At 40.5% G+C, this 72089-nt stretch overlaps 1 protein-coding gene across 1 annotated transcript; it reads left to right on the forward strand.

Moving 5' to 3' along the window:
* Nucleotides 1-5509: 5509 nt before the first annotated feature.
* On the forward strand, nt 5510-53209 carry LOC135711483 (uncharacterized). The gene is made up of 2 exons (XM_065234337.1): nt 5510-5914; nt 50894-53209. Exons 1-2 carry the CDS (start codon nt 5510-5512, stop codon nt 53207-53209), a joined length of 2721 nt encoding a protein of 906 aa, XP_065090409.1.
* Nucleotides 53210-72089: the final 18880 nt, after the last annotated feature.

The following is a 72089-nucleotide window of genomic DNA, read 5'->3' on the forward strand; positions in this document are numbered from 1 at the left end:
AATCCGAGAAAAATAAAGTTTTGTTTTGATGACCGTCATTTTGATTGATGATGATGATTTTGTTTTTATTCCTATTTCCAAGTAAACACATATAATCTCATAGTGATAGCAATGTTTAACATATTTAGCAGGGTTTTAATCATACAAATGCAAATCGCTAGCTTTCATGCTAAAAAATACTGGTTTTTGAGTCAAAAGTTATTATACGTCGTTTGGTGGCCCCTATTGTTACTTAAGTCAAAGTGTATTTACCAGGATATTCGGGAGAATTATCAATTACGTCTCCTTACGTGCAGCCCATTCATCATTTTAGGACCACCGAAATCATCTTAGCAACAAACAGTTCGATTTATTCACTTTAATAATGAGAAAGCGAAACGACGAACGTACACTTTTCACGGGTTTCTCAGCGCTGTTACTTAAGTCAAACGGCATCTCCATAGAAATTGGGTGACTTAAGTAACATCGAAAACTATTTTGATCGGAAGGTGATTACGTCAAAAAGCAATTTGACTGGTAAATAAATTTAAAAATGGGATTTGATCCTATATTCGGACAGTATATAGTGTAATAGCAGGAGAATCGATTGACACTGATAGCTCGACATTGTTTACCTTTGTTACATTCGACGTAATGAAAATTTGCTCTTGATTTGTCAATTGCGTAAACTGAAATCAAATTATGATTTCAGTTTGATGTTGAAATCAAAACTTGATTTCAATTTGCTATCATTTTGATGCTGGACTTTGCTTGGGAAGCGTTACTGCTTTCTCACCCCAATGAGTCTGCCGAGGTCGGTGGGATTTTTCTGAGGCATAAAAATCTCTGGTCACGTCTTCCTTTGGAAGGGAAGAAAAGCCGTTGGTCACGGCCCATGTGTGTTGAATTGGTGCGATATCCCATGCAGGTGTGGAAGCTGCCTTCCTGCACATACGATTGCCGTCAATTGATGGCAATCAATGTCCATGGATCGGTTCCAGTCTGCTCCGTTTTATATTTTTTTATAAACATTATTCTCATAAGGCAAATTAATAAAATTCATACCGATTTATTGTGGCTAAAATTCATAAGTGATTATTGTGAAATTCATACGTTTGTTTTGCCTCAGTGTACTATTAATCTCGAGAAAAGAAAAACATCAAAGCAGGTCCTGAGCTCAGAATTGTCATTTTTCATCCACCATTTCCGGCAACAGTTGATGGCTTCCAGTTTTTTCAAGTCATTTCTATCCACCTACCAAGTGATGCCTCCCAAATTGGCCTGTGTTTGTCCGGCACCAGCGGCAACGCAAAGCAGAGGATGCAACCCCGGCAAAGTGAGTCGAAATCCGTACGTCAACTTCTTGCGGGACTTTCGGCGGCAAAACTGTGGCTTGTCACCGATTGAGGTTATACGGCAAGGAGCTGCTGCCTGGCAGAAGCTCACTGACGAACAACGGCTGCCGTACGTGCGGGAAGCATTTTATCATCCATTGAGGAGACGATCGTGTCCACCTGTGAGGCCGTCGAGGCAGGTCGGTTCGTTCAATCGTAGACGGAAGATGAGGACAACGACGCCAAGAGCGGGCACCAGAAGCCGAAGCCGATCAGCAAGAAGAGTTAGCAGAAATTGATTTTGACGATTCTAGGGCCATTGAACCATTTATTTTGGAATATATTTAAATATAAATCGTTTGGCAAATCTTCGGTTTCTAACTAATAAAGGTTTGAAAAAGAAAAATCATGTGTTATTTTTTTAACTAAGAACTTCAAATTTGATGACATGGCTAGTCGTTTTTTATACATATATGGGTCAATAACAGGGTTCTAAGGCTGTGTTCCATTTAATGAATTTTAACTTAAATTTGACAGATGGAAAATTTTCAAATAAACCTGCTATTGTACCAGACCAGAAGGAATCAGTTTTCACAAACACCTTCTCGAAAATCGGAAGATCAATAAAAAAAATAGCTAATGAGTAACAGCGGTTTTTTTCCCAAATATGAGTAAATTTCGTATGAAAAAAGGCTCTGAGTCGATTGAATTCAGCCTCTGAGTTGTTGCAGTTAGCCGTGTACGTAAGATCTTATTGGCGTCCTGCATTAAAACTATGATAGCTCATGCGAACTCTGTGTGTGGAAATAAGAACTAGTGAACAGAGGATGTTTCTTCGATTCCCGCATTAGTTTCCACGGTCCGCAAAACTAAACTTGAATTTACGGTAAATTAAAATCCTTTCCCGAATAAAATAATGGCATCCACAGGTAAGAATTCAATATTGTCACAAGTGAAATACATTGTTGAGGCGATTAACTCAGGATTTTCCTTCTTATAATTCCTTCAAAAATGTTTGCTAGTCGAAGTGGGGTTATGTGATGTTTGTTTTGAATTTCAGCTGATGGCCGGGAGGAAATCAAAACCAGCATTCTTCTAGTGGACATACTGGACTATGTAGCTGATTCCATCCGACCAATCCACGAGGGTAGGAGATCTACCCGTGTTAAGGGCTCCCATCCCTTCGTTGAGCATAACCAGACTCCCTCCTCAAATACGAGATAATTGAACGGACCCGCGCAAAGACCTTGGTAGCGTACCTGGAATAAAATCAGCCGTCACGAAATGCAAGCTGCAGACTTTAGCATTCAGCGGAAGTTTTTTGCCATATCGGAGGACTCTAATCCACTCCTTACATCGGACGTCTTGCTTGCTCGGGAAACTGTGTAGATGTATGTTGTTTCCAGTACGTTGAGAACAACCGTAAACAGAATAAATACTGTTGCTCCGGGGCTTCAATATGGAACGGTAATAAGTATGGTCCTTCAACTGCTCTGGCGTATCCTCCAGACTTCGGATCTGCCGACGTAGGCAGCGAACAAGTCGCTTGACACGAACGTTTGGAACGGCGTTGGTTTTTAAATATCGTGATGTTACTAGAACAAGAAAAAATACCTAGTTAATTACTAAGCTCTTGGTCAGTGTTCAGGATATTAACCGGTTAATAAATCGCCCTCGAGCAAGCATTTGGCACGTCAGTTGTCAAGCGCAGTGCTTTCTTCCATCGTTGGTGTTGCTTTTTCTGCTTGGCCGGAGGAAAAGCCGTCAGCATTTTCGGTTCCGGCAAGTGGAAATACAGCATACTCCATCGGCTTTTAAGTACGGATCTGCTTCAGGTAAATTCACCGATGGCACGGCATCGCCATTCTAAGAGTATCTTAAACACAAACATTACTTCAATTTGTATTCATACTCATAGATGAAAAAACCTGCTGATGATAAAATCCTTTTCTGTGAAGTACAACTTGCAAATCTTCTCTTCTCGATTCCCTCCGAGATTGATGAAATCGCACCACTTATTGAATAATGTGTGAGTCCTCCGGGAGCAGTAAACATTCTGGTCTCATCTTGTGTCCTGCAACCGGGAACAGCACACCGAATAGGCTTCCCTCCTTCCTAAAAATAACACCCAATTCACCAAATTCAAGTTACACCACAGTTGTCTAGTGTAATTTGTGCAACTCCAGCGCCTTCAGGATGTCAAAGAGAGTTTTTAAGTGGGGAAGTCGCCGTTAGTAGCGCTTAAGTCAAATAGGAATCTTTACACAAGTTTTTAGAGAAATTTTGTTCGAGCCTCAATGTCTGTTCTCTGTGGTTACACTGCATTCCTTTGACTAATTTACTTACCATCGCCTAGAAAAAAAATGTTTTTTAACCGTTTTTAAGTACCAAAAAGTGTTTTTCTTATGCTTGTCTACAAATTTGTTCGCGGTTTGACATAAATTTTGATTCGATCATCACAAGCACAGCAGGCGCGCCTAGATGTCGTTTGCTCGTGAAATCTTCCAATAGCGAATTCGTTTATTATTCAGTTCCAACCTGGATCGGATATCAAGGTTGGTGTTCAATCAGGGACTTAATCACTGGGTTCAAAGTCGTCGGATAACGCGCACAGAAAGCACTTAACACGCGAGTACTTTAACGGGGTAAAGTTGGACTGTATTTCACTGTTTGTTCTTAATTGTACAAATTGCAACACGCGACGTTGTACTTCAACCAAAAACTACTGTTCATGCGAAAGGTTTATTGCGGACTAAATTATATAAAATTCTAGGGATCTACACCACTGCGTGCGATGTTTTTTCTTATCGGTTTGCTACCTACGTTCGGCCCTACTATTGATCGTGAGGCGATCGATATGGTACGAGATAGATTGATAAGGGACATTGGGCAGAATAGGTCAACTAGGGGAATTTACGTATTCTCGTCAATCTAAGCAGCGTCCGCACTTCTATTAGCATTTTCACAGCGTCACGCACATATATGACGTGTCTGTTTGTTTCAATTCATCTGCTGCTTGCTTCTCTATCCATTCCAATCGACAGAATTCTTCAAAACTGTTTGGAAGCGTTTTTACAACGCTCTAAACTTCTTAGGTGAGTGTGACTATTGTCGGCAGCCTCTTTTTCTTCGGCAACCTTCCCATTAGAACTGCGTGTTAACCAGCTGTTCTATTATCGGCAACTCGAAATCAGCCCCATTTTGTATAACGTATGCTTCATTTGAAGAAAAATCTGGCATAACAGGATTGCTCGGTCCTACAAATATAATCAGATTGAAGCTGAAAGACTAAAGAATCATTTGGATACATTCAGGGAAGTGTGTTGATGGTAAAACATAGTGAAATTAACGTTTAAATTTTGATTGCCGAAAACAGTCAATGGGTGCCGAAGCCGACATTTACCCTATATCTCCTACTATTTACCTACTCGGGTCACTCATGATCGAGTGAGTGATCTTGCAGTGGTATGGTTTTTTCCTAGGTAGAAACCCGTGAAAGTGGTGACCGGTGCGAACAATTGGGTCTGCTTGTTTTCTGACAAACGTCAGTTGGCTCGTTTGTTTTTCAAACCTAGCTCATGTTGAGGTTCGCATTGACATAATGTTCAGGAAACAATCAAGAAGTTCGTCGTAGCTCACATTAATGTGTTGAATATAGGGGCAAGGATGACTGCATCAGACTACTCTTACTAGACAGCGATGCAAGTGTGAAAGAGTAGAATTTATTGTTCTGACATACCTCGGTCAGTTTTATCGCTGTCAGTTTGCCCAAAAGTGTCAGATTGCCCAAAAATGTCAAAATCATGTTAACTACGATGCATCTTAATGTGGTTGACAGGGATAGACTGCCTATAATCGCATATCAGTCCCATATGGATTTTAATTGATTTAAGATAACAACGTAATCCTCTATCAGTTGACATCTACTTTCGTATTACGTGATAAAACTACGGACTTTGATCTTGAAAAATGTGAAAACAACTCAAGTTTGAAACTCTTTGCTGTTGGACCCGGGATATTCTGCGCTGTCCCAGAAAGGGACGTGCCTAGACCCCTAGCTGCTAGTCTAAGCCTGTCGGCAGCCACTGGGTTGGCTCCAAAGGTCTCTTTTGTTCCCGGGTCATAGGATTTGTCGGCGAGAGAGAATTTTCGGTGTAAGCTGTCCTAAATATCGCAATGAATTAATTTACCTTACGATGTTTATTGGGCGGATCGATCTGGTATGGTGTGCGAGTAGACGTTGGCTGTCCCGACGGCGGAAAGGCTGGATGGTGGTTGCCGGATGGCGGTGGCCGGATGGTGGGGGCCGGATGGTGGTGGCCGGATGGTGGGGGCCGGATGGTGGTGGCCGGATGGCGGTGGCGGTGGCCGGATGGCGGTGGCCGGATTACGGTTGCCGGATTTCGGCGGCTGGATTGCAGCGGTCGGATTTCGGCGGTTGGATTGCAGCGGTTGGATTGCAGCGGCCGGATTGCGACGGCCGGATTGTGGTTGCCGGATGGCGGTGGCCGGATGGCAGCGGCCAGATTGCGACGGCCGGATTGCGGCGGCTGGATTGCGGCGGCTGGATTGCGGCGGCCGGATTGCGGCGGCCGGATTGGGTTGGCTGGATTACGACGGCCAGATGACGACGGCCAGATGATGATCGGTCAATCGGTGGATGCCGCGACACGAGGCCAACAATGGAGCACCGTGATCGACGCACTATCGACGCGATGGCCGAATGGCGATAACCGGCTCGCGATAGCCAGAGGGCGATGGCCGAATCTCGATGGCCGGATAGGGTTGGTTGGATGGTGTCGGCCAGATGATGACGGCCGGATGATGATCGGTCAAGCGATGGAGCACTGTGATCGACGCACTATCACCTCTTTCTCCCGGCACTTTGTTGCCAGTCTCCACACACTCCTCGTGTATCTCTCAACTATCTCACACCACAGTAAGCAAACCACTGCCCATCCTCTCTCTCTAGGCCGAAAGATCTCTCACCTCATCATCGACTATCAACTTCCCCGTAGCTAGTTTCCGTCTCCCACTACTCTATGCCAAGTCGGTGGTAGTTCAGTGGATAGTGGTCGCTTCGCCCACGCAGAAAAAACACCTCCATCATCGCTGTGCCCTACTCTATCGGTCACTTTAGAAGTGACGTTATGGAGCTATCTCTCTTAACAACACTGACCATACTCTTACACCAAATGAAACAAATGTTACCAACCGGTAACAAGTTAGTTTGTCCCATCAAGCAAAGTAATCGCATATCAGTTCCATCCTGAAATTTAATCGTCCATAGATCAAGTAACAGTTCTACTTTAAGATTTGTCATATTATTCACATGCTTCAATGTAACTGATTTTAACGTGAAAAAATATTAAATTGACTATGAATTTTCAAATATTTACATCCCAAATGCACTTCGTCACTTCAATTGCCATTTTCTCAATGCCTACTTTTTCATATGGGACTGATATGGGATTATACTTTGGCTTTACGCCGGCCCTCAACTTAGTGTGATAGTTCCAGAGTTGTTAATTGAAAGATTTCGATGCCTGCATCATTTTTGCATTAGTATAATTGTGTGGCAAGTACGATATTCTATGCCCAAGAAAGTCGAGAAATTATTCAGCTCGAAAAATTCCTAGACCGGAACGGGAGTCGAACCCAGCCACCTCCAACATGGTAGCTGAAGAAGGCCTTAGTTCAGTTCCTATATTGTACGAATTATTCGTATGGTTGGCATTATACCTGACGGCATGTTTCGCACAATTCTCGAAAAACAAAATGCTACGAAATTCCTTTTTACGAAATGAGTGAAAGAGAATTAACGATACTATTGTGTCAGGGTTTGAAAACAGTTACTGGTTATAGACAGTATATCAGTATATGCAGCTGATGGAACCGGCTTGAAGTTCTCGAAGCTTCCCTGAAAAGTCCGAAATTTCGCAGAAGTTTCCTTATCACGCCGCAGTCTGTTCATGAAATTTCTACGAAATCCTTGGTATTTCCTTTCATTCCTCAGAACTTCTTCAAAATTCCTACAATTGTTATTGACCGCCCTCTGACCGCTACTCTCTAGCAATGACTTCTGTTGAGCAGCAAGCTGCTGCTGCAGTTAACAAATAACATTTATTATATAAGACCACGTAGTCCTACGTCATCATAGGGATATCTCTGGTAGTTTTTTGTTCATCAAACACTTTCAACGCGATATGACCAACAATCAATTCGAAACTAACGATTCTAAATTGGCTCACTACTTGACTAGCCTATTGGTCCCAAGCAAACGATTAACGTATCCCATTCTAGTCGAAATTCTAGTCTACATTATATTATTTTTGATTTGCTATGAAAGTTTGACAGATAAAATCAGGGGTTCATGGAATTTTCCTATGTTTCGAGGGGTGCATCGATTAGCTTGGGACAAAAGATAGTACCAGAGCTGAGCCAAAAAGTTGAGCATGTATCTTCGGGACCTTCTGGTCTTAGAGTTACCTCTATGATATGACCATGCGGCACACAAAGCTTAAAAACGTGTTGTCAACACAACACCACCATTAACGGTGGCGGCTTCAGCGAGTACTTCTTTCTCGATTCTAAATCTTCCCGGAAAGCGAGAAAACTAATCACACACGTATAACCGTCCGGGAGGCAGAGTTCCAGCGCTAATCCGGCAAATGCAGCTGAAAACAATGAAAGCGAACGCACCTACAAAACAGAGAACAAACATAAAACACAACCATATCCAAAGGGGTTCGAAACTGCACTCTCAAAATTCAAACTTACCAGTGATCCAATAAAACCAGTGCATTCGTCTAAAACCAGGAAAAGCCCGTAAATTTAGATTACAAATTCATCCCCTCGACAGAAAAAAAAAATATTCTGGACCTTGAAAAACTTCCATGACTTAAATTGGACTAAATTTTCAGGATACGGCCACTTTGAAGGACTTTTAAAAAATCTAAGAAAACCCCAAAAGAATTTTGAAGAGATTTAAAGAAAATCTGAATAGAACACTAAAAGAGTAACTGAATTGGATGTTCCAAGGTCGAGAAAAGCTCCAGATGAATATTAAGGCAATGTTAGAGTTGAATTTATTGGCTGTACCTAGGAACATTCGATTGTATAGAGGGTTCGTGGTCTATTTCTAATGAAAATGGCAAAACGGTCTGAAGAATTTCTAGAGATATTTGACCTAATTTCAAACATTTCACCAAGCAAAACACATTTCGAAGTTTTTTTTGCCTAGTCTAACCTGCAAAACTATTTTTCCCGGTTATTGTCCGGGAGGCAGAACGGCCTTTTCGTCCCGGAGCACCGAAACATGCGAAAAGAAAAACTGACCCAAGCACAAACCGACTAGCGGGACATTGCAGCAACACAACTATTCAAATCAAATTCTAGCCATGTGTTTTCACAATAATTTATAATTTTAAAACACCGATAAATTATTCGTGATGAATCTTCATTTGTAAACATGATAATGACGTAAATATTCTTTTTTCGCCTTGGTACAGCTAAAAAACACGTATTTTGGGTCAGCGAAATTAAAACCATCCGTTCGCAGGCTAAGCCTACTACCCACTCTACCTTATAAGTTAGACAAATTAACCCAAAATTAAAGTTTAAAAAATTTCACATTTTTCCTGCTGCACCCTGTATATACGGTCCGCATTAAGCGGAGGGATAGCTGTAATCGCAAACTAATTAAGGAAGTCCACATTTTCTATTCATGTGATTTTTTTTCCATCGGTATCTATCTTTTCCGCCAGCTAATAGGGAAGTCCACATCAAAAGATAACATCAAAGGATGGAGGATATCCTGCATTGTTTGGATAAGTCATCTTAATCCGAATCAAATCAGAGTGGAAAAACAAAAACTCGTTTGTCCCTGGCTCACCTGCTTTTCTGAAGCCCCATCAAAATCACATTTTCCCACCAATCAACCGCAAAGCGATCATTGTTGTCCACCTCCGAAGACGACGACGGGCAAGGAAGAATGCGAGAAAAACACGCATATCGAAAGATCTAACCACACGACGTGCAGCAGTAGCAGCAGCAGCAGCTGAAGCAAATTTGAATATTGAAACCTCTAACCAAACAATGAGCTCCGAGAACTGCAGTAAATTTTTGGGGGGCCCCACCACTAGCTCAAGATCAAGCGAGTAGCCAAATTTGGTTGGATGAAAATTAGCGCCGCTGGGGGACGAAGGGTTGGCCACATTTGCTGGCTACTTACGAGTGAGATTTATAATAGACTAGATGGGCAATTTGGCGTCGGTGACAATCGCTTTGGGGCGGCAGGAGGAGGTTTTTAGCATAAGCCTGCACCGTGAAAATGATTTGAAGCGGTAAATCTCGGTTGTTGCCCGTGAGGTGGAGACAAAATAGGAGCGAGCTTGCTAAGTTTGACAAATTGAACACAATGGGCGGTGGCTGGCTGACGGTGGATGGCGGTCGTCGCGGTGCTGGTAGCAAAATAATAATAAAATAGTAGATGTTGTTGGTCGACAAGTGTGGAGGCTGAGCGCGTTGGCAAGGTTGGGAAAATTCGGCGACCATTCTTTTGCATTTTTATGCGAAATTTTTCTGATTCTTTCTATAGAAAAAAAAATATATCAGAAGTGGATGTTGTGCAACCGACTTAGAACAAAAGACACTGCCGCTTGGAGGTTGACGTTAAAATCGGTGGCCTCGTACGGTCAGGTTAATGTGTGACTTGTAGTTATTCATGCACTGGCACAGGCAGGCAAATGTTGTTGAATGGATCTAATTTTTCCGTTAAGCAAAACACTACACAGCCAAACCTTCGTGTTGCTACGACAAACAAAAACTGTCATCACGAAATACCTCAACCCATTAATTGACGAAACCCGCTTATCTAAAGGGCCATGCACTATCATAAAGTTCAAAATTTGAAATTTTAATGACATTACCGCTGAAGAAAACACCAAAAAGCAAAGCCGTTCAGCAATTCATAACTGCCTCAATTACCAAAGCTTTACGAGCTGCAAAGTGAATTGCATTAATTATTAAATCAACACACCACGTGGAATCTGCTTGCCCCAGAGTGGGATGCGCTGGGGTTAATCCGCGCGCGCTAATCGCAAAGCAATATCTGGCAAGTTGCGTGAGGCTGAATAAATGTAAAAGTCTCCGGATAAGTTAAACACTGCATCGCTCAAGGTCATCTGGCTCGGCACGGTGGCTGCCGGAAAGTTGCCCAAGAAATGTTTTTCAGTGATCAAAAGTGATGGCGAAATGGAGATTGCACTCGAGCTTCTTGAAAATTGAATTTTGAAGGTATGAGTGCTATTAAAAACTAACAGCTACTAGGTTTGTCTTTCTTTATTTAACCAATTTCTGCGTGACGGGGTACACGAGTAGACTAAAGTCCTTTAAGTAAAAGTATGGACGTCTGTCAAAAGTTGTTCCAATCGGTTCGTCAAAATGCATTGCTTTGCTCGATTGGAACAACTTTTTTCACTTTAACTATTTTCTTTATATTACTTCTGCCTTGTACCTTCCTCAAAGTTGTCCTTGCTCGCTTTCTACTCTATATAGGGAAATGAATGTAATGTCGGCCTAAGTGCCCCTAATTTGGGCAATCGACTAAATTTTCAATAGCATCCAAAAAGATCCATTAGTAGCGTCCCAATGACGCGTTTTTCTAGATACAATTGATAAATAGCAGATTTTTTAGCGATGGGCCCAATCTTAGATCCATAGGCCAACATTAGAGCCATTTCCCCTACATATACAAAAATCGTGTAGGTAGCAGTTTCCCCTATCCGATGATGGTGTTGGTTTGCGTGGGTGGCCTTCACTTTGTGAGTAAATGGCTTTGGAACGGTTTGTTTACGAATGCTGATTGGCTCTTTTCTATTGTTGATCCAGAATTGGGGTGTTTCAAACTTTAAGTTTTGCTCTATAGATTGCAATTCAGATGTTGGTAATTTTCCCAAAATTTGAGCTCGTATGATTGCGAACTCATACTGCACTGGCCCTTTTATGGGAAAGATTTTTTTTTTGTTCGCAACGTTCTAGCTCATCACCGTAATAATATACGGAAAAGTTTTCTATCGCGCTAATGTGAAATTATCTCAGCTACAACTTTGCTAAAAACTACACTTAAATTGAACGTCAGGATAATTCATTATTAACACTCCGAACACGGTGGCTTAAAAGCTTTACGGGGACTATGAAGCCTCTGAAAAACGAATAACGGCCAAGCGGTATTCAACTCAGCACATCTTAATCTGTGCCAAGAGATTTAGCAGTGTCGAAAGCTGTGCTAAGCGTTGTGCCGATTGTTCCAAGGAAGGTCAAACTCAATATCCAATGAGTTTGGCAACCATGAAGGTAGGTTTTTGTGATTGTGTTTACATTTTAAATTTCTCTAATTCATGGCCATAATTCATGGCAAATAGAACGAGAGGGGAGTGGGTGGTGTAAGAGGAGCTGGAAGCAATACAACCTATACGACCCACCAACAAGAAAAGTGTGCAGAAACGAAGAAGTAGCCTGATCGCTGATGGACGAAATTTCCACCAGCTGCCCGAAAAAATCAACCCCAGAACTCGGACGAGCGAAAGTTCAATCCCACCCTAGAAACAACATCCTAGAAACTGTTAATCTGATCGACTCAGAAGTAAAGGGCGAACACGAAATTATTGCGACACCGAAAATGTCATGCCAATTTTCTTATAATGTTTAGAATCAAACCAAAATTTTAGGGTAGTTTTATACATATATTTACTTCAAAAATCAAAAGAAAAGTTAATCTATGGAGCCTTGAGTGTAAAATTGAACGCATTTTCGCTTGATGCCCTCCATCAAAGTCTTTACAGTGTCATCCGGTACCAGTTTCTCAGTTTTTTTCCCATTTTCTCAACATGTCCTTCTCGTCTTTGACTGTCTTCTTGCTCTTCCGAAGTTCCCGCTTCATTATTTCCCAGTACTGCTCCACCGGCGCAGCTCCGGACAGTTTGGCGGATTCATGTCCTTTGGAACAAAATGGACAGAATTGGCCTCATACCACTCCAGGACACTTTTAGAATAGTGGCATGATGCCAAATCTGGCCAAAATAGCGGAGCTTCGTCGTGCTGCTGCAAGAACGGCAAAAGGCGCTTCTCGAGGCACTCAGATTTGTAGATCTCGCCATTTACTGTGCCCTTTGTCACGAAAGGCTCACTCCTCAGTCCGCAAGAGCAGATGGCCTGCCAAATGAGATATTTGGAGGCGAACTTCGACATTTTCTTCTTCTTAAATTTGTCGTCCACATCGAACTTGCTCTTGCCAGTGAAAAACTCCAACCCCGGAATTTGCTTAAAATCGGCTTTTATATACGTTTCGTCGTCCATCACACAGCAGCCGTATTTTGTCAGCATCTTCTCGTAGAGCTTCCGTGCCCGAGTTTTAGCCGTCGATTGTTGCCGCTCATCGCGGTTTGGGAAGTTCTGTACCTTGTATGTATGTAGTCCAGCTCTCTTCTTGGCATTCTGGACGTAGCTCTGCGACATGCCGATCTTTTTAGCCAAATCACGGCTTGAGACGTTGGGATTTGCTTTAATCATCCGCTTCACCTTTCCCTCTGTCTTTTTGTTCTCCGGTCCCGGTTTTCTTCCAGCTCCTTTGCCGTGGTCCAACGTCAACCGCTCCTGGAACCGCTTCAACACTCTGGAGACGGTTGAATGGTGAATGTTCAACATTTTTCCCAACTGCCGGTGCGACAGGTCAGGAAATTCCAGGTGTTTGGAAAGAATTTGTTCTCTCAACTCGCGTTGGTTCACCTCCATTTTCGTTGAATCGAAAAACACGACTTCGAGTTTGACAGCATGTACACAATACACATCAATGAGAAAGTGTGCAAAATTTGGTTGATTTTTACCCAATGGTAAAAAAGTTATGCCCTGTTGAATGTGTCACAATAATTTCGCGTTCGCCCTTTACGTGTCCTCGAAGACATCATCTAAACCTATCGTATCGCTGATTATGATGTCTCCATCACCAAACGTTCAAACTTCCACACGTTCAAACCTACCAAGTTCACTATCCTGTGCAGTTGTGGTTCCCTTCCATCCACAATATACCATCAATCTAAACCAATGGCCAATGTACCACCATACGTACATACATACATTTATTTGTACAACATCACATTTAAGATAAGACATAATCAACAATAGTACGCCACAATACTCGATTTGCGGCTGCCGCTCTCCATCCTCGGTCATGCCCAATGCTCGCTAGATCACGCTCTACCTGGTCCGCCCATCGTGCTCTCTGCGTTCCGCGCCTTCTTATGCCAACCGGATCAGTAGCGAACACCAACTTTGCAGGGTTGTTGTCCGGCATTCTTGCAACATGCCCTGCCCACCGCATCCTTCCGGTTTTGGCCACCTTCTGGATGCTGGGTTCGCCGTATACTGCAGCGAGCTCGTGGTTCATTCTTCGCCGCCACTCACCGTTCTCTTGCACACCGCCGAAGATCGTCCTTAGCACACGTCGCTCGAAAACTCCGAGTGCTTGCAGGTCCTCCTCGAGCATAGTCCATGTCTCGTGTCCATAGAGGACCACCGTTCTTATTAGCGTTCTGTACATGGTACATTTGGAGGTGAATCTTTTTTGACCGTAGTTTCTTCTGGAGACCGTAGTAGGCACGACTTCCACTAATGATGCGCCTTCGTATTTCACGACTCACATTGTTGTCAGCCGTCAGTAAGGATCAAAGGTAAACGAATTCCTCCACTATCCTTGCCGAAGCAAACCCCCCTTCCTTGTCAGCCTATGACCAAAGCTTCCACCGGGGTTGGTTACCCGATCTTCCCTAAGGTTGCTCACAGTTCCCGGCCGGTACCACTGGGAGGTAGGGATAGGAGTTGCTGGGAAGAGGCTAGTGATCTCAATGGGATCTATATTGCGCATTACCCAGTATGTACCACCAGTGAAAACCATTAAATGTTCCCCCACTCCATATCGCCCTACTTCGGAAATGGTGCATGATCCAGATTAGCTTCGCATCTGCAGTTCAACTGCAGGCAGTATCCTGTGATTGTTGTTGTTCATCTGCACGCCCATGGGATCTGGCTGAACAGCAAATTATTTAGTGTCATCATGCCGGACCTACTGACCCCACCGAAAACTCCTCTGCCGTGAATCAAACCTTCGAGATTGAGCAAGGGTCCTTTTGAGACGAACTAGTGCAACAGACGAGTGCATTTTTGCATTTCTGATTGAAGTTCGTAATTTTCAAAGAGCTCATTTTATTTATTTATTTTTATTTATTTATTTCATTTCGTCAAGCCAGTGTAGACTACATACAATAATTATAACAATGTTTACTTACATACTATGCATTAATTCTATTCTGTTTTAGCTTAGTTTGTATTTGCTGCTTGGACATAGTGATGTCAATAGTTCCGCAATGCAAATTATATAGGCGCATCATTCGATTGATTGGGCTATTTTTTGCATAGTTTGTTCTGTACGATGTTTCTGAAAATAAATTCCGTGTTCTAAGATATCGACAAGGTGTGTAAAAATTTAATTGTGCGAGAATTTCTGCCGAATCTATGCGCATTGAAATAATGTCGTTGATGAAGAAAAGCATTGCAAATTGGCGGCGCTCCTTAAGTGTTTGTATATTGATGAGCATGCAGCGCGCTTCATAAGATGGTAATGGAAATGCAGTCCAATTCAATTTACGTAAAGCATATAAAAGGAATTGTTTTTGGACAGATTCTATGCGTTCTTCGTGTATGGAAATGTATGGATTCCATACTAGGTGGCAGTATTCCAGAATTGGCCTTACATATGTGGTATATAAAAGCTTAATAGTGTATGGGTCTTCGAAATTATGACTGAACCTTTTGATGAAGCCTAGCATTCTGTTTGCTTTACTAATGATAGTATTATAATGTTCTATAAAAGTTAGTTTGGAGTCTAGGATTACACCTAGATCTCTTACAATTTTGCTTTTTTCTACTATTTGGTTGCCTAATGATATTTCAATATGCGGTGTTTCAATTTTTCTGCTAAATGCTATTGCAGTACATTTTTTTTACGTTCAGTTTAAGTAGACTTTTACTACACCAGGTGTGGAATATATTGATTTCATTCTGGAATTCTTCTGCATCGCTAGAATTACTTATTTCCATAAAGAGCTTCATGTCGTCTGCATATACAAGCAATTTTATTTTTTTAAGTATGTAGGAAATGTCGTTTATGTACAAAATAAAAAGAAGTGGGCCTAAATGAGAACCCTGGGGTACCCCAGAGGTGACTGAAATTGGTTCTGAAAGTTTATTTTGAAGGCGAACTATTTGTTTACGATGTGTTAGGTATGATTGAAGCCAATTCAAAAGTCCAGGCTCCATTCCTATTTTCTGCAATTTGAGGATTAATAATGGTATGTCGATGCGGTCAAATGCTTTACTGAAGTCGGTGTATAGCGCTTCAACGTGCTTGCCACTGTCCAACGCTTTAATAATGAAAGATACATATTCTAGAAGATTAGAGGTAGTTGAGCGACCTTTGAAAAAGCCGTGCTGTTTACTTGTAATTAGATTTTTCACCTGCTGAAAAATATTGCCGTTTACGATTGATTCAAAAAGTTTTGGAATGCAAGAAATAATAGCAATTCCACGATAATTTCGAATGTCTGATTTTGCACCTGATTTGAAAATAGGTACCAAATAAGATGATTTCCAAATTTCAGGGAATTTTCCATTTTTCAGAGACATGTTGAAAAGACGCTCTAGAGGAAATGCGAGTTCTTCAGAAAGGTTTTTCAAAAATATGGGTGCGATGCCGTCAGGTCCAGACCCTTTCGACGCGTTTAAGTTTTTTAGTGCATTGAGGACTTCATGTTGAGAAAGTTGGTTGACAGAGATGTTTTTAGAAATTTCAGGAATGAATGCAAAGAAATCGCGGTCACGATCTTCTTCGGAAAATGTGGTGTATACTTCTTGGAAGAAATTTGCAAAGAGACTGCAAATTTCAGAAGAATTCTCGCCTACATTTGCATCCAAATTCATTCGCGAAGGAAAATTGCTGCTTTTTAATTTCGTGTTTACATAATTAAAAAAGTTCTTAGGACATGATTTGACTTCATTTTCGACTTTGCGGTTATAGTCCTCATATGCAGAGTTGGTGGCTGTATTTAATTGATTGCATAAGTTGTGATTGTTTCGCAAATTGGTTTCAGTTTTTTCTTTTTTGTATAGTTTATGAGCTTTCTGTTTTTTATTCTTCAAATTTTTCAATTGTGGATTGAACCATGCGGGTAGTTTATTGTTTTGTGTTCGTCTTCTTTTTTTTTATGGTACAGTTTCTAAGATTAGGTTTTGTAGAATTAAGTGAAATTTTTCTACTTCAGTATCGACATTTCCTTCAATACTTATTAAATTTTGCCAATGTATTGTACATAGTCCATGTTTGGCTTCTTCGTAATTTGCTTTATGGTATTCCGGCACTTCCTCGTATTCCCAGTCGCTGGAGGAGGAAGAATTTTGTACGAAGATTGAGTATTCAATTGCTGTGTGAAACACTTCATTTTTCCATAAAGGTGCTAATGATGTATCCACACAGAAATCTTCAGTACAATTTGTAAATAAAAGGTCTAAATATGAGTTTTGTTGATTTTTTACATGGTTTATTTGATTAAGACCAAAATAAGATATTTTGTCGAATAATAATTGTAATGCTTCGTCTTCACCTACGACCGGGAGTAAAAATGATTCATTTTCAATGTCTGTAATAAAGTCTGCGTTTCGTTGATTGAAGTCCCCATAAATATGCAGTTTTACTTCTGGTTCCATATTTGACATTATAGTTTCAACAATTTGAAAAAATAGTTCAAAAGACTACTTGTGGGCATGTTTAGGTGGAAAATACACAGAAGAAAAAATGTGTATTTCACCGGCAATAAGTGCTTTGACCCAGACATTTTCGAATTCCTTGTGCTTATTTGTTATGATTTCTTCAGAAGTAAAGTCAGCATTGATGGCAATGAGCACTCCACTACCAGACTTTTTATTACAGTGTTGAAAATTCCTGTCGTGCCGGAATACATTAAAATTGTTTCCAAAAATTTCTTCGCTTCTGACGGTTTCGTCTCAGCTTGTTTCAGTTCCAAGAATTATTTGAAAAGAAGAAGATAGAATGTTCTGGTGGATTTCTTTCATTTTGGCTGGCCTTTTCATGCGATTGAAATTTTGGCAATACACCAAAATTTCAGTCGCATTCTGTTGAGGAAGTGAAGAGATTTTTGGAGGGTCAGTATTACTTACATTAGTAGGGTCTACCTCATGTAGAGTGTCGTCATTCGATAATAATAATTCCCTTGCATGGGAATAGTCGTCGTTACTTCCTTTAGTAGAGTGCGTCAGTGCCGTTGAAAATTTGGAGGACTGTAAAATTTGCGAGCGGCCTCCCTAGTTTGCTGCAGTCGTTGTGTGCGTTCACTAAGTAGGAACGCGCGGTGTGAATTCAGGTCTGCCAAAGCGTCGGTGCGTGGAATTCCGAGTTCTTCGTGAACGTCCAGGAAAATTTCGCGTAAAAGGGCTGTTTCCGTTGGTAGTCCTTCTGCTGCCAGCATTAAAGTTGCACTAGTTTTAGTGATTCCGCGAATACATACTGAAGGTGGCTGGTCGTGCAAGTATGAAAGATAAGTCCGCACAATGTCCATAATTTTGGGGTCCCGCAATGTATGTACATAGAGCAATTCCGGAACGTAACCAGATGAATTCCGGTTAACGTTTTATCTTTGATGCCATAGGAGCTATTAATGAGTACGTCTTGATGAACGGTTATCACCAATAATATTCCTGGTGCTATCATTCTAGTTTCTGATGTATGATTTTATCATATAGTTCGACAGTGAGCATTCATAAGGGCGAATACGCGATGATCGATTCTCTTCATCGATTTTCTCTTTGCATTGCTACAGCTAAGCGAAACAATTTTCTAGAATTTGTTCAATCCAGAGTAGTAACAGGTTGTATTGGCTATCAAAAGCAACAGCAAACGCACCGAGAAACGTTAAATCTAGCGAGTTATTAACAAAAGGGGTTTTATTTTTATAGTGTAATGTACGCTATTATTGTATTGCATACAAGCGATGTTCAAGATTTCTTCCACAATCAGCCCTTCATGATTTTGGCAAAATGAACTGCCTAGAAAAGTCGAAATACTGCAGAATGTTGCTTCCGGACAGTATGCTTTTGCATTGTTCGAAAGCATCAACAAACTCTTTCGAGTGAGAAATGCTTTCTCCTTTTCTTAATGCGTTTGTCAGAAGCTTGGCAATTCTTGCGAAGACTCTAATGAATTTACGATAGTATCCTAGAATATCCTCGTTCCGTGGAAGGTTGAAGTTTTGTATAACTTCAATTTCATCCGGGTTTGGCTTTACTCCATCAGATGGTACAATATGGCCTAAGAGGCCGACTTCCCTTTTAAGGAATTCGCTCTTGTCCAATTGCACTTTAAGGTTATGCTCTTGTAAAGTCTTGAATATTTTTGCTAGGTTGTCGATATGTTCAGTTGAACTAGTAGAAAATACGATAATCATCAATGTAAACTAGACAGATGACATCAATATGCTCTCGAAAAACGTTATCCATCACACGTTGGAACGTTGACGGTGCGTTCTTCAGCCCGAAGCGCATTCTCAAAAACTCGTAGTGCCCGTTTTCGACACTCAAAGCGATTTTTACAATGTCCTTTTGTCTACCACGACCCGGTGAAATCCAGATGCGGGATCTAATGTGGTAAAATACATACAGCGTCCTAGTTTGTCTAGGATGTTTGTGTTATTTGGAATGGGATCATTTTCTCATTCAACATGCGGTAGTCAATCACTAGCCGCCATTTCCTCTTCCCGGACGCGGCCAACTTTTTTGGAACAATCCATACGAGAGAGGTCCATAGACTATTCGAATGACGAATAATCCCTTGATCTAAGAGCTCTGTAATTTGTCGTTTCACTTCCTCTCTATGGCAGACAGGATTGCGGTACGACTTATACCCCGTTCACATTACAGCGTATATCACGTGATATACGCTGTCTTGCAATGAGCACTCATACATCTAGTTTTCACTGGAAATCATATGTATGAGTGCTCATTGCAAGACAGACTATATTACGTGATATAGGCTGTAATGTGAACGGGGTATTAGTGTGTATAGGCATTTCGTCCTTCGTTTTAATAGTTTGTTTTATTGCACTAGTAAAATAAAGTGACATGGCTTTCATGACGAATAAGGGAAATGGCTCTTATGTTGGCCTATGGATCTAATGTTGGGCTCATCGATAAAAATCTGCTATTTATCAATTGTATCTAGATGAACGCATCACTGGGACGGTACTAATGGATATTTTTGGTCACTATGGAAAATTTAGTCGATTGCTGAATGTATGTATGGGCCCAAATTAGGGACATTTAAGCCGACATTACATCCATTTCCCCTATGTCATTATATTGTGAAATAACTTTTGAGAGTTTTGTTTCTTCTTCAGCGTTCGGATGATTAATTCTGAGTTGATCGAATAAAGTTTACTATAGTTTTAGCTCGTCAGCGAGGCAGTAATCTGGTGTTCCAGATTCAAAATTATTGATTTCAGGTTGTAAAATGTCGGCAGTTAAATCCACTTTACACGATTTTGAAGAATAATGTGTGATACATAGCAGAGAAATTCAAAGACGCATTATGGCAGGGAATCGTGCCTACTTTGGACTCCGGAGGACGCTCCGGTCGAATAAAATTCGCCGCCGCACGAAGTTGACTGTCTACAAGACGCTGATTAGACCGGTGGTCCTCTACGGCCACGAGACCTGGACTTTGCTCGTGGAGGACCTACGCGCCCTTGGAGGACCAACGCGCGTTTTCGAACGGAAGGTGTTGCGTGCCATCTACGGTGGAGTGCAGATGGATGACGGAACGTGGAGGTGGCGAATGAACCACGAATTGTACCAGCTGCTGGGAGAACCATCCATCGTCCACATTGCAAAAATTGGGCGACTACGGTGGGCTGGGCACATCGTAAGAATGCCGCACAACGACCCAGTGAAAATGGTTCTAGAAAGCGACCCAACAGGAACAAGACGAAGAGGCGCCCAGCGGGCAAGGTGGATCGACCAAGTAGAAGGCGACCTGTGGATCCTTCGTAGACTACGAGGCTGGCGAACTGTGGCCATGGATCGAGTAGAGTGGAGACGACTTCTTCGGACAGCAGAGGACAACAAGGCCTTAGCCTGATTGGTAAGGTAAGTACCTGGGAATATCCACCTTTTGCTGTGTATAATCCAGTGTGCAGTGGCTTTGTCTCATGTACATTTAAATACACTGATGTAATGTCAGGATATTTTCGCTTCATTGCGACTGCGCTTGTAGGAAACTTAAGCTCGTTGCTAGACGTTATTATATCTGCGTGCAGATTTTTCAGAGATTCGTAGCCTATGAGGCCATCGAAAAACGGGTGGAAGTCAAATATTAGAAAATTTTGCTTTGTGGTATTCGGTATTTGTGGAAAAGGGTTCCACAAATCTGTCAATTATATGAAATCCGCTAACATTTCTTACAGCTGTGAGTCTAGTTTGTCTTCAATTTTCAAAATTCACATGTTTCTTTGATAAGTAATTTCGATTACTGCCAGAGTCACACAGAAATTTTATTTCGCCTTTATTGGATAAAAACGTAACGTAGGGGATAACATTATTTAGGTCGTTTGCCGTGACTCTCCGACCGCTTGAAAATTTAAATCGTCAAATGTCAGTTGGCCAATCTGTTTTGCAATTGTATCTACACATTTTTTTTCGCCGAGATGGGCACCACCGAGCAGCTCGGCATTTTATTTTGCTGGATCTCAGTAAAAAACTTGTCGAGATTCAGCCAACAAACAGGAATTTTGCCGAGATCGCAGATAACAAACATATTTTTTCTGAATTTCCAGCAAAATAAAATGCCGATCTGTTCGGTGGTGCCCATCTCGGCAAAAAATCTAAGTGTGTACGGTTTCATTTTCTATTACCGGCTCTTCTGCCGTTGTGTATGATTGTGAATCATGTGCCGTGTTATGTTGTTCGTAACCATCGGGATAATCATATTGATAGTAATAACAAGTATCATCATACTCTGGGTATAGATAGCTATAGCTGTTCTCGTTAGTATCTTCCTCGAATTCGAAGTTTGGCTTATTCATGTAGTTTACTTTGTGGGTTTTTATGGATGGAGAAGACATAGGATGAGAGTTATGTGGAGGAGTATTTCTATGGATAAATGAATTCGATCAAAGCTTATAAAATTGGGGTCTGAATTGGTTATGAGCTGGGAAGGGTTGTGATCTAGACGAATTCGGATTTGAACTTGTTCTCTGATTGGAGAAATATGTTGGTCGATTTTGTTGTGGATGCAGATTATGTGTCGCAAGTCGTCGCTATCGAAACTACAACCACTTCCTCTATAATCGGCACGTGAGACGCACGGAAGCGAACCTTCGGTCGAACCCGAAAGGTTTTTGGTCGTTTGTAAATTCAAAACGGAAAGAATCCGGGCTGCCTTGTTCCATGTTCCTCGGAGTTGATACGGCCTGCAGCGAAAGTGAAAAATGCAGCTTGTTTGCTCGTCAATTCAAACAAGTCTTCCACGATTTTTCCGCTTCACTGACACAGGTGTTGGTAGCAACCTCCGGGATGCCACGTGATGTTTTTAGTTTTGACATACCTCACATCACTGAAGACATGGTGATAGCCGAAACACGCAAAATGAAGAACTCATTCGCCGCTGGTCCTGACGGAATTCCCTCGTCAGTTTTAAAACGTGCAGTCAACCTCTGCTTTCCACTTGCGCGACTTTTTAATTTCTCGGCACAGCAAAGTGAATTCCCCTCCCGCTGGAAGCTTTCCTATCTGTTTCCAATTCACAAAAAAGGAGACAAACGGAATGTCGCTAATTATCGTGGGATTTCCTCCATGTGCGCCTGCTCTAAACTTTTCGAGATTATTGTAAATGATGCTCTGTTTATGTGCTGTAAAAATTATATCGATACGGACCAACATGGTTTTTACCCAGAGCGATCGGTTTCCACGAACCTGGTGCAGTTTACCACTGACTGTCTGCGAAGCTTGGATGCTGGATGACAGGGTGGATCATGAAATCCTGCTTGCTAAGTTGGAGATACTAGGTGTCTCGTCTACGGCTGTGAAATGGTTCAGATCGTACTTAGTGAATAGCTCTGTACGAGTCAAGATTGGCGCGACGGATTCAAATGTTTTCTCAAACAACTCGGGAGTCCCGCAAGGCAGCAACCTGGGACCTCTGCTGTTTTCGATCTTTTTAAACGACATCGCTCTGTTGTTACCATCTGGATGTCGTCTTTTCTACGCAGATGACGCCAAAATCTACAAAATTATCAAAAGCCTCTCGGACTGTTGGGATCTCCAGCGTATGCTATGTATTTTCACTGACTGGTGCTCGAGAAATTTGATGGGCCTGAGCATCGAAAAATGCAACGTCATCTCCTATCACCGTAAAAAAGAACCAATTATGTTTGACTATGTGCTCTTTGGACGTTGCATTGCCCGTGTAGAACAAATAAAGGATCTCGGTGTTACTCTGGACTGCGGGCTCACCTTCAAAATCCATCATAACGACATCATTTCCCGAGCCAATCGCCAACTGGGTTTTATTTTCAAAATTGCCGATGAGTTCCGGGACCCGTTATGCCTCAGATCACTTTACTGCTCACTTGTGCGGTCTATATTAGAATCAAGTGCAGTTGTATGGTGCCCACTTGTCGCTAAAATCGAATCTGTTCAACGAAAGTTTGTGAGATATGCTCTTCGTTTCTTGAACTGCCGTGACTCATCGAACCTGCCACCGTACGAGGAGCGTTGCCGTCTTCTGGGCATCGAACCGCTAGTGGTGCGACGGACGGTCGCTCAAGCTATGTTTGCTGGAAAGCTTCTCACGGGTGACATTGAATGTCCAACGTTGCTGGCCCAGCTAAATATGTATGCTCCTGAGAGACCTCTTCGTCAACGCGAATTTCTGTTTTTGGAGCCACGAGGCAGAAATTCTACGCAGAATGAGCCAATTCGTGCAATCAGCCGACAATTTAACTACTTTTATTGTGAATTTGACTTTAACGTATCAGCAAATATGTTTCGTCACCGGTTACTTGACCGTTTTCGTTTCGTTGACCATAATGATTTAGATTAAGTTTTATTCATTAAGACATTAATTGTCAGTTGAATTATTAAATAAATAAACAAACAAATAATGTGGGAAATGGTCTAGGTGGTTGGTGTAACGGGAACGGGGTGGAGTTGGTTTAGGAGGAATGCACACTGGGCCAGGAACCGAAATTAGCAAGACAAAACCTCTAGCGCATTGGGTTTGCATTATATTGAATTGGTGTCTTTGGCAAAGTTTCTCGGTTTAACATGCGCCTTCGTCTGGCCATAAAAATTAGTTCAAATTCTCTCCGCATACATGGTGCTGCGATACTAACTTTCTTATATCGGAAGATAGAGGTAAACTGTCATTAGCAAAGTTGTAGAACATAAAATCTATCTATATATATAAAAATGAATTCCTGTCTGTCTGTCTGTCTTTCTGACCCTTATAGACTCGGAAACTACTGAACCGATTGGCGTGAAAATTTGTATACAGGGGTTTTTGGGGCCGTGGAAGGTTCTTATGATGGTTCGAGACCCCTCCCCCTTCTGTAAGGGAGGGCTCCCATACAAATGAAACAGAAATTTCTGCATAACTCGAGAACTAATCAATCAAATGAAACCAAATTAGGCATGTGGGGGCGAGTGTGGTGGTATAAGTAGATAATCATAGGGGGTAGGGGGGGGGGGGGCTACGTACAATATAGCATGCTTTTTTTTAAATCGGCGCATAAACTCAAGCTAATATTGAATCCCGAGCAAGACCGGCACGCCGTGTCCTAAGTGGCGGATTAATCAACTTTCATGTACCTCGGGTTTTTCTTCACCAAAAGTTAGTTTGGGTGCTTACATTTAAAAATCGGTTGGTTTTAAAATATTCTATCGGGGGAAAATTGAATAAACTTGATTTGAATTTTTTGATTTTTTTTTACCGTTTCTATGCATTTCATGGAGACGCAATACAGTTTGTGATTTAGGCATATGTTAAAAAGTTAAAGTTTGTACATTCATATGTATCTTAGAACATTTTTTTTTGTTTTTATCCAGTTCGTTTATTTGGAAGACTCAATCGTGTTAGCTTTACGGAGCCAATAATTCATTATTCATTGTTTTAAACAAAATTCACTCATATCTGTGTCTAGTAGGAGTTTGGCCGAATACTTGCGGCTTACTCGAGGTTAGAGGGGTACATTGTTGAAGGATAGGATCAGGGGAGGAGTTTGGGGTAGGGTTTCATTGTCTCATCAGAGTGTTGTCGCCAGTATGAAAGGTAGTGTGGTTCTAGCTTCGTCTGGAGTTCAACCTGTTATGGCGACCAGCGGGCGACGATGCTTAGAGCAGTTATTTTTCATTTGCTTTTATTATTTTTGTTTTTATTTACGTCACACCCGAAACTTGACGTCTACTCTCAACTTTGTGGTTTTAGTACTTGCACAGTTGTACCATTTTTGCATTCGTAGAGCTAGACAAATATAGTGATACTCTATGACAAGGGAAGTTTTCTAACTAAATAGCAGCGCTTTTAATGAAGATAATCATAAAAAAATACATGTATTTAATTTTTGATTGTTTATTATATTGAATATTTGATTTCATTTTGTAAATTGATGGAAATTATTTATACTGGTGCTGCGAACAAAGTTTAATTCAGTTCATAATTGTTAGGAAAGCTTCATTCCTAGATTGGTCTCAAATATGGCTACTGTTGTATGCGATGACTGCCTTAAGCAGATTTCGTTGATAGTTGTTGTGGCTTTCAGGAACTTTATAATTCATCCATGTTTTGGCAAAATCGTGGTAAATTGCTTCGATTGTCTGTTCTGAATATCGTCCAAGTCCTTTGTTTGCATTACAGCAAAATCCAGTTACGTGGAATTTAATGATGTGAAACTTCGGAGTTGTTGGAAGTCTCAAAGCTTCCCAACTTTCACAAAATTCGTCAATAGATTGACGATACCCATCAATAAGTTCCATGCCAAAACATTTTTCAATAACCGAGCCAAGATTTTGCATCATAAAGGCATATTCTTTTAGACCAGCATCGAGTAAAACTTCTTTTTTGGTCAGTAAAGCACGACAATGTCTTCCAGCAAAACCAAATTGCGCATGTCGAGTTGCATTTGCAGCCTTAGCCCAAGATTCTGCAATGCTTGGATAGTTTTAGCTATGTTGTCGTAGGCACTGTTCATTAGACCCAAAAACAAGTGCAATGATGGCGGTGGACATACATCCAATACTTTCGTGCAGTCATTACCGGAAAATAAAGGTTTTTTTTACACAATTGAAGAAGTTTCTAGCTTCCTTCTCCTTTCCACCTGATGCCATCCAACGTTCTGCAAATTGCTTTATCGACCCAAGCGTTCGTGGTTCACCTGTGGCAGTACCTAAATCTTTCTTATGCACCGTGCAATATGCACATGGATGAGTCGCACTATTGCCCATTACACCAGCTAGTATGTTGATTACTTTTAGATCACCTGCAATAAATCATTATTTAACAGTATTATATAACAAATTTGGCAATGATGCTACATTTAACCTTATAAACACTCACCTGCGACAAAACATTCAAGCGAAGTCAAATTTAGATGTCCCCAAAATTTAGATAGGTTTCCATAATTTTCTTGTATACCAGGAGCAAGAGCAAGGATCAGAGCTTGACGAACCCCTGAGTCCTTGAATCCTTGTTTGCATTGCTGCCTCTGCGTATCTTCAATACACAATACTATCTTAATTGACCTTTGTCCTCCATCAATTCCTATCTTCAGAAAACAATCATCCACATTTCTTCTAGCCTTAATGTATTGGATAAGACCTTCAACGCTGATACACATAACAACGGGACGTTTTTCGGCAAGGTAAGATTTCCCTTTGGTGGATGATACATCTATAGTCGTTACCTTGAAGAAATCTTCAAGCTCACTCATTCGGTTTCGAAGTGCAGATTTCAACCCAGGTTGAATTGCCTTACGGTTTTTTGACACGAATGTTACGTGCCAGCTTCAGCGTCTACAGAACAAAGTGTTCAAGGAAACAACATAGGTTAACAAGTATCTAGTATTAATTTCCGTACATCATACCTTGCGCGTGCTAAGATCCAGGTCAGCTTTCCAATTAAACACATCCTCATGAGAAATTGGCACCGTGTTTTCCTTCTCTTTTGTATTGATAACCTTAATACGACTAGGTTTTCCCCTTTGATTTGAAATGCTTGCAACTGGTTGATCTTTTGATAATTTCTTCCGTATATCCGTTGAAACCAAATGATCTTGGCTTCCTTCCGCCATAACCGAAAGATTTTGAAGCTTAGTGTACTTGTTGCATTTATGTGGTTTTCCAGGATGAACTTGTGTCAAGCAAACATTACAAATTTTGATGACGTTCGATGCTTTTTTCCTTTCGATATAGAAACGTTTTTCTGCAGCGTTTGTTGTGCCACACGACAAATATCGCAATCCTGGTGTTTTGTTGAACCTCTCGTTATTATTCTCTTATGGTATTTATGCACTGGGATTTTTCGAAACTTTTCACCACTCTTACATCTATATACCGCAATGTAGCAGCTTCCGCACAGCACTTTTGGATACATTTAATTTTGTTCGTCAAAATCGGGTAAAAACACTCTTTAATTGTTTTTTCCAACGGTTTATGAATGTGTTAGGCCAGTTTCGCTTTATTGAAACATAGGAGACATATTTTCAACCGGTTTTGTTCGTGAGTTTTCTTCATGGTCACACGCAGCTGAACGTTATAATTAATACAAGCGGTTTAGTTCCAGAACACAGTAACAATGTTTTTGTATTTACTTCTACGCGGAACATGACATATGGTAACACGCTTAAATGAAGTTAACCATGTTGAGTATAAACAAAGGAAAAAGGAAATAGAGCTAAATTTAGCTACATATTGAAATCATTTTTTTTTTTATTTTTCCTCGACAGATTCTTTTCAATCCAACCGATTTTGAAATGTCATCGAAACTAACATCTGGAGATGAAAATCCGAGGTATATGAAAGTAGGTTAATAATAGCGGCACCAGTGGTGTAGTGGTAAGCGTGATTACCTCTCACCCCAGCAGGCCTAGAAAAAACACAGTCGGCGCCGCCGGGATGTTCTGAGGCATAACATCTCCTTCGGAAGGGAAGTAAAGCCGTTGGTCCCCGGTTCATGAGTTGATGGGTCGATAAGGAAGGGTCCAGGTGTGGGAGCTGCCTCCCAGGCGGCGTCGGTAGCATTGGTGTTCAGCACAGAAAACAAGATCGACGTAAAACAAATCCAAGGAAAAAAAAGGAGATTAATCCATCTCTCCACAAAGTACATTGCGTCTCCATGCAAAACCTACTAAAAAAAAAAACGGTAAAAAAATCCAAAATTTAAAATCAAGATTTTTCAATTTTCCCCCGATAGAATATTTTAAAACCAATCGATTATTAAATGTAAGCACCCAAACTAACTTTTGGTGAAAAAAAAATCCGATGTACATGAAAGTTGATTAATACGCCACTTCGAACACGGCGTGCGGGCACACTCAGCTAGTAATATATAAAAATGCCCGAGGACTCAAAGTTCTAGGTCTTCAAATAACAATGATATTGTGAATATTGTAAAAATTAACTGAAATTTACGTTTTTTATACTATTTTCCATACAAACGAGAAATCCTTCATTTTTAACACCGTGTTTCTTTTAAGTCAAATAATTTGCAAGTTTTGAATGTTTTGTATGTTTTGTATTGAAGTTTCCAATATTTTGGGTCGACACAAGCGAAATATTAGCCAAAATAGTGAAAATTACCATGATTTTCATAATCCGGTTTCTCGAAAAGTAGCAAGTATTAGCAAAAAGTCGTTTACTTTCTGAAATTTACCGGACATATAATTTTATATATTTGAGATATCTGAATTCATAGACTACAATGTTTATTCAATTAGCGTTCGCCAATGCACGGCTTGCTGGCTGCGTGCGATGGAAACGATGGAATATGTATCTTATGCTTCGCTAGCTGCACGTTGGCGAACGCTGTACTGATGTATGCACAAAACTTTTTCATGTATATTCTCGAACATGTGTGCGTGTGACAAATGTTGATGAGATATCTAGATTCATTATATTTTTTTCTTAAATTCTTTGAACTACCTGTTATCTTGCTATGTCGATTATTGCAACAGCATTTATTTGTTTTGTTTAAATAGTGTTCAAAAGTTAAGTGCCATTAATACCTTTAAAAAGCGTTGTTTAAAATTGTCCATTGGTAATCTCATATTTTAACACACTTTTATGTTGATAGACATGGATTAAACGTGATCCTTATTCATATATTCGATTGACATTATGATCATTTCCAAATGTACTCCTCATAGTTACATTGCATTTACTTATTTTGAGATTTATGGCCAAATGTATTTTTTTTTTGGCCCAAAGTCACCCCTCATAAGGAATTTCAATGGTCCAGTTTTTATGGATTTTTAGTAAAATGAAATTTTGATTTAAATCAACCATCTCTTCAACAGTCGTAAATTTATTATTTGTGAATAATTATTCGCATGCTTAAAACTAATTTCCTCGCTAAAATGTGAATTTGATAAGGAACGGAACTTAAAATTGTGTGTTTACGGTACTATCTTCTTTTTTGCACGTTCATCAAGTGCACCAGTGCGACTGTTGGAAGTTTAATAATTTGCGGGTCACGACTGCGTGTATTATTTGTTATTTACGTCATGTTAAATAGCTCAAAATATTAACTATCAAAACAAAACTGAAATCTGACTCCATTGACACCCTGTTGTGTGCAATATATAATTTCAAATACTTTTTGATGAATTTCTACTGATGTTTATTCCTTAAATTCATAAATGCACTAATAAGCTAAAGCTATACAAATATGCTAATAAAGATCATGTGTCAAATAAGCTGTGCATGCATAACATAATTATAATCCGTTGCGTTTGGCTTTTCAATACTAGCAATCTTTAGTAAAAAAAAATTAAATTAACGTTAAAGCACGGTAAAGTTTTCATTTGATTCACATGATCAAAATATTAGGATAGTACTGTACGATTCTTGTTGTCAATTATGCCAGTACCAGCAATGCCAGATTGAAAGGAAAATTTTAAATCCTAGTACACAACTAACCTTGGATTAAGCCACTATGTACTGATGAGCATACAAATGTTACATGTAAAAGTAACATGACAACATTTATTTAATTATTTCATTGAATTAATCGATCAATAAATCAAAGGCGTTGAGCAAAGGAATGCAAAAAATATTATCACACACGTAATGAATTGAAAAGTCTGGGGAAACTGGCAACAAGGCGCCACATATGAGATTTCTTAAGTTAAGGAGCTCTCGTCAACGGAAATTTCTTCGTCGAGTGTGGGGTCCCACTAACTGCTACCAGGAGGACTGAAAGAACAAAAGGGATGGCAAATTACTATATGCTACATTACAGATAAGCTCGTATTCGCTTTCCCTCTCATAAATTGTAAACAATAGGGTCATCCGTCGTGAATGGAACGATTTTTTTCTACGCCGAAATGCATTATCGTTTCGCTTTTTCTGGACGACAGTTTTTACGCATAAAAAGTGAAAGAAGGAAGAGGTTTTGCTTTTCAACACAAACGCACACGGCCATGAGAAATGCCATTGGAGTAAAGAGAGTTTCCCTGCCATTTCTTCGACATATCCTCTGACAACCCAAGATATTTTCACATCCTACAGGTAGAGCCAGCCCAGTGGCAGGCGCGTAGGCAACATGTTATACCGTGACAGCGGGCCCAGCACAGCAAAATAAACGATTTGAGCCCGGGACATGCTACCTACTGTCAAACGCTGCTGTTGGTATAGGCCTTGTCAGTGGCGTGGGTAGAGCGATCTGCATGTGTATTGAATATAGTTTTGAGAATTCAGGATGAATGAAACATGGGATATTTTTTAATTAGGAGGAATGTCGGCTTCGGCACTTCTTTCCCTTTTATCGCCAGGGGAGTAAATGAAGTCTTAGAGTGTTAATTTTTTGCAGAACAATGCATTGGAACATGATGCAAATAAATACCCGCAGATGAAAGTAGGTAAAGAAGTGCTGAATCCCACATTTCCCCTATTTTCTATCGTTAAACTTTGAATAAAGGGTGATACGGTCAAAATTTGGTCAAGGGAAAACGCGTGTAAATCGGTGAAATCGTTTATTTAAAAAATCAAATTGAATTTCTTTTTGAAGTTCAATTAGTATAAAATTCAGGAAAAATATTCAGTTAGGCTTCCGCTTTTCCAAATCCGAATTGCCGGGCCTTACGATTGACCCCTGCCATCAGATTTTGTACAGCCACCTTGTCCACCTTCTTCGCCGCAGAAAGCCAGTTTGCCTTGAACTGCTGCTCGCCCTTAGCAGTTTTTTGGTCTTCTTTAGGTTCCGCTTGACAATAGCCCAGTATTTCTCAATTGGGCGGAGCTCTGGCGTGTTGGGAGGGTTCTTGTCCTTGGGAACCACCTGCACGTTGTTGGCGGCGTACCACTCCATGGCCTTTTTACCGTAATGGCAAGATGCCAAATCCGGCCAAAACAGTACGGAACAACCGTGTTTCTTCAGGAAAGGCAGCAGACGTTTATTCAAACACTCTTTCACGTAAATTTCTTGGTTGACAGTCCCGGAAGCTATGAAAATGCTGCTTTTCAAGCCACAGGTACAGATGGCTTGCCAAACCAGATTTTTCTTTGCGAACTTTGACAGTTTCATGTGCTTGAAAACATCTGCTACCTTTCCTCTTCCTTTTGCCGTATAAAACTCCTGTCCCGGAAGCTGCTTGTAGTCGGCTTTGACGTAGGTTTCGTCGTCCATTACCACGCAGTCAAACTTCGTCAGCATCGTCGTGTACAGCCTCCGGGATCGCGCTTTGGCCGTCGTATTTTGTTTATCATCGCGATTTGGAGTCACTACCTTCTTGTAAATCCATAGTCCGGCTCGTTTTTTGGCTCGATGCACGGTTGTAGACGATACACCCAGCTTATTTGCGGCATCTCGGAGAGAGAGGTTAGGGTTTCGCTTGAAACTACCGGCAACTCTCTTTGTCGTCTCAGCGTCCTGGCTGTCGACAAACGTTCCCCAAACACTTTAATTACATTTGTAACGGTTGATTTGGCAACTTTTAGCGATTTTGCCAACTTTGCGTGCGAGTAGCTCGGATTTTCGCGATGCGCGAGCAAAATTTTGATACGCTGCTCTTCTTGCTTGGACGGCATTTTGACAACTGAAGAGTGAATTCCAAAATCAAAATAGGAGCAACATTCTACACACACACACACCTTCAAAATGAGGGGTGTTCAGGTTTTTTAAATGCAAAATTGAAAGAAATACGTCAAGTTGATATTGACCAAATTTTGACCGTATCACCCTTTATGTTCTATTCCAAATGTGTTTTTGAATATCAAAGTGTACGGAATTATTATAATCATACTAGAATTAGCAGAAAAATCATAAATACAGTTTTTCTTTGTTGTGATCGCCTCACTCCACAATTAGCATTTTACTAATCCCCTCCTTTTAAGGAAGCATTGATGTTATCTATGGATAGGAAGTGATCTGAGCATACAAAAATATTTTGGGTGGCTTGGCTTTTTTTTTTTCCTTTGGTTTGTTTTTTTCCGTCGATCTTGTTTTCCGTGCTGAGCACCAATGCTACCGACGCCAGGGAGGCAGCTCCCACACCTGGACCCTATATATCGACCCATCAACTCATGAACCGGGGACCAACGGCTTTACTTCCCATCCGAAGGAAGGCGTGATCAGAGATGTTATGCCTCAGAACATCCCGGCGGCGTCGACTGGGATTGAACTTCTTTAAAACTTCATCCGTAACATCAATTCCTCTTTGTTTATGAGATTTAAAGCTTTAATTCGAAAAACGTTTTGTTTTGACATCCACAATGAGGCCATGCTTTTCAAAAATATGATTAAACTGGCGGAAATGTTATAAGAAGTTTTCGAAGTGCAGACGAAAGATTATGGTTAGTTGCAAAAACAAAAAATCATTCTGGATTTTGAGGAAAAAAAATGAAAGGATAATTGAAGAGGCCCCTGGTATCTAAAGTATCTCTTATAATTGATAATGCATCCGTCTACTAAAAGAGAGTAGTGGGAGGAAGCGAGTCATGTGTGGGAAAATAGACCCAAGTTCCATACAAACTTTGTTCGACCTTGCAGCACCGCTGCATCGTAGCCAACTCAGATGATTTCAGACGACAGGGAAGCATATGATCTACTTTTCTAATGATATATTGAGAAGACACAAATATCCCAACGTCTTATAGTGGTCACCTTTATGAAAAGATTTGCAACGAAACTCGAACAACAAAGCAAGTATTATTCAACTGTTGTGACGTGTTAATAACACAGCTAAAATGCGCAATTTAGCCGGCAACTCGACCACGCATGATTTGTCACCTCTCATCAAAACAATCCTTTCCTCACAGGTGATTCGCTCTCAAAACGCCACCCATCGTACCACAACGATCATCCTCATCAATCTCAGCAGCAACAGATACAGCTACCTTCCACGACTCTTGCTCTCGTTCGCCCGCTCGACAGTTTTTCGCACTGCACCACATACAACCAATGTGTCGCTTTTGTTTTCCACCCGAACCTACCCCTAAACTCAAAAGGGGTTTCAATTTTTTTAAATCTTAGCAAAACAAGCAGCAGAGTGGTGGCTACCAAATGCTATATAGCGGACCACCGCCCACGCCTGGAAACTCATTTCATCTTACGACCCCGAGACGCAAAGTTCTCGCCGCTATCGCTGTGTCTGTCGCTGTCTCTCTAACGCTCTCGAATCGAAACGGACGACGCGTGTGAATTACTACGAGACTTTTTTTTTAGTGTGTTGGCTTTTCGATGATTAGGCTAGTCGCTGTCTAGAAAACCTTAAGCCAAGTGAACAAGAAGATCAAAAACGATGGGATCTGTGTCTCATCATAAGGTGAGCAGAGTTTGGGTGTGATTTGGTTTCGTTTAGTAGCCTGCGTTATTTTTCCAGTGATGAAGCATAGATATGATGAACAAGTTGGAAGCCCTAATTGGGGGTGTGCAATATGCGCGCGCAAAGTGCTTTTGTGCGGTTTATCAAGATCATGGGAGCTAGCAGGTGGAAAATCTGAAGAAAACATTCAAGTTGGAGGAAGACACGATTCGGAAAGTTTGAAGAAGATGATGGGCAAAGAATTGCAAAAGCACGTGGCTCGTGTCAAGTAGGATTTCTTGAGCAGGCATTTGAATTCAATGAACGATCGTTAGTAAGACACGCATAAACACAGGGAAAACATGGACGGTGGGTGAAGAAGATCACCTGGTGGACTGGTGGAAGAAGAAGACTGCGGGTGTGATAAGTGAAGAAATGAACTCCGTTTCTAAATTGTTGCTTTAATTAATTGCTTCTGCCCTCGGAAAAAAGGTGCATTCTCTCCCTCGCACCACCCATGTGAACTGAACTAGTTTTCGTCTGAAGCTGGGTGATGTTTTTGTGAGTGGGTGGTTTTATGATATGGCGCGGAAATTTATCGGTTGGACGCCCGTCTGCAATAATAAACACCCACCTTTGGACGCGGAGAAGACCTTCGACCGAGAGGAACAGTTTGTGTGTGTGTGTGAGAGAGCGAGAGAAAAAAAAAACATTTTCATCATATTTGTTTTAGTAATAACTCGAGTAGATTGAAACAAGGGCGGTAATTTATGTGCTAATTGGTGAAGCTATCGATGCTTGAGCTACTACTATATGGTGTGGTGAGATCAGTCTGATGGAGTGATAAGAAACTGGATAATTAATCGCTGACATTCTGATGGACTCGTGGCAAAGTGAATGTTTCGCATTTTCTTTCGGCGGATGGGTTGTGATTTCCAAATGGACTGTTGGAATTGGTAACGGCCGTAATCACATACGGTGTGAGATGTGGAGCGGAAAAATGATTTCATACAGTGACATCGTTTAGAGCTCAAGGATAAGCTTGCAGGGGTGGTTTTGGATTCGATTAACTGATTGCAACGAACAACGAAAAAGAGAATGTGTGACCACTAACTGTGAACTGTGAAAAACTATCCGATAATACCCAAGTAACGTTGCATTCAACAAGCCTAAATCGTGGTCTACAGAATCCACATAAACCCAACTTGTTACTTGGGTAAACTCTATCTTTTCTGCTTAGGGGGTGCTTATGAACTTCGTAAACATACCTAGGTATACAAATACTACGAGAAAAGTGATATATAGGTCGATAAAACGACAAAACTGACCCATATTTTGCATGAGGCCGTTCATAAACCAAGTAAACTTTCAAGGGGGAGGGAGGGGTTGCAAAAGGTCTAAGCTAATCTACAAGGGAGGGTGGGGGAAATTTGTCAAAGTCTAGATGCGTCACACATATCAAAACGGCCAGGCCTACTGTGCAGCATTTAAGGGGCAAGATGATTCAGAAAACATCGGGCCTGTTTAAATCGAATAATTAATTTCATCTTTGGTTTGCAAAGGAATGTTTGGATCGAAGTTATATTCCATATATGTTCAATATTGCTCCCAATCAGCCCTATGATAATTAAAAGTAGAGCGGTTGGGATTAGAAATTATTTCTTGGGATATTTCAAAAGTTACTGGAAGGTGATCAGAACCGAAGTCAGCATGGGTAACCAATTGGCTACAAAGTTGACATGAATCAGTTAAGACCAAATCAATAGTTGAGGGATTTCTTGCAGAAGAAAAGCATGTTGGGCTGTTTGGATATTGAATTGTGTAATAACCTGCAGAACAATCATCAAACAGAATATTACCATTGGAATTGCTTTGAGCATTATTCCATGAGCGGTGTTTTGCATTAAAATCACCAATAATGAAGCATTTAGACCTATGACGGGTAAGTTTCTGAAGGTCACCCTTGAGAAAATTCTTTTGCTGGCCTACGCATTGGAATGGCAAATAGGCAGCTAGAAACGTAAGTTGTCCAAATTTTGTTTCAACAGAAACTCCCAAAGTTTGGTTTCAAATGAAGAAATAATTTTATGTTTTATTCGTCTATGAACAATGATGGCAACGCCACCACAGGGTCCATCAAGACGATCATTTCTTTAAATCAAATAATTTACGTCCTTCTTAACCTTATGGTCAGGTTTAAGGAACGTTTCAGTTATAACGGCAATATACACGTTATGAACTCTCAAAAAGTTAAATAGCTCGTCTTCATTATCTTTAAGAGATCGAGCATTCCAATTTAAAATGTTTAATGCTTTAAAATCCATTACTGAATTTTAAAGTCATGACAATATTATTTGCAAATTTTACCCCAGTTTGAATAGCATCAAACATGGAGTTAGATTTAAGCATATCAGAAATCATGTCAATTAATGAATTCTGTAAAAATTCCATTTTAGGAGCAGTAATGCTTCCTAAGTCAAAATTGTCAAAATTTCCGTTAGAACGTTGGTTAGTATTTTGATTTCTACCCGCTGCAATAGTAGCATAGGTAGTTCCATTAACTCGCTGAACATTGTTAGCAGCGAGGGGAGTAGGTACAGATGAAACATTTGAAGCAGGGGTGATATTTGTACCTACGGGTACGAATGTAGAATTTGTTCCTCGCTGACCGTTGTTAACAGCAGAGGAATTTGTACCTGTTCGGAAACGTGGAGCGTTTCCTACCTGTCGGTTAGAACGAGATTGTAGGATAGCTTTGCGAGTCTTACATTCCCAAAAATTGGATTTGTGGTTTTCACCACAATTTGAACATTTAAATTTCTTAGGATCATCCTTCACAGGACAGTCGTCCTTTGCGTAAGAGAAATCACCACAATTCATGCATGTAGCAATATTTAGTTCCGTGACCCCATCCCTGGCACTTACGGCACTGAGTGAGGTTTTGGAAATTTCCTCCAGTCTTCCTGAAGTGTTCCCACTTCACTCGGACATGGAGCATAAGGCTAGCTTTTTCTAAGGCCTTAAGGTTGTTTAGTTCACTAGACTTGAAGTGAACTAAATAAAAATCATTAGAAATCCCGTTGCGCGAATCGCCAGGACGGGATTTCATTTTCATTTTGATTACTTGGAGTGGCACAAATCCAAGTAATTTTGCCAGTTCATCTTTGATCTGATCCAGGGATTCACCACTGGGCAGTCTTTTCATGACAACCTCGAACACACGTTCAGTTTTGGTGTCGCAAGTAAAAAATGTGTGCTTCTTCTCAGTAAGATACTTGAGAAGACATTTAAATCCGTCCAAGGTTTCAGCCAATACACGGCATTCACCCCGACGTCCAATTTGTAGTGAAAACTTAACTTTCACGAAATTCAAAAGTTCCATGCGAAGAGCATGGAAATCGGAAGTGGTTATCTTTTCCTTCTTGGCATTAAGCCGGGAAAGTTTACTAGAATTTTTCTTGGATGATGGATCATTCTCATCATCCGTGAGCAAATCAAATTGATTACTCAAATTAATTTCATCAGAAGGTGGGTCAAGAGTTTGCCCCTTTCTTTTGCGTTTAGGCGCCATGGCGGCAGTAAATTTTTATCCAAATCGACTTCCAAGAAGATTACTATAAGAATCTGAAGGATCGAAGAGGAATATTCCAAATCGATATCGAAGAAGGATTACCTCGGGTAGGGTCCAAACAAGGATCGAAGAGGAATAAGAGGAGTTGAACAAGGTAGAAAATTTTTACACGTTGAGCACTGAAAAGTGCTGTTTAAATTTGTTGTAGCTTTAGGTAGTAGTAACACTTCCTTAAGCAAAAAGCAAATAGATCCGCACGGCAAGAGAGCACGATGCGGACTCATTAAAACAAAAAAAAAATCTCTATAACACACGTGTATCATCTTCGACTTTAATTCGTGAACCAGCTTGCCAACAATTTGCTCATTTCCTTCTTCCGCCCGAGTGAACTGTTTCGCACGAGTTGCTTGTCATGGAAAAAAGAAGAAGATTATATCATTATTGCTTTTCACTTCTGACATAGCGTTCTCATTCGGTTCGTTGATCGCTTGTCATTTTGTCATTTGGAGATATTTTTAATTCCTTGACCAAAAATAAAGATAAAACGCTTGTGACGACTACCGCGATAAAATTGCTCTGTGATATAGCATGATCATAACGGAAAATGTAAAAGGATAAAATTGCTTGCAATCTTTGTTCCAACCATTGCGGTTGTCGACATAGCTTGATCGGAATTTAAGGTATGTGGTATGATTTTTTATGGTCGATACGAAACGAAACAAACACAATTCAATCAAATATATCAAATGTAGCGTGAAAATATTCGATGCTCTTTCTTTTTTCTCGGCGATGGCTTCGACTTGAATTCAACAAGCTCATGTAGGTTTCAAGCTCTTGCCGAACCTTGTTGAAAATTTATACCGATCGGATATCTGATTCTCTTAAATTTGACAAATGCTTAATGGAGTTTTCTCCACGCATCCTATTTTGTGTGTCTTTGAAATCATCATTGAATGCCAAATTGATTGGCTGCATTGGTGGAACATTACTGTAAATCATATATGTTAAAACATTATATTAACACTGGGTTGGGAGGCAGCCTAAGGGAATCAAAGGATTTGTTGACTGGACGAGGGTTCGTGGATTTGATTCATTTATTTATTTGTTGTCAATCAGTGTAGACCGTTTTACAATTGTTGTCTTAAGAGCTTTGTTTACAATTTTGTCTTTGTTTGTATTTTTTTTTATAATATGTCTTGAGAACAAGTTAAAACATTACTTCTAGCTGACGTTGTGCGAGGAATTAAAATATTGTTTTAATTTGGTTTTTGTCATTGTAAAGTCAATGTGCTTATTATATGTATCCATCATTTGGTTCAAGGGTACAAATTTGGCATAATTCGTACGATGACGATTTGTAGCAAATATATTTCTATTTCGTAAATGCCTAGATGGTGTATATAAATATAAGGATGACAATAGTTCTATTGAATCAATTCGATGTGATACGATATCGTTTACGAAAGAAATCATAGCAAATTCACGACGCTTTTTTAATGTTTGGATATTTATGAGCATAGACCGAGCTGTGTAAGATGGCAGAGGAAATACAGTCCAACCTAACTTGCGGAGTGCATACAATAGAAACTGCTTTTGAACGGACTCTTTTTTTTTTTTTTTTTTTTTTTTTTTTAACTCTTTATTTGTTCCAAATTCAAAATAAATTACATTTCATTTTAACCTAGGTGCTCCAGTTACTGCAGTAACGTACCAGCCTTAATTGTTATGATATATATCTAAGTGTTTTTACATTGTTCATGTCTTGGCAATTCAGTATTTTAAACAGGTTTTTTAACCAGCATGTCAGTATAACAATTGATATCTTAAAACTAAAAACTAAAACTAAATCTTATCTAAGTATAAAGGGAATTAATCGTTGCAATTGAGGATTGCAACGATTTTTGCTTGAAATTATTAATTATTTTGTTGGACATTTGTGCTAAAGTCTCAACATTCGAAATTCTATGTACTTCGGTTGTACTGTACCAGGGAGGCAACTTCAAAATCATTTTCAGAATTTTGTTCTGAATCCTTTGAAGTGCTTTTTTCCTGGTAGTGCAACAACAAGACCATATTGGCACAGCGTAAAGCATGGCCGGTCTAAAAACTTGTTTAAATATTAGAAGTTTATTCGTCAGGCAAAGTTTGGATTTCCTGTTTATAAGAGGATACAAACATTTAATATATTTGTTACATTTAGCTTGAATGCCCTCAATGTGATCTTTAAAAGTTAATTTTTGGTCAAGTATTAATCCAAGATATTTCACTTGGTTTGACCAGGAAATTGGAACTCCGTTCATAGTGACTATGTGACTACTACTAGGTTTCAAAAACGAAGCTCTAGGCTTATGTGGAAATATTATAAGTTGAGTTTTGGAAGCGTTGGGAGAAATCTTCCATTTTTGTAAATAAGAAGAGAAAATATCTAAACTTTTCTGCAGTCTGCTGCAAATAACACGAAGACTTCTTCCTTTAGCGGAAATGCCTGTGTCATCAGCGAACAAAGATTTGTGGCAACCCTGAGGCAAATCAGGGAGGTCCGAAGTGAAAATGTTATACAATATAGGCCCAAGAATGCTACCCTGAGGAACTCCTGCTCTAACAGGTAGTCGATTAGATTTGGAATTTTGATAATTTACCTGCAGAGTTCTGTCAGTTAAATAATTTTGAACTAATTTAATAATATAAAGTGGAAAATTAAACTTTTTCAATTTAGCAATCAAACCTTCATGCCAAACACTGTCGAATGCTTTTTCTATGTCTAGAAAAGCAACTCCAGTTGAGTGGCCTTCAGATTTGTTTGAACGAATTAAATTGGTAACTCTCAAGAGTTGATGAGTAGTTGAATGCCCATGGCGAAATCCAAACTGCTCATCTGCAAAAATTGAGTTCGTATTGATGTGAAGCATCATTCTATTCAAAATTATTTTTTCAAAAAGTTTACTTATTGAAGAAAGCAAACTTATTGGACGGTAGCTAGAAGCTTCAGCTGGATTTTTATCCGGCTTCAAAATTGGAACAACTTTTGCATTTTTCCATTTATCAGGAAAGTATGCCAAATGGAAACATCTGTTAAATAATTTTACCAAGAAAGACAAGGTACTCTCTGGGAGTTTTTTGATAAGGATATAGAAAATTCCATCATCACCTGGAGCTTTCATATTTTGAAAATTTTTAGTTATAGACCTTACATCGTCCAAATCAGTCCCCCAGGAATCATCAAAAATATTTTCCCGAGAGAAAATATTCAGAAAATCCCGAGCAACCTGATTCTCAATAGGACTAGTAAGACCCAAACTGAAATTATGGGAACTCTCGAATTGCTTAGCAAGTTTCTGAGCTTTTTCCAAATTTGTGATCAAAATTTTACCACCTTCTTTAAGCGCTGGAATAGGCTTTTGAGGTTTTTTCAAAATTTTTGTGAGTTTCCAAAAGGGTTTGGAACTCGGGTCTAATTTAGAAATATTATTTTCAAAAGTTTTGTTCCTCAGGGCAGAGAATCGCTTTTTAATTTGTTTTTGCAAATCCCGCCAGATAACTTTCATGGCAGGATCGCGTGTTCTTTGATATTGTCTCCTACGGACATTTTTAAGATTGAACGGACTCTATTCTTTCTTCGCGTGTGATTGAAAAAGGAGACCAAACTATGCTGCAATATTCTAATATCGATCTTACATAAGCAATGTACAATGTTTTTATCGTATTCGGATCGTGAAAGTTAAAGCAGAAACGTTTTATGAAACCAAGCATGTTGTTAGCTCGGTTAATAATTGTGTTATAATGATCGGTGAAAGTAAGTTTTGAGTCCAAAATAACACCTAGATCCCTGACTCTAAAGGGGGATACGGTCAAAATTTGGTCAAGGGAAAACGCGTGTAAATCGGTGAAATCGTTTATTAAAAAAAAAATCAAATTGAATTTCTTTTTGAAGTTCAATTAGTATAAAATTCAGGAAAAATATTCAGTTAGGCTTCCGCTTTTCCAAATCCGAATTGCCGGGCCTTACGATTGACCCCTGCCATCAGATTTTGTACAGCCACCTTGTCCACCTTCTTCGCCGCAGAAAGCCAGTTTGCCTTGAACTGCTGCTCGCCCTTAGCAGTTTTTTTGGTCTTCTTTAGGTTCCGCTTGACAATAGCCCAGTATTTCTCAATTGGGCGGAGCTCTGGCGTGTTGGGAGGGTTCTTGTCCTTGGAAACCACCTGCACGTTGTTGGCGGCGTACCACTCCATGGCCTTTTTACCGTAATGGCAAGATGCCAAATCCGGCCAAAACAGTACGGAACAACCGTGTTTCTTCAGGAAAGGCAGCAGACGTTTATTCAAACACTCTTTCGCGTAAATTTCTTGGTTGACAGTCCCGGAAGCTATGAAAATGCTGCTTTTCAAGCCACAGGTACAGATGGCTTGCCAAACCAGATATTTCTTTGCGAACTTTGACAGTTTCATGTGCTTGAAAACATCTGCTACCTTTCCCCTTCCTTTTGCCGTATAAAACTCCTGTCCCGGAAGCTGCTTGTAGTCGGCTTTGACGTAGGTTTCGTCGTCCATTACCACGCAGTGTAGACAATACACCCAGCTTATTTGCGGCATCTCGGAGAGAGAGGTTAGGGTTTCGCTTGAAACTACCGGCAACTCTCTTTGTCGTCTCAGCGGCTTCCGGTTTTCGATTTCCCCCCGATCCAGACTTCCTGGCTGTCGACAAACGTTCCCCAAACACTTTAATTACATCTGTAACGGTTGATTTGGCAACTTTTAGCGATTTTGCCAACTTTGCGTGCGAGTAGCTCGGATTTTCGCGATGCGCTAGCAAAATTTTGATACGCTGCTCTTCTTGCTTGGACGGCATTTTGACAACTGAAGAGTGAATTCCAAAATCAAAATAGGAGCAACATTCTACACACACACACCTTCAAAATGAGGGGTGTTCAGGTTTTTTAAATGCAAAATTGAAAGAAATACGTCAAGTAGATATTGACCAAATTTTGACCGTATCACCCTTTATCACACTTTTCTACGATATGGTTTCCTAAAGTGATTGATATATCGGGTAGGGTACGTTTTCTACTAATGGTAATTGAGTTACATTTTTTTATATTTAATTGTAGCAGGATTTTTTGGCACAAAGTATGGAATATCCGTATTTCCTCTTTGAATGTGATGATGTCTTTGGCATCTTTTATTTCCAAAAAAAGTTTAATGTCGTCAGCATAGATTAAAATTTTCAATTTCTTAATTGACGAAGAGGATAAATAAAAGCGGTCCTAAATGGGAGCCTTGAGGAACTCCAGAAGTGACATCAACGGGATTTGATGTCTTTCCTTTTGTATTTTACTATTTGATGACGGTCAGTTAAATATGATTCAAGCCACTTGAGGAGTGCGTAATGAATTCCCATTTTTTGAAGTTTAAAAAGAAGCATGGGTATGTCAATTCGATCAAACGCTTTGCTGAAATCTGTATACAACACTTCTACATGGTTTCCGTTATCCATTGCATTCAAGGAATAGTTAATTAATTCGAGCAAATTCGTAGTTGTTGAACGGCCTTTAAAGAAGCCATGTTGCATAGTAGTTATTCTGTTTTTAATTTGAAGAAACAGTTTTTCACTCACAATCGCCTCGAAAAGTTTCGGAATGCAAGAGATTATAGCTATACCACGATAATTACGTATGTCGGATTTTTTGCCCGATTAAAAGATAGGCACTAAAAACGAGTTTTTCCATATTTTAGGGAAGTTTCCGGATTCCAGTGACATATTGAAAATCCAAAATAATGGAGCAGTAAGTTCAGTTGCTAAAGCTTTCATAAAAACTGGCGGAACACCGTTAGGGCCAGGACCTTTAGATGCATCTAAATTGTTTAAACCCTTTAAGATATCATGAACCTTGATTTGACTTACGCTGATGTCACTTGAAAATTCTGGATAAGATTCAAAATATTCACGGTCACGGTCCTCTTCTGAAAACGTAGTATAGATTTCTTGGAATTTATTGTGATTACAGATGGCCATCTGGTCGTTTTGTCTTCCAAAGGTCTTCAATGAAGCTGATTCACCCTGCTGCAACACACCATCAGGCAGAACTTTACAATCAGTAAAGTATCTGCAGACATTGGTAATCCTTGCACTGATGATGGGTTCCATTCACATCACATCACATTTATACCGATCGGATATCTGGTTCCGGAGATATGACTGAATTTTATATTTCTTTGTCAAGTAAACCAGTGCTATTGAGCCACTTTTATCAACGATGGATAAATCGTTTTGAGTGGAGCAGATTCCATTTTGTTTGTATTTATTTCTTTGAGATCCTTTTGAACTTCATCCGATTGAACGTTTGCTTTCAGAGACATAATCACAAAAGAGAAATTTTGCACTAAAACTACAATAGTCGCTCACTTTTCATGGAGAGGACCTTACCAATTAAAGCGCCAATAATTTTTTTTGTATCTATGTTACATATAACCGGGTCACTTGCTATAGAAATTGTTTTTCGGAATTGTGAAATTATTTGATGATATAACGATATTTTGTACTTGTAGGTAAGAAGAAGAAGGTGTAAAGTATGTGTTTGACTAATAAAACCTGTAAATTTTGCTTGTAGAGCGTCACAATCAGCGATCGTATGATTCGTGAGCGTTCACTCAGAGTGAGCGCTCACGAATCGTAAAATCGCTGATTGCGATGCACTGAAAACAAAACTGACAGGTTTTATTAGTCAAACACATACTTAACGACCTCTTCTTGTAACTTACAAGTACTGATTTTCGTTATAACATCTAATGATTTCATAATTCTAAAAAAGATTTTTTTAAAGCAAGTGAGTGGAAGAAGCCCTGCATAGAACCCTATTGATAGTGATGAAAAAAGTAGCATTAGTCACTCACATTTCTCTGAGAAGACTGAACCGATTGGACCACAAATGGTCATTTTTTTTTCATCCCTTAGAACCCTATAGAATTCCATCCCGATCGGACGATTGGTTCAGGAGATATGATCAAAAAAGTGAAGTTTTGCAATAAAATGGCAATAATCAGTCACTTTTCTTCGAGAAAACTGAACAGATTTTAGTGCAACCTGTAGCCTTTTGTATGCATCTATTTTCCATAAAACCATATTGAAATTCTCCCACTAGGTGGCGCAATGCACGTATTATGTACTGCTGGATTTCAAGATCCTGATTATTTAGACGGATGGTGATTTCACCAAAGCTGATCAGGAGGCAATACCGTATACGTGATAATGTTTGCACCATTGAACAATGCCAAATTAAAAAAAATATCTCAAAAATTTCGTTTTCGAGTTTTTTTAATTTATTTAAAGGGGGGATGTTTCCCAGAGTCTTAAACTATGTTAATCATCGATCGAGTTTCCACTTGCTGCAATAACGGCCTCCACACGCTTCCGGAATGCACGGCAGGTTCTAATAATGTAGCCTGGATCCATTTCTCTCCAGGTACGGATCAATGTTTGTCTGAGGCTTGCTGTACTCGGGTGGCGTTTAGAACAGGCCTTGGTCTTCAAGAGTAATTCAGCGGATTAAGATCGGGGCTGGATGGCGGCCACATATCTTTCGCCCAGAACGGAAGATGTTCCTGCAACCACTTCTGAGTGCGGTTCGAGGTGAGGCACGGAGCCTCATCTTGTAGAAATACAAAATTTGGCTTCGGACCGTACTGTTCTTTGATCCACGGAAGAACATACTTACTTAAAATCCCGATGTAGCCCTTCGTGTTGACTTTGTCGCCTTCTGGAATGAACACCGGGTCCATTTTTTTTTGCCATCGGAAGCCACCAATCCAAACACCATAACGCTAGCAGGATGCTTGTTCAGATACACGTTCTTGTGCTGGTCGGCCACGTCTTTTACCGGAAGAGAACTAATATACCGGTCGATTCTGGAATTTGATACGGGATCGACGGTAAACATGCGCTCGTATGTGAACAGAATTACCGGATTTTTTCGCCCGGAAGTTTCGGAAGCTCAAGATTTTCTTGCATCGTGCGACTCGTAGCTCCCGGATGCGGTGTTTCTTTGCCATTTTCCTTATTGAACGCACTGGATTCACCCGAATCTTCCTTTTGATAAATAGCAGCGATAACCCTCGGAACGCGAGCTGACCTCGGACGACCTGTGGCCACCTTCGCGGATAGTTGTAGTGTTGTTTTCACATCGTAGCATGCCTCTACCTGTTGGAGACTGAATTTAGGTACCTGTTTAGGTAAATTTTGACATGGCAGTGGATACCTGCTGATTTTTAGTACCTATTGAGTAGTATATAACTCGTAGATTAAAGATGGATTCTTCAGTGGTGTTGAGTACTTGGCACTGATGAAGTCTGCAAGTAGTAGACGGAATACGCGTATCTGTCAAAAGATAAGCAATTATAACGGAATTAAAAGGAAATTATAGTCACTTTAACACTCTTGGGTCATTCGTGACTTGTCCGGGGGTGAGATTTGAACTCGTGACTTTGGCGTGAGAGGTAAGGATGTTAACCACTACGCCGGGGTCGCCCCCCATTACTTGCTCGTTTTTGCGTAAAATAATCAATTAATGTTTTTTTTTTTTTTTTTTTTTTCGATCTGAAAATTTTCCCAGTTTGGTTAGAAGTTTCGAAGCTAACGCATGTTCACAGGCCTAATAGAAAGATAGGCAGAAAAAGTGTATCATGAAGAATGGTTTGCATGCAGGATTGCTTCCACTCACTTGATGTAGATGAGTGATTTTCGGAGTTTTGAATTCGTTTGATGTTGTAGTGGGGATTTGTGTTGTTGGGTGCGGGAGGAGATTGGAGGGCATAGAGCCTGTCAGTTTCGCTTTCAGAGTGTCGCAGTCAGCGGTTTTATGATTCGTGAGCGCTCGCGATTCGTAGAATCGTTGATTGTGACTGCAAGTGGATTTGGCGGGTTTTGTGCGCTTGATTTTTAGCCTCTTCTTGTGTCTAACATGTGCAGAGTATCATTATAGCGTCTGTCTGAGATTCCTGGTTGCGTGAAATATATTTGTGAGAATATCTTTTTGAGATTTTAGTAGTCACGTTTTGTTTGTAGTTTATATTTTATTTCTTTCATGTAATTATCATAAATACTAGCTATTCAATAATAAAGAGTTCATCCATATATTTGTACTTTGACGCGAAGCGCTGTGGATTATGAGATGCTCAATGACCCTGGATGGATCGTTTTTGCTTACTGAGCAGAAAATCATGGGTTTAATCCCAAGCTCTGCGTCATGACTCTTAAAATTCATGATCACTAAACAAAATGAATATGTTCTTTCGATAGCCTTTCGATAGGCTATCGAGAGATTAAATAAACAATATATACTTTGCATCGCCAACTTGAGGTGAATCCTAACCGAATACCCTACCCAACCCTTCAACTCCGTAGCGCTTATGAAGGTGTTGCTAAGTCGGTGGCCTCTCGTTAAGTAAGTACTACATCAACATTTCCTTCCCTATCCCTAGTTATGGTAAAGATCCCACGAAACATTGCAAGGTTTATCACGGTTTTAAAGCATGCTACAAGTCTAATTCATAGTCTACAAAACCCCCATAAAACCCTAATTGTTACTTGGGATGGGCGTGGCCGGGAATAGCGACAGTCATGCTTCTATTACTCTTGTTTAGATTGGAACCAATGTTTACTCCCCAGCATTATTTCTGAAAGTAGTCTAACTGAGAATTTCAGAAGAGACGTGAGTGTCGCTAGTATCCAATCTACGAAGTTTATCATGACAACGCTTACGCCTGTGTTTAGTGTGTACGCTGTGTTTGCGTGTATGTGTTTTTTTGTTTCTGTAGTAATTGCACAATTACAGAGCTGATATAACTTTGAATAGGATTAAGTACATGTTTAATCATAAATCATACTTCAAATTACTTCAAATTATTCTTTTGAATTCTTTTAACTTTAGATTTAGGGCACTAATAATGTATAACGGAAATGATAATTTGGCCCTGTTAAATTTATTCGATTGAGCCTGTACAAATAAAGTAATTAACAAATAAAAAAAACCTCTTAACCCTCCGTTACTCGCGCTGTTGTACTTTGTACAACACGCATGAGTTTTCCATTGCCATTTTGTTGCTGAGTTACCAATCGATCTGAAACCAACCAGTATTCCTCAAAAAACTTGTTTTGATCTAAACAAGCTAAACTTTGATTGCAGTATACACCTAAAAAACGCGGATAATAGGGAAAATGTAAATGGAAACCGCGTAAACTTTGACCACTACATGGGATTTGACTTAATTGATTGCAACATGGATTATATCGAGATCCTGGCCAGATAGATAGTTACTGTCTTGGACAAAGTTGTTCAGGAGGTCAAAGTCTATTGTTTGGTGCTCAATAGTTCAGAATTTTCTCACTACACGACGCTAGTATACACGTGAAATTCTCATGTAAAGTATCTCGAGTTCCCAACCAGATAGAAAGGTACTGTCTTTGACATAGTTTTTCAGGAGATCAAGGCCTTTTCGCAGGTGAACAGTAGTTCAGAGTTTTCTCACTTCGCGCCGCTACTATACATGTGAAATTCTCACCTATAAAATATCTCTAGTATTATGCCTTTTTACAAGTAGGCTCGCGGCATAATCAAGGAATGGATGCGGTGTCCTCATCTGTTTATCCCAGTGGGCAGAAGAGGATCGCAGAACCTCGAAGAATTTCTTTTCCTTTTAGCGGTGTCCAAACCTGTGTATCCCAAGTTGGGCAGGAGAGGATCGCAATCCAAAGTGATTCTTTGATCGAAAGTATCTGGCTTTTTTAATCAACTGCTTGGGTTTATAAACGGAGTTATTGTCATAATAAATTTTACAATTTGTTGCATTGGCATGGTGTGATTTATATTTAATTACTGTAGGCAAAGTGAGATGCCTATAACGGTGTGACAATTCTATGTTTGTTTCATTGATGTCAATGTGCTTGCTAGGCTATTAGCGTATTGAAAGATGTAACATGATCCGCGCATTCGGGTTCGCTGTTCTGGGTGTAGGAAAGGTAAATTAATAATTCTGTTTGGCAAGGCTATGGTAGAAGTGGACGCTACTGACGTGAGTGCAATTGTATGATATGCATTTTTCTGTCTTATCGGCAAATTTAGCAAATTTACAAATTTCAATTCTCACAGTGGCGTAAATGATTTTAGCTACATATGACACTAGATCCAGATAGAAAGTAAATGTATTCGGCATAGTTTTTCAGGAAGTCAAGATCTTTTTGTTGGGTGACAATAGTTCAGAGTTTTCTCACTATGCGGCGCTAGTATATACGTGCATTTCTTGTATATTCAGCTCGAGATCTTGATCAGCTAGAAAGTTGCTGTCTTCGGCAAAGTTGTTTAGGAGGTCAAGACTTTTTGGCTGGCAGACAGTAGTTAAGAATTTTCTCACCACGTGGCAAATTTTTCGTTGAGATCCAGCAAAAGATATACCGAGCTGCTCGGTGGTGCCCATCTCGGCAAAAATCTAAGTTTGTAAGTACATCCAAAGTCATAAAGAAAAGGCCTGATAATATGAAATTATCATCTCTTTCATAATACCGTTATTCCTACGCTGCTAGGAGTGTGATGTCGAATTTGTGGTTACACACACTTATCCTAAATCTAAATGAGAAGAATCTACTCAGTTCGTCTAAAATGCGTAATGTAATGTAAAATGTATAAAATATATACACACGAGTTAGCCAGTCGAGCCATAGGACTATCTCAGTCGTGACATTGTTTTACTCAGTTGTCTGGAGAAATTTCCAAAAATCGTAGTGCACACAGCGCTGAGTAACCTACTCTCCCGATCATAAGCTTAAGTACTTACATAATACATGCAAATGTGTTTTGTTAAAATCTCTCTCATTTTTTGAAAATAATATTGACCAATTTGCTACTTCGTGTTTCCATTCAAAATCTTTCAAATGTTCTAAAAAACGAAAATTGGACGTAAAATGACAAAGATATGAACATGTTTTTTGGGGGTGTCCTTAAACATATAATCGGGAGTGTACGATTTTATAAATTTCTCCATTCAACTAAGCAAAATTGCCTCCCTCTTTGAGTTAGTCTCGTTGTCCGTGCACACGTAAATACAGGGATTTTTTTTTGTTCTAGACCCCTCGATAAGACACTTTGAAATTAGCCTAAAACGAAAGGGAGACTCTAAATATTCATTTGGTGGAAGTTTCAGCGATATTGATCTTTTAAGATAATGTTTTCCATCTGAGATACGTGTCACCACTAATTTATCAGAGGTATACAAGTGGAACGACTCACCCCAATTTATGGGTCCACAAATCTGCATGAAAATCTTCACCAGTAAAAGAAATCCAGAATTTATTTGTCTTATCCAACTTAGGCTGATGTAAATTGTATTTTTATTATATGATATTTGATATGGGAGAATCGCCCGCCAAGTTTTGAGAAATTTCTGAACTACTTTTCATCAGCCAAAAGATCTTTATATCCTTAACAGCTTTTCCAAGAACAGTAAATTTCTAGCTGTTCAGGAACTCGAGATATTATATATGCGAAGAATTCACGTATATCTTAGCACCGCGTAGTGAGAAAATTCTGTACTGTTGACCAACGAAAAAGTTTTGATCTCCTGGACAACTTTGCCGATGACAGTTTAGCAGGTATCGAAATATATCTAATGCGAGAATTGCACGTGTATAACAGCGCAAATACAATGATGTGAAAAAAATTGAATTTCTGTACACCAGCCAAAAGGCCGTGGCCCCCTGAACAACTTTGCCCAAGACAGTAATATTCTATTTGGTCAAGATCTCGTTATATTTTATATGTGAATATTTCACGTGTATACTAGCGCCGCTTAGGAAATTCTCAACTTTTGTACTCCAAGCAATAGACTTTGACCTCCTGAACAACTTTGTCGAAGACAGTAACTTTCTATCTGGTCAGGATCTCGATACAAACCAAATGCGAGAATTTCACGTGTGTACTAGCGCTACCTAGTGAGAAGATTCTGACCTACTGTTCACCATCAAAAAGTTTATGATCTCCTGAACAGCTTTGCCCAAGACAGTAACTTTCTATCTAGTCAGAATCTAGAGATATTAAATATGAGAATTTTACGTGTACACTAGCGCCGCGTAGTGAGAAAATTCTGAATTACTGTCCACCTGCAAAAACACCTTGACCTCTTGAACAACTATGCCGAAGACAGTACCTATTTATCTGGTTGGGAACTCGAGCTATTGTATATGCGAAAATTGCACGTATATACTTGCACCACGTAGTGATAATTTTCTCAACTACTCTCCACCAGCAAAAAGTTTATGATCTTTAGAACAATTTTGCTCAAGACAATAATTTTCTATCTGGTCAGGATCTCGAGATTTTCCATGTTGTAAGCAATTAAGTCAAATTCCACGTAGTACGGACACCGTTTACGCGGTTTCCATTCCTATTTTCACTATTATCCGCATTGTTTGGGGGTAAACTGTGATAAAAGTTTAGCTTGTTTAGTTAAAAACAAGTTGGTTTCATATCGATTGGTAGTTCGGCTGCAAAATGGCAATGGAAAACTCACACTGTTGTACAAAGTACAACGCGCGAGTACTCGTGTTACAAAAGTTGGCGCGAGTAACGGAGGGTTAAACAGACCAAACTCCCAACACTAGACAACGGACAGCACACAACACTCAGTAGACCAGTAGGGGAATTCAATTTTTTACTAACAGTTCTACCGACTAAAGCGGGAGCCGAACCCTCACTTCGCATACAATTACGCCTGAACGACGGGTGACGCCACTTATCGTACATCCTCGAAGCCCGTTTCCTAGGTCTCCCGTGCATGCTCTTTCAATATATCTGCTTGTAATTCTTCTCCTTTCTTTTTTTTCCCTTCCATCAGATATCAACCCGGTTGATCATCTTCTTGATGCTAGCGGCAGGAACAGGGTTCGAACCGGGTGCAGTGACAGCGATAACCATCACAACGACGGACGCCATGCTGGAATCGACACAGACGACCATCGCGGCCGATATGATGACCGGGCTGGGTGGCGAAGCGACGGTCAGCGAAAAATCCGACCTGGTCGAGGCAGAAACAAAAGATCCAAAAAAGCTGGAGATTATCAAGCAGATCAGGAAGTTCAACAACGACGGCTCGTACACGGTGGGCTACGAGGCGGACGATGGCACCTTCAAGATTGAGAGTCGAGATGTGCTGGGCAATGTCAAGGGGACCTATGGGTTCATTGATGAAAATGGAGCGATTCAGAGGGTTTCGTACAATACACATAACAATACTGGGATCAAAAGTGCGACCCCTCCTCAGGTAACAGAAGATGTGGTCCATATTCCACCTAAGTTCAATCGGAGTCACATTGGTGCACCAACGACGAGAAGACCTCCATCCTATCATTCCAGCACTTCTGCTCCACAACGAACGAGCGTGATCCAGACAATTCCAAGAAAGCGACCACACATGACTTCAACGACGGAAAAACCTACATCGAGAATGGTAGATACTACCAGTTCGTACGAACCAACGACCGCTTCCAGTCATAGCACTTCGGTGCACACATCGAAACCTCTGTTGATCATTCGCCCAACACCGCTGCCATATTCAGCGAAAACAATCGAACAGCTGGCAAGGCCTGACAAACTGGAGAGTGAACACATATCCAAGATCTACCCGAAGGCTTCTCCGTTAAGGCAGAAGGAACCGGAAAAGAAGCCAGTTCGGGGAAATTTCCTACGACGACAGTTGCCACAAGACTCCGAAGAAGAGTTTGAAGCACAACAGCAGGTTGTATATGGCCAATCAGCTGGCGAAGAGATTGCCAGTCTATTCTCGGCAACTCCACCCGGGCTGAGACCAATCTACTCGACTACTCCAAATCCCAGAATTCCTGCTGCAGTGCTGGCAGCTCGCCAAAGAGCGGCTCAAATTCAGAGCCTAATCACCAGCGAACGGCCTTCTACCACCACAGAACGAGTCTACGCCAAACCCCCTCGCAAGCATGAGCCAGCTCCAGTTATGTACGAGCCAGCTACGGAGCCATCGTCAGAAACTAGCTATGTCACCGAAATGCCAGTATCCGTAGTTCAAATTCCCGCAAACTCAAACCGAGAGGTCACGGAAGCTGCTGAAGACGAACGAAGAGTCTACCGGCAGCGACCGATTGAATTCCGACCTCGGGAGGGATATCGCTACTCACCGGCTCAAGATCGAGCTGAAAGATACCGCGTGCCACTAGGAATCCCATCACAAGGTCGAGCCTTCCCAATACCTGACCAGCAGCAACAATATCTACGAGAGCCAACGCAAATCCCCGGTCGAGGACATCAAATTGCTCCGGAAAACTATCCAGCAGAAGACGAAATCAACAACGTAGCATACCGGCAACAACGTCGACCACAGGGTCCTCCACCTGCTCCGTACACCCAAACTCAACAGGAGGCTCCCGTTAACAACGTACAAAACGGTCACAGTTATCCACAGCAGTCTTACCCTGTACCATACTCCTATAACCCCTATCGAAACCAGTACCAAAACCCTGTCAACCCGTACTACGACTTCCCTGACCGTCCTCTAACAACCCGTGACTTTGAACGAATCCTACAAATACTCATCTTCCGACACCAACAGGTTCAACAACAGCAAGCCTTCCGATTCGGAGGTTATTCCAATCCCTACTACGGTGGCCCATCCTCCTACGCACCACCCTTCATTCCAGGACAATTTGCCGGAGCTGGTGGTTACCCGGCACAGATTCCCCGACCTCCATTCTACAATGCAGCCCCGACCGGAGCAGGCTATTTCGATCCACGCTATCAAAACCCCCTCTACAGTCCCTCGAACAGCAACCGGCAGTACTCCGGTGCAGGTCAACAAACTTCCACCGCCGACTACCAGCAACCTCAGGAGCTGCAAGGAGCCTACGGACAACGACGGCGGCAGTACAACCCACGGATCGATCCCGACTTCCAGGGAACGTCCGGAGCCGCAGGCCACATTCAACCGGAGCTTATTCCCCCGGATGTACGGGAAGAACTGCTCTACCGGATGCTGATGTTGGCGATTCAACCGGAACCGGCATCACAGGGATTCAACGGGAATTTGATTCCAGCCGGATCGGTCCCGAGGCCACAGACGACGTCCGCTACGCCAAGCTACAGTAAGAAACCGGTGCGGAGTGTACAAATTCTGGGAGAGGAGTAGAACGGGAGGCGAGTCGAACGCAACTGACTGTAACCTGTATGTATATTGAGAACTAACATTGACATTTGTTTTTTCGATTTGTAGTATTTTTGTCGAACCTGTAGGGTAGTGTGAATAGGAGTTTTGTTTTCATTAATTTGCCGTGTAGAATAGTGAGATTTATAGATGATAGGAAACAAAGTGACCCCCAAAGATTTTGATATATGTGTTTGAGTTTTTCGTTTTAAACGGTAAGGTTAGCTTGAGGGAGATCGGCGAACGTGGGATGTTTATCGGATCAGGTTGGTGGTTGGTGGGCGGCAATTTATTCGAATATTAATAGGAAAGGTGCGGGTCCAATGTTCAATTGGCGGGAAATTCAACGTTGTGTAAAGTTTGAACAATATTTTAAATAGCATTTGTAAACAAACTTTCTAAGGCCCTTTACACGCGAACCAAAGTACACCCACGCAAACCAATTCCACTTTCGGAAAGGTAATAGTTCCCCCTATCCGATGATATTGTTGGTTTGCGTGAGCGTACTTTGCTTCGCGTGTAAAGGGCCTTAGAAAATTTGTTTACAAATGCTTTTGTGCCGTTATCAAATGTTATGCCTGATATTATATTTCTTATTTTATCTTAAAAAAACACTTCTGGACCCACCGTGATAAAAGGTAAAGTTGTTGATGAAGCTTGACATTTAATGCAAAGATATTTCCAAGAAGAAGAAGAAGAAGAAGAAGAAGAAGAAGAAGAAGAAGAAGAAGAAGAAGAAGAAGAAGAAAAATAATCATTATGGCACGTCAAGAGTCTTCAAGGGGTTGGTTCGAAGCACTTTACTATCGCATTAAAAGGCTCAAGATGGTCTGAAGGATTTGTAGAGTAGGTCTGAGGGTTTCAGGATGCAGATTTAGTGCCCTTTGTGATAAGGAAACATGGAACTTCAACATTAGGACCGGTTTCTGGACACGTTCAGGGAAAATTGGTTCAGATAATGTGTGGTTTAATCCATCCGGCCCAGGACTTAGGATGGTTCTCTGTATTTGTTACAAAGTTCTTTTCAAAGAAAATATCTCGCCCAGTGTTAGCAAAATCATCAATCAAACTATATGTTTTCGCTCTCACACGCTCTCACGTGATATTGAAAAGAAATATCACGCTTGATATAGATTTTACAACCTCCTTACGAGACTATTCACATCATGCAAACATCAAGCTGAGGGTTGACTCGTGATTCCGTTGCACATCGTTTTCTTGGAAAGAGAAATTAAAGTTTGCTATCTCTCTTTACTCTTCACCGGTGGCGGAAACGAAGCTACTGCTGCCAGCGGTGACGGTAGTTCCGGGTTGCGTACGGATATAAAGCAACAATCACGCACCTCAAACTCACCACGCTTTGGTTAGAATTGTAGCTGGTGATTTTTGTTAGCTTGATATTCGTAGCTGCGATATCGTGGCTGGTAATATCATGCACAGTTTCTTGCTTGTTGATTTTAGTCTACGAAAATCAGTGTGATCTTGAATATTAGTGAGATTAGATTTTTGGATATTTTTCCAACACTGATCTCACCTAAAATCCAAGATTATTTTTCAAACTCTACAAACGCACCATTACAAACCTGTTAGATTTATCTTATTGGTTGAAATGTCTTGACATTATGTTTGCTTGTTCTAGAATTCCAGAAGGTCTCCCAAATGGTCTATCAAGTTCTTATGATTACACGGAAAGTTTACTAGACTTCAATTGGATACAGATTGGAGCCATAGTTAATGGATAGGATTGGGAGATTTCAGATGACGTCAATGTGTCTGGATCTGAACCTGCTCTGAGGCATATAGAGACGAACCAGCCAACAGCTGAAAGTCTCTTTAATAAAGTAACCTAACCTAACCGTCTGAGGCATATTAAGAAGGGTGATGGGTCATTAGGTCGAATGCCACTAGGCCAAATGCCTCTAGGCCAAATGCCTCTAGGCCAAATGCCTCTAGGCCAAATGCCTCTAGGCCAAATGCCTCTAGACCAAATGCCTCTAGGCCAAATGCCACTAGATTGAACGCCATTAGGTCAAACGCCATTAGGCCAAATTCCATTAGGCCGAATGCCATTAAGCCGAATGGTATTAGGCCGAATGCCATTAGGCCGAATACCATTAGGCCGAATGTCATTAGGCCGAATGTCATTAGGCCAAATGCCGTTAGGGTGAATGTCATTAGGTCAAACGCGATTGGGCTGAATATCAAGGGACCGAATGGGTCTTTAGGCCAAAATTTTAATAAATGTTCCCATTTCATAAACGGGCTTCCGTATTGTTCGGTAGCAGCAAAAAGAAGACAACATTATGCTGGAGCAACGGCTCATTTAAACATGAGGAGTAGTTAGCCATGCAAAATTCATAGGCTTAAATCCTTCAGGTGGAATTGTTTGTATACGCCTGGTTTTCATTTTGTTTCCATATCTAGAAAATTTTAATCTTGAATAGTTCTTGTTGCCTTATTATTCGAATCGAGTGTTTTACTCTTCTTAAAATGATAAGAATTCTGAAGCTGGATATGATTAAAAGTTCAAGACATTTGACACCGTCTTCAACCAGAGGTTGCACATACCGAACACTTAACACTAGACAATGGACAACACACAACACCCAGTAGACCAGATGGGAAATTTGCGGGTTGTAAAAAGTTCCACCGACTGGAGTGGGGATCGAACTCTCACTTCATGGCACTCACAATATGTCTGAACGACGGGTAACGCCGATAACGGCACCATCACAAAGCCCACAAGACAGTTCGGATAGAGATCTGCAAAATTTCAAACTGTTCCAATGTGTTGTACCTTCTGAGCAAAATCTATCACTTTTATATTTTCGACCCATTCGACTTAATGACTTTTGGCCTAATCATCCATTCGGATTAATGGTCTTCGGCATAATGGCCTCCGGCCTTATGAAATTATGCCTAGTGGCATTCGACTTAATGTTACTCTGCCTAATGGTCTTACACCCTAAAACAAGTGAGAGCCGAACTTGGATAGAGGGTCAGATGAGTTTTAGCTATTTCAATAATAATTATCCTGAAGGTTGCTTAGATATGCCTTTGAAGACAATTGGTTCTGTAGATTCATTAAGTTTGAATTATATTTTTTTTAAATAAAATTGTTTATCACTACACGGTTGAGTGCCTTGGATGAATCGGTTTGCGAATAAATGTATCCGGGTACTTTTGGAACTGGAGCCGAGTTTGTTCTAGGGTATGTTTAGTGGTCTTCAAAGAACTTTGGGACTGGGTTCTGATGACCATCGATTGAGAAAAATGATGGAAGATTTCACAACTGCTAAGGTCTTCATGCCTTTGAAGGTAGCTCCAAAACCGATCAGATTTACAAAACTTCGAGTTAAATCCGGTCAGTACTATCGTTCTAGGTTGATTGGAATGGCTCACATAGTCATTCTTTCAAGCTTACTTTTATAATTTTGCGGGCCTAAGGGCTGTTCATAAATCACGTAAACCGATGAAGTACGGGCAAGTTCAAGTTGGTGCAAGCTGGGCCCTTATACAAACCTAATACTACAGACAAACAGACATAACACTCACAATCACATTCATCGCAACTAATCTTTTAGTTGGGAATGTGCTTGCATTTGTCATGGTGGCACCACTGAAGCATTGAGCAAGCCACCACATTTCGAGCTTATCAGTGATGCCAGTTCTTTTTCACGTCTAGTTAGTAGATGTCAGCTCTTGAAAATGATAAGTGGTCAAGGCATCCCACTGGAGACACATGCCACATCTCGCGAATGCAGAAAAAAAGTTGTTGAATATTACATCAAAACTGCTGCACATTAGTCATTCCGTTCCTAATATTCGAGAACAAATCATGTTGATGACTATTATATTCTATCAATTTTTACCAGTTATTGATGTTCAATACTTCACCATCAATATCATTGACTGATACATATTATTTTTTCTTCTGTGTACAGATTGAAGTGATGAGTGGTGGTAGAAAGGGCACTAATAAGTGATGCATTACCTTGTTTAAAAACTTGTTGCCAGCAAAATAAAAAGCATACAAAGCAAACAAAACAAATCCCTAAAACAAGTCTTAGCTTCTGAGAATTTTTCCTACGGATCCGTATTTCTGCAGAATTCAATCAATTCTATAGAACCGACATCACTGACTTCCATCTGTTTTGTTTTTATTCAACAAAGCTGACGCGTTGACAGAACGAGGGAAAAGCAACAAGTGAAAAAATTGCATGCAAGAGGGATGCTCCGGTTGCAAAACATTGCTTGGGAATATGGATGATAGATGGTGCTAATGCGCATGCAAAATACGCTTGACGATATTTTTTGAAAAATTTTCTTCTAAGAGTTATGTCTGTTTGTCTGTGCTAATACCATGGGCCCCATTAGCACATGGAATGGAGTAAAATTAAATGGAACGATTCGTAGCCGAACGCATAATTAAAATAAAACAGCGAATAAAGCTACCATACACTCGCTTTTCTTATGGACATAGAGTTACTAGAAGTTCAAATTAAAAATGAACCTCGTTAATATGCATGACACGTGGTTCAAATTAATGGGGGTCCACGGTAATCATTTTGCATTTTATACACAAAATAATCCCCACCAAGATGAAGACCATTTGATCAATTTCAAGTTCGCAACCTTAAATTTCGAAGTTTGGCATTTCTAATACTTGTGCTAGTTGTGGAACTTAAAAACTTCTCACGTTACCTAATCTTCTCCTTTATCTCCCGCTCCATGTCCGGAATATTTAATTTGGAATAAAACACCCTGAACCTTGAAGATTTATCTACATTCAGGATCATATAATTTTCTAAGCATGAAATCTTAAAAAAATATTTGCCTCAGAATTTCTGTTTTTTTTTCTATTTCTGGGTCCAGGATCTCGAATTTCCTCCATAATAATCTTGGAAATCTTCTGCAGAACACTTTCTGAATTCACTCTGAAATCCTCTTCATATTATTAATGATTCTAGAAATTCCCCGAAAAATACTCCTGAAACAAATCACTTGGAGTTCTCCTCAGTGTGCACTTAGTCTTCTTCTTCTTATTCGCATTTAAAGCGAGGGGGGATCTAAGATTTTGTGACAAGCAATGCATTAGGTATAGGAAAAACGTCACGATAGGGGGGGGGGGGGTGAGGGGGTAATTTTTTGCTCGATTTAGCGTGACATAATTAATGCATGGGCCCTTAGTGAATAGTAGCTTATTGCGTGCTCTCAACTTAGTGTTCTAAATGCACTTCCACAGTTATTAATTGAGAGCTTTCGGTGCCAATATCACTGCATGAATTTATATATTGTGTTGCAAGCACAATGATACTCTATGCCCAAGGAAATTGAGAATATTTCCAACCCGAAAGATTCCCTCGACAGGACCGGGAATCGAACCCACCGCATCCGGTTTGGTAATACTGTGCATTTACTGACTAGGCTATGAGGCCCCCATGTACTTTGTACTCCCCTTATATTCCAATGGAATTACCATAGAAATTCCATTTTAGTTCTGCTCAGAACTCCCATTCATTCGTTGAAATACTCCTCATAATTTCTGTAAATAAAGATGGCTTACATGAATTCCAGAATGGACCACCTATAGTCCCTTGGCCAGGTTCTGGAAGCCCCAGAGGAAGTGGCCATTCTTTGATTTCAACAGAACCAGATGTGAGATCATCAAAAATTTCAGAAATTGATGAACATGCCGTTCAACACCATGCTAATTGACTAGAGTGACAATGGCCACCCAATGTCCTTGAAACAGGTTCCGGAAGCCCCAGAGAAAGTGGTCATCCTCTAATCTCAACAAAAACTAGCCATGCGACATATCAAAATGTTCAGAATTTGATGGACATATCATTAGATACAATACCAATTGACAAGCGTGACAATGGCCACCCTATGTCCCTGGATCAGGTTCCGGAAGCCTCGGTAGAAGTGCCTGATCTCTGATTTCAGTAAAACCAGACGTGCGGCACATAAAATTTTTCAGAAATTCATGGACAATTCATCATAGACCATGCCAATTGAGAAAAAATGCCACTTGCCACCCAATGTCCTTGGAACAGGCTCTGGAAGCCCCTGAGGAAAATGCCGTTCTCTAGTTTCAGCAGAAACTAGCTATGCAGTATATTGAAATTTTCCGAATTTAATGGTCATCATTATAGATGCCAATTGAAAAGAGTGACAATAACCCAATGTCCCTGGAACAGGTTCCGGAAGCCTTGAAGGATGTAGCCAACCTCTAATTTCAACAAAAACTAGTCATGCAGCATATCAAAACTTTCATAAGCATATGGACATTAGGGTGCTTCATTCTGAAAAAAGTGATGAATTTCTGATGGGCCACCCTCCAGTTCGATTCATAGCCCCAAAATATGAACCTGTGCAAAAATTGGTAAAGATTGATGAAGGTTTAGTGGTCGCGCCAATGATTTGAAATTTGTATGGGAATTACTATGGAAGAATTTAAAAAATCGCTTATATCGCTATAACTTTGCTTCTACTTGTCCAAATGTCGAAAAAATTTAGTATGTTATTGCTATGGCAATAAACAAAAAGCCTACAGTTGCTACGCTCAGTTTTGCAGCGTATCAAGAATTATAAAAATGTGAAAAAATGGCAAAATAGGGTAAATTGACAGATGAATATGTACAAGGCAACAACGCCAATTTCATCGCAACAACAACAGGCTTGTTGATCATTGTCATGACAACCACATATTTTTTTTTTCAACGTTTGGACAACTACAACCAAAGTTAGAGCAATGTAAACGAAAATCAATAATTTCCCATACTAATTCACCAAAATCTCCATACAAAATCCAAATCATTGGCGCGACCTCTAAACCTTCATCAATCTTTACCATTTTTTGCACAGGTTCATATTTTGGGGCTATGAATCGAACTGGAGGGTGGCCTATCAAAAATTCATCACTTTTTTCAAAATGAAACACCCTAATGGACATGTCATCAGAGGCCATGCCAATTAACAAAAGTGACAAAAGTCATGCATTGTCCCTGGAACAGGTTCCGGAAGCCTCGGAGGAAGTGGCCATCCCCTAATTTAAACAAAAACTAGTCATGCAGCATATCCAAATTTTCAGAATATTATGGACACGTCATTATAGACCACACCAATTGAAAAGAGTGGCAATGACCACCCAATTTCCCTGACACAGGTTCCGGCAGCCCTGGAGGATGTGGTCAACCTCTAATTACATCAAAAACTAGTAAAATTTTGCAGAAACTAATAGAGAATTTGTTTTTGATTCAGCTCCAACCTGGATCGGATATCAAGATTGGGTCTGCTTGTTGTCTGTCAAACGTCAGTGTGGACGTTTGTTTTTGTAACCTGGCTCGGGGTGAGGTTCCCACTGGCAACAAGCTCGGGTTCGCATGAGGTGGAACTGGAACCTGGATAATAAACAAATTCGCTATAAGTGATTGGCTCAACCTCTGGGTGTGAAAAGAGAAACTTTCAAAAACAAGGTTAGGACAGGATTCATGAGAGACATACTCGGAGACTACCCAAAATTTTAGTACTTTTTACTTAATTGTGAGTAGAGCTTCTCACTCGCACTCTTTATTGTTATCAAAAAAGGAGCGAGAGATTTTACCCATGTACTTCAGCCCAATAAGCTATTTTTGAGTATTTGAGGTAATCTTAAAGTTGAGCCAATTAAACTTAATTTTTGGTAGAAAAAACTTATGAGTGAGTAGTTTTTTTTTGCCTGGGTAAAATGGAAACTACACGCTAAAAACGAGTAACCCATTTATGGGTTGAAACCCAACCCATCACATATCCACTAATGGGTACAATTTTTAACCCACAAATGAGTAATTGTTACACAGGAATACAATACATACATTTATGCGTAAAAAATTTATGAGCATGAGTATTGACGACCATACATTTCAGTGGAGGCTACTCCGTGATTGACCAGATTTAGCGAAATTTGCACAAAGAACCATATTAATGGGGCTTGGGACTAGCAATCCACTCTCAGTGTACACAATCCGAAGAATCCATATTTTTGAGGTCATCGGGATAGGGAAAGGATTGTTATTTCAACAACCGTTGCTACTAGAGACCGAGTATACCTCTGCATCTCCACGGTTGTCACTGGAAGGACGTTTTTGTTAGTGGAAAGGGTAAATTATATCTGGATTCACATTGGAAAGTGATGCGATCTTTTAAAACCTGTTAAGCAAATGACGCGACCCTATCAACTCAGTAATGTAAAGAGGCTTGGGTTTTAACTCACGATCTTCTCTCAGTAAGCAAAAACGGTCGCTCTTAGGCCACCCTGTGCCTTACATCACAACAAGCAACGACCGACGATCGTTCATTATCGATTACAAGAAGCTATTACAATAAAATTAAATCATTCAAAGTAGCTGACAATGTCTTCTGAATTGATTCAGGCGTACGTCACATTGGTCTAAATATACTTATTACTTTTCTGAATCGTTCCTCCAATTTCTGTTATTAACGATTTTCTACAATAGAGGCCTGGATAAAATCACTTAGTAATGTAATAAGGCTTGGGTTTTAACTCATGATCTGCTCATTTATGCGTTAAAAATTTAACCCCTAAAGTGAATATGTGATTTTTTGTTTGTTTATTAATTTATTTGATAAGGCTCAATCGAATTAACTTTACAGAGCCGAGGATTCTTGTTCACTACACAAAATATCATAAAACTATAATCAAAAGGTTTATCTTCCACTACCCAATAAGCCTCCTCCTTCAGAACGGGAGCCACTTCCAATGGTTTCATTGTATGGCAGTATCACCAATGGGGGCTAGAGCGCTTCCATTGCAGCAATGGACGCATAACGTGGTCAGCACTCCCACACTTATTACGAAACGATTGCTTTCCAAAGTCGACGACGCATCGACCGAAAGAACTGCTCATGAAGAACAATGAGGATGACCACACAATGGTTGCTGCCGAGTAGATAGACGATTGCGTGACAAAAATCGATAGTGCCCTGCTTCTGTCGATAGCCGAGTGAAAACTGAATGTGCAATATTTGGAGGGATGGGTACTTTTCCATACAACTTGCAGCAAAATGGGTACTTCGTATTCTGCGCAGAATATTCATTTGACGCATACATTTCATTTGCAGTCCTTAGTGAATTCTGTTTACGTGTGTTGGAGTTGGTCGGAAATGCTACCTTGCATGAAGCTATAGTGTGATAATTTATTAGCTAGAGAATGATCTTAGAAGAGGGTAGGTGTATTTCCGTTAGAGTACGGCAGTATGAAAATTGAAATGAAGTTGAAAATGAGCACATTATGCTGGCGCAACTCTTAGGCATAGGATGGTACAGACATGCTTGGCATACACAGTTTTGGTCACGAACTGCTCATTTGCTAATAACTTTGCACACAGTTGACGAAACATAATTCTTTTTGAAGTAGTCCATAGATAGGTAAAAAAATAGATTTTAATTCTAGTAATAAACTGTATTCACATCTCTTTTTTTTATTATTATAGAGATTTTTAGCCATAGGCTAGCTCATCTCTTGTATTCACATCTCGGACTTTAAGTGTAAAAATTCATTAGTGTTGATTCAAATGTTAAGATTTACCTACTCTTTGCATATCTATAGTAAACTTTGATCCTAATCTATCAATTAATTTAAAGAAAAACAAATTTCAACAACTGAGTGAAAAGTTATTAACAAATGAGTAGTTGGTGTGTACAACCACAAACGAAGTGACAGACGGAGTGGTTCGAAAACTTTGGTGACGAACCTGCTATTGCAATTTTTCAGTGTACCACTACTACTGGACTGTACCACATGGCAACACTAAATGTAATTGAATGTGTTGGTTCTATCTCTTTCACTCTACTCAAAACTGAAATGCATTTAAAAAAATGACAAAATGATACACTCTTTGTACACTGTCAAAGATCATTGCACACAAAATCAACTTTGTTCAAATGAATACAAAAATACTAGCCCATCTGGTGCATGACGGCACTCAGCAAAACCGAAAGGTCTCTGTTTCAAGTTTTTTGAGTCCAGCTTTATGCCATGATGACTAGAAAATGTTTTTGCACATGAATCCTCCTTAAAAATCAGAAAAAAATTTGATGTCTTTAGATTTCTGTTATCTCTCTCCAATACCTTTACAAAAATCAAAACGTAATTATTTCTTCGGAGCCGTGAACTTCCCCTTAACTGTGTATCTGTGTGTGTGAGTTTGTGTCTTCAAGCTAGCTGACCAGAGTTCAACAGTGGAAATAAGGAAAAAATCAAGTCTACATTATCGAACGATTTTCATTAACACCAGCAATGTCTAGAACCCAACACACAACTTGTTGTCATATATAAATTGAAATTGTTCGCAAAATGATATAAAATATGGAATGATCTCACCGATCTCTCAAAAATGACATGGTCCAAATTGCAGAGTTTTCGTTTTGTAAGCAGTAGAAAAAGAAGAGCAGCAACGCTTCTAGCGATAGATGTGCCGCTGGCCGTCTTCGTCGTCCTTCTCGGAAACATAAATACACCGGAACTGCTGCTGGTTTCCGAATCTTCAGCATTCAGCTGCTCCGAAGTATCAGAGGTAACCAAAATCGTAAAAGCACCACTACACTTCTGCCACTGCCGAAGCCGAAGAGGAGGATGACGATGAAGTAGTTACTGTTTCCGATGAGTGCGATCTTCGTTTGAACTTCAAACCCATTAACGATCCACCGGACAAAACCGAAGTGAAAACCCGTCAGGAAGACGAAGCACAAATCAAGCTGACAGATTATCTTTGTCGACTTTCTCCTGGAGACTTCGGTCGACGGCCGCAGCAAAATCTCGATGGTGTATAGCAAAAACGGGACCGAATCACGGCCATCCAGAGGGCCCAGCAAAAGTACGAAAAGCGAGGATGTATGTCCCCCGTCAGCAGAACAGCGCCGTGGTAATTCAGAGCTCGGTTCGCAGTTCCATCCAACGGCATTTTGTCAAGCGATGGGATGGGATTGCTTCGACGAGTATCGATTTTGAGTATTTGGGTTTTTTGTACCACATCAACCAGATAAGCATTCGACCGTCGTAAGTGTAAAGTGTACCCTACACGACTGTTTGTATTGACAATAATCGTATTGTCAATACATTCTATATTGACGTCAATACATCGGTATTGACAATATTTCTGTATTCACATCATCAATATTATCGCCAATACTTGTAAGTATTGACAATATTTCTTACCGTGTGGGGTTCACTTAAGGTTGCAACAGGTTCCTTTCACGTTCACGGTTGGTAAGGGTCGAACGAAGGTTATTAAACTGAGATGATTTAAGTGTCTCCTAGTTCAACTTTTATCGTTGTTTTATTTGACAGCAGCTTTTCGGCTTCGCATGAAGGTGCACCTTCAAATGTTGCTGTGATGCGAAAAGTGAGAAAGCAAATGACAGCACTGAGCAATGTGAGTTACTCGAGGTGCTTCAAAAGCAACTCTGAAATTGCTCATGATTAGGAGCTGTCTTGCCCCTTGGAATCATGAAAAAAAAAAACCCTTTTTATACGGTTTTTAATAAATTTGTTATTTTGAACATTACATTTGAGTTTCGCTGCGTTTCTAAAAAAAATAGCTATTCATCATGGCTCATTTTCTCGGAAATAACTGGCCCAATTTTGATAAAAAATTAACGTCAATCTATAGGTATTGTGGTCCCATTGAAAGCTATCGAATGTTTTTGCAATCGGTCAACAGATTTCGGAGATATGACCGGAACAAGTTCCAGGGTATTTGGACCATGGACCTAAATTTGACATGGAAGGAATAAAACTATCATGCAACACTTTACATTACTTCCAATTTCGATAACAAGATCAATAACAATACTGAGTGCTTTGGACCGCATTGACCACTTCCGGATATGTTCTGGGTACACCGGGAAATTTAGGGACCTAAAATGACAGATTATCAGAACTTACAAACTTAGATAATGGAATCACACTCTGATCATATCTTCACTATCACAAGCCCCGTAACGTGGGTAGATCACCTTTTCGTGGTACGTTACGGGATGTAACATCTACCAACTACTTCAAACTAGGGGAACAGGATTTTTCAGTAATCCAAGGTTAGCCTCCCACCCCGAGTTCAGATTGACGGTGACGAGGTGGTCGATGATTTCGTGTATTTGAGTGACCGCCAAAAATGATACCAGCACAGAAATTCAAAGACACATTATGGCAGGGAATCGTGCCTACTTTGGACTCCGGAGGACGCTGCGGTCGAATAAAATTCGCTGCCGCACGAAGTTGACTGTCTACAAGACGCTGATTAGACCGGTGGTCCTCTACGGCCACGAGACCTGGACTATGCTCGTGGAGGACCAACGGAAGGTTTTGTACCATCTACGGTGGAGTGCAGATGGATGATGGAACGTGGAAGAGGCGAATGAACCACGAATTGCACCAGCTGCTGGGAGAACCATCCATCGTCCACATTGCAAAAATTGGGTGACTACGGTGGGCTGGGCACGTCGTAAGAATGCCGCACGACGACCCAGTGAAAAAGGTTCTAGAAAGCGACCCAACAGGAACAAGAAGAAGAGCGCGCAGCGGGCGAGGTGGATCGACCAAGTAGAAGGTGACCTGCGGACCCTTCGCAGACTACGAGGCTGGCGAACCGAATTATTTTTATATAGATCAAAAAATCCTATGGTTTTGACAGTTCGGATCAGGGTTCATTAAAATCAGCCGTTTACAATTTTCGGGAAAAAGTCAGAATTAAGTGTCATGTCGGTTTGTCGGTGGTAATACGACATGCACTAAACTAAGGACACGGGATATACTACAATAGATCAAATTAATGGTCGCAGCGGTGTTAGGTCCCGAACAGAGGAAAAATTAAAATCAGAACTACGGGTAAACCGTGGAATTACTTGCATTTTTGTCAGGCACTTTTGATCTAACTGCAATCACTTTTTCATACTCGAAATGTACCACGACCAGTACGCTCTCTAACCAAAGCTCAGGGCAGTGGCCAGCTTCTGAATTGAGCCAAAACTACCACAAGCGGACTCATGAACTCTAATGAGAACTCAAAATCATGAGCATTAGCAGCCTCATTGAGAGCTCAGGACAACATTAACCAAACCCGGAAATACTGTGTTGTGCACATAACGTACTAGAAAGGCATTGTTTGGCAGCGATTAAATCCGGCACGAAGCCAGGTTTTAAAGTGAATTCAAACTTGATCAAGGCATTGAACAAATGTTTCTTCAAAAAGCATTGAAATTCATATTTTATTTTCTCTATCAATCTAGTTTAAATGGTCCTCATCCACCAACCCACGTTCCTTATGTTTGAAAACGCTCTGATTCATTGATATTCTCAAACAGCGCTGTTAATTACCCGCGTGAGCTCCTCTCCCAGAAAGCATCGGAAAGAAAAAGACCGAACAAATTCAGTAAGGAAAAAAAGCTGTTAAATATACGTTATTATTATTATTATTTTGAAATAAATGAGAACTATTTCGCTTTCCAATCCCAACGAAAACCGTCAACAATCAAAGCGAAACTTCAAAGCGATAGAAAGATAGTTTTACTGCAGATAAAAAAAAAGTGCATTTGTGTATTTGCTTGATAGTATTTTTTGTGCGAAAAATAAACCTAAACAAACACATCTGTAGAATAGCCTTAAGGGAAAACAGATTCAACGAAACCGTGCGCTGCCCAAGCCGCCGAGAAACAGACAAATAGTAATCAAATAAATTTCCGAAACCCCGCGCACGTTCATGTTGACTATGTGCAACTACGTGGGAAAAGTTTAATTATTCTTTTGAGTTTTCATTCCACCTAGTTGAGTACTCCCCTCTCCGACCAAGTTCTTTCTTGCTGGAACTTGGCAGCACCAACAGCAGCATTTGCATAATTTCCACCACCCTCCACCGTTCGCGAGGAAAACCATCATCGCAGTTGTTGTCGTCTTCGTCACCAGCGTCGTTCTGCTCTCGATTGCAACCCTACTCACCGTGCACTTGAAAGGGACATTAATTCTATTGCGTTACGTTATACCCACCACACCACCTGATTGGCAGAGTCCAATCCGATGGAATTGATGATGATGATGATGATGGTCGGACAGCTTTTTTCCTCGAGATGGACTATGCAATCCTCTGTCAATTTTAAAAATGGAAAATGATTGCAATTTTCCAACCAACCCGTATTTGTCGAACTAGAGAAGGTAAGTAGAAGTAGGAAAATGTTTGCATAATAAACGGGAAAAGCGAAGAACATTGATTGATGCTTTTTCCAAACACTGAATTCTTAGTGCTTCTGATTGATGAGGTCTCACAATGATCTTTATTTTTCAATTTTCCAGAGAAAGCCCCACAATTATCATACTACAAAGATTGCACTTTTGTCCAGCTCTCGCAGCATGTGTTGTTGTCGCGAGTGCTCTCGAGCGAAGGTTGTGGGAAACTTTCCCACGCCTACTATTTGCGCAAAAAACACCCAACAACCCCCAGGGCCAATTTCATAACATTGACGAAATGATTGTTTTCCTCACACCACACCCCGGGGACCACTCAGCCAAATATATCCCAACACGGCAGCAATCTGACGTCGGTCGCTTGGGTCGGTTCTTATCATGCATGGAAGCAGACATTGTTGTTGCAGTTCGTCGTTCATATACCTTACTTACATTGGCGGAACTTCTTCGGTGTGCGATGTTATTGTTTCCTCCCAATAGCATGTCAAAAAGCTATTCTCGTGATTCGTGGTAGTGTGACAATGTTGACGGTTCACATGATTTGAATTTCATCTTTCTCAACCGCCCCCGCCGAACGACGCGTTGGTACCTCGAAAGACAAGCGTTCGGTATGACGTCTTTTTCGACACGGCTAGGTAGGTATATCATTGTTAAAAATTGTGTGTTTGCGAGGTTATGTTCTGATTTCAGGAGGCTATGCCATCGTGGGATCATTTTGACGCGGAAATCTGTCGCCGTCATGTTTAATGTTGCATTCAAATTGGATCCGAGTCGGTGGTGGTTTTCTGCGTCTCACAAGATGTGGGAGGATTGGTGTTTTCCGGATTATTATTTTTCTTTGGGTCAGCTGTGTTGACGTGATGTGTCGCTTTGATTTAAATACAAAATTTGCAAGTCTGGTGACCTAATGACAGATATTTCCGCATTGCTGCTCATCCACTAGACTAATGATGACTAGCTAACTATGCTAAGTTGAGGAAATAAAGTCCAGTGTTATGAATTGCTTATAACCTTTGTTCACAGTATTAGAACATCATATCCGTAGGCCTCATACCTCAACTAGTTTACCGGAATGTAACCTGGGCCCACACACTAAGATTATTTTTCAGATTTCTGTAAAATTTTACCGAAATCTCAACAGCTGAACGTTTGGTAAACAATTTAACAGTTTTCCTGTAATTATTTACAGATACCTGTAAAAAATTCACAGATATTTGTGAAAAAATACAGGAAATCTGTTGAACTGTTTACCGAACTTCAGCTGTTGAGATTTCGGTAAAATTTTACAAATTTCTGTAAAAAATTCTAAGTGTGTAGTTCACGGCGAAATCGATCAGTCGCCCAGGATGGAAATCTTTCTCGTTGGACCCGAGGTTGGACCTATGTTCCACTAGAGGTGTGCAGGATACATAAGTAAAAAGTTCAACAGGTTAGTCTAGGGAATAGAACAGGCAGCATGAAAATAATAATAAATGATATCGTTACTGGAATGGAACAAGGCTCTGAAGAGCAGCCCTGTACTCTATTCGTCGAGTAACAAACGCAAGTAAGTACAGCCCTGGCATGCTGTCAGGAGATGTTGATAGAAATAAGCTCTTGATAAAATAAAGGGTGATACGGTCAAAATTTGGTCAAGGGAAAACGCGTGTAAATCGGTGAAATCGTTTATTTAAAAAATCAAATTAAATTTCTTTTTCAGGTTCAATTAGTATAAAATTCAGGAAAAATATTCAGTTAGGCTTCCGCTTTTCCAAATCCGAATTGCCGGGCCTTACGCTTGACCCCTGCCTACAGATTTTGTACAGCCACCTTGTCCACCTTCTTCGCCGCAGAAAGCCAGCTTGCCTTGAACTGCAGTTTTTTTGGTCTTCTTTAGGTTCCGCTTGACAATAGCCCAGTATTTCTCAATTGGGCGGAGCTCTGGCGTGTTGGGAAGGTTCTTGTCCTTGGGAACCACCTGCACGTTGTTGGCGGCGTACCACTCCATGGCCTTTTTACCGTAATGGCAAGATGCCAAATCCGGCCAAAACAGTACGGAACAACCGTGTTTCTTCAGGAAAGGCAGCAGACGTTTATTCAAACACTCTTTCACGTAAATTTCTTGGTTGACAGTCCCGGGAGCTATGAAAATGCTGCTTTTCAAGCCACAGGTACAGATGGCTTGCCAAACCAGATATTTCTTTGCGAACTTTGACAGTTTCATGTGCTTGAAAACATCTGCTACCTTTCCCCTTCCTTTTGCCGTATAAAACTCCTGTCCCGGAAGCTGCTTGTAGTCGGCTTTGGCGTAGGTTTCGTCGTCCATTACCACGCAGTCAAACTTCGTTAGCATCGTCGTGTACAGCCTCCGGGATCGCGCTTTGGCCGTCGTATTTTGTTTATCATCGCGATTTGGAGTCACTACCTTCTTGTAAGTCGATAGTCCGGCTCGTTTTTTGGCTCGATGCACGGTTGTAGACGATACACCCAGCTTATTTGCGGCATCTCGGAGAGAGAGGTTAGGGTTTCGCTTGAAACTACCGGCAACTCTCTTTGTCGTCTCAGCGGCTTCCGGTTTTCGATTTCCCCCCGATCCAGACTTCCTGGCTGTCGACAAACGTTCCCCAAACACTTTAATTACATTTGTAACGGTTGATTTGGCAACTTTTAGCGATTTTGCCAACTTTGCGTGCGAGTAGCTCGGATTTTCGCGATGTGCGAGCAAAATTTTGATACGCTGCTCTTCTTGCTTGGACGGCATTTTGTCAACTGAAGAGTGAATTCCAAAATCAAAATAGGAGCAACATTCTACACACACACACCTTCAAAATGAGGGGTGTTCAGGTTTTTTAAATGCAAAATTGATAGAAATACGTCAAGTTGATATTGACCAAATTTTGACCGTATCACCATTTAAAAGGGATAGGCAGTGATGCCAGCATTCCAGTACCAGGGAGGTAACTTCAAAATCATCTTCAGAACTTTTTTCTGAATCCTTATAACTGCTTTTTTCCTGGTAGTGCAACAACTAAACCATATTGGCACTGCATAAAGCATAAGACTAGCTTTTGCTCAGGCCTTAAGGTTGTTTAGTTCAACAGATTTGAAACGAACTAAATAAAAATCATTAGAAATCCCGTTGCGCGAATCGCCAGGACGGGATTTCATTTTCACTTTGATAACGTGGATTGGTTCAACTCCAAGTAATTTTGTCAATTCATCTTTGATCTGATACAGGAATTCACCTTTTAGGACAACCTTGAATAGACGTTCAATTTGGTGTCATAAGTAAACAAATTGTGCTGCATCTCAGAAAGATACTGGAGAAGACGTTTGAATACGTCTTTGGTTTCAGCCAACACACTGCATTCACCTCGACGGCCAATTTGAAGTGGAAACTTTAATATAACGAAGTTCAAACGTTCCGTGAAGCATGGAAATCGAAAGTGGTTATTACAAGGACTTTTTCCTTCTTGGCATTAAGCCGGGAAGGATTAGTGGACATTTTCCTGGACGATGAATCATTCTCATCATCCGTGAGCATATTAAATTGATTGCTCAAATAAATTTCATCAGAAGGGGATCAAAAGATTGCTCTTTTTTTTTGCGTTAGGCGCCATGGCAGTAGTAAAAGTTCCTCCAAATCGATTTCCAAGCAGATTGCTATAGGAATCCAAAAGATCGAAGAGGAATTTTCCAAGTCGATGTCCAAGCAGGAATACCTCGGGTAGGGTCCAAACAAGGATTGAAGAGGACTTAGAGTCGATCAAGGTAGAAAATTGGCTGGTAATATAGAGCACTATAAAGTGCTGTTTAAATTTGTTGCAGCTTTAAAGGGTGTCCCACATCAAATTGCATCACGAAAAAAGTAGAAAGGTCTGTGCCTAGGGGCACGAACGGAAGCTTGACGTAGGACCGCTAGTGGACGGAATAAATGTAAAGAGCATTTAGTTCTTTTAATTGATCAATAATCTATTATCTCAACTCTTTCCGTTTTTGAATTGTAGGCGTACCAAATGTGTACTATTTTTTTCAAAGAGAAAGTTGTTTAAGAGAATCAAAATAAACACCCCTGCTTCCATGTTTGGTTAAAATATTACAACTCTGGAGAGCATTTTGTGTGGTCGTTGGGGGCTTGTGGTTCTAAATATGGACAAACAAGCACAGATAAATTCTATTCCAACTCTTTACTGATGTAAGCTTGATGGCCCTGAAAAGGGCCGTTTTATTGAAGAGGACATCCATGGCCACTTACTGTTGGCGTGTTTAGTGTAGGTGACAAAACACGAACCTCATTTTCCAGGAACACCTTCAGCACACTTCGTAGATCAGACCGGAGATACGTTTGACACCACCACGGCGAGCCAGATGACCGATGGCGGTTATCTCGAAGAACTTTGCGATGACGCTTGGCGCCTCCTTGACCACACCTTTTCCTCCTTTGCAACGACCAGTCAATTGTTGCTTGTTAGGTGTGAAGGAGTGGACTAGCCACCACTCCTACTGCTGTTATTGCTGTTCACCACGCCGTCCGAAGTGAAAATGAGCTAATGCCATACAGCAGCGCTCTTTTATATCTTTTCATGTTATAGCAGAATGATGTGCAACCAAGTGGTATAAATGCTACAAAGACTCCTCCCATTATG

Source organism: Ochlerotatus camptorhynchus, unplaced genomic scaffold (genome assembly GCF_037179485.1).
Source record: "Ochlerotatus camptorhynchus isolate MF236.1 unplaced genomic scaffold, CSIRO-AGI_Acam_v1.1 ptg000433l, whole genome shotgun sequence".
Lineage (NCBI taxonomy): Eukaryota > Metazoa > Arthropoda > Insecta > Diptera > Culicidae > Ochlerotatus > Ochlerotatus camptorhynchus.

Bases quoted from the DNA above. Each gene is read 5' to 3' on its own strand.
- LOC135711483 (XM_065234337.1), top strand. From the start codon at position 5,510: ATGTTTATTGGGCGGATCGATCTGGTATGGTGTGCGAGTAGACGTTGG. The intron at 5,915-50,893 runs GTTGGCTGGATT...CCCTTCCATCAG, and splicing joins GATTGCGGCGGCCGGATTGG to ATATCAACCCGGTTGATCAT.